The 58813-nt window shown below is 47.2% G+C and overlaps 1 protein-coding gene across 4 annotated transcripts; it reads right to left on the minus strand.

Annotated features, from left to right (window-relative positions):
- Positions 1 to 13009: 13009 nt before the first annotated feature.
- MBD3 (methyl-CpG binding domain protein 3) lies at positions 13010 to 55797 on the minus strand. Of its 4 annotated transcripts, none has more exons than XM_074978107.1 (7): positions 55696 to 55797; positions 36408 to 36567; positions 36006 to 36143; positions 32579 to 32669; positions 31834 to 32011; positions 20483 to 20674; positions 13010 to 14799 (listed from the first exon to the last, which is right to left on the minus strand). In XM_074978107.1, the coding sequence occupies exons 1-6, from the start codon at positions 55752 to 55754 to the stop codon at positions 20488 to 20490; spliced, it is 813 nt and encodes a 270-aa protein (XP_074834208.1). In that variant the 5' UTR covers positions 55755 to 55797; the 3' UTR covers positions 13010 to 14799; positions 20483 to 20487. The 4 variants fall into 4 exon arrangements, with proteins under 4 accessions (XP_074834208.1, XP_074834209.1, XP_074834207.1 ...); XM_074978108.1 differs by lacking the exon at positions 55696 to 55797 and adding an exon at positions 54775 to 55088; XM_074978106.1 differs by lacking the exon at positions 55696 to 55797 and adding an exon at positions 54679 to 55088.
- Positions 55798 to 58813: the final 3016 nt, after the last annotated feature.

A 58813-nucleotide genomic window follows, 5' to 3' on the forward strand; every position in this document is an offset into this window, starting at 1 on the left:
GTACTGGAAATCATCTGTGCCCACAAAGGAACCAGAGGAAACGCCTGTGAACTGGATGAATTGCGATATGAAAATATGCATCCTGTAAGTCGAGGGCTGCAAACCAATCGCCATGGTCTAGTGCCGTGATTATTGAAGCCATTGTAGTCACTTTGAAGCGCTGTTTGCGTAGGTACTGGTTCAGTGCGCGTAGATCCAAAATGGGTCTCCACCCTCCTGTCTTCTTTTCCGTCAGGAAATACCTGGAGTAGAACCCTCTGCCTTGAAATTCTTCTGGTACTCTCTCCACCGCCCCTATGAATAGGAGGTGGTCCACCTCCCGCCTTAATTCCGGTAGGTGAGAGGGGTCTCTGAGAAGGGGTGCGGTGGGAGGATTTGGTGGAGGTAAAGACTGGAAGGGGATCGTGTATCCCGTGTTTACAATCTCCAATACCCACTTGTCCGACGTGATGCTTTTCCATTGTGGGTAAAATGGCTTGAGTCGGTGATGGAACATGTACTGAGATTGGCACTGAGGTACGGTCTTGGCTTCGTGGCCCTTGACATACCCGTCAAACTTGCTGTCTTGCACTTTGCCCTGAGGAGGCATTGCCCTGCTGAGGCCGGCGCCTAGGGCCCTTATAATGTGTTTGTTGATGACATCCTGATCATACCCCTGTTGAAATTGGGTACGTTGCTGTTGGTAACCATAACGGCGTTGCTGAGGATAAAATTTCTTCCTTCTGAACGGTGGGGTATATATCCCCAAAGTCCGAAGTGTCGCTCTGGAATCTTTGCTCGAGTGTAGGACTGAGTCGGTCGATTCAGCAAACAATTTTATTTTGTCCAAGGGGAGGTCTGCAATTTTGACCTGTAACTCCTTTGGAATGCCGGATGTGTGAAGCCATGACTCTCTCCGCATTACCACTGCAGTGGCCACAGCGCGGGCCCCTGTGTCCGCCACATCCAGTGCAATCTGCACGCCCGCTCGAGAAGCCGCGTAGCCCTCTTGCACAATTGCCTTAAGAATTGGCCTTTTATCCTCCGGAAGGAAGTCCATGAGGGCAGTAAGCTTGGAATAGTTGTCAAAATTGTGATTCGACAAATGAGCGGCATAGTTGGCTATGCGGAGCAACAGAGTAGAGGAGGAGTAGGCTTTTCTACCCAGAAGATCCAGCTTCTTTATGTCCATGTCCAGTCCCTCAGATTTGTACTGGGACGATTTGGACCTGTGTTGGGACGATTCAACCACTAGCGAGTTTGGCTGTGGATGACTAAATAGAAATTCCATACCTTTCGCAGGGACGAAGTACTTTTTGTCCGTTCTTTTGTTGGTAGGAGGAGCGGATGCTGGAGTCTGCCACATATTAGTGGCTGCCTCCATGATTGCATCGTCCAGAGGAATAGCAATTTTAAAAGAAGATGGAGGCCTGAGGTTTTTAAGGAGTCTGTGGTGTTTCTCCTGCACCTCCGCCACTTGAATATCTTGGGACTGAGCTACTCGTTTGAACAGCTCCTGGAACTGTTTCAGGTCATCTGGGGGAGAAATGTCTCCAGGGACCACGGCCTCGTCTGGCGAGGATAAGGAGGCATCACTATGGTATCTCTCCTCCAATTCCTCTGGATCCTGGCTGTATTGATGTGATTGCCTTTGTGGAATTTCGAGGTGGGGTTCAATGTCTTTAGACCCAGCCTCTGATTGGGGAACTCGTGGTGTTCCCCCAGGTGGAAGCAGAACACTGAGGCGTTGAGGGGTGGTCGACAGGGATCCATAGTGAGACGTCGACGTCCTATGCTGACGCCCCGCATAATGATGGCGGTCGTAGCAACAGGGACCCGGCGATGGAGACCTGGACCACAACCCAAGGATGTAAGGGTGATGCCTGGAACGTCGAGACCTCCGAGATGATACCGACATACGAGGAGAGCCTCTGTGAGAAGACTCGTAGGGATCTCTGCTAGATGATGGAGAAAAGCGTGCAGACCCCTGGGATGGGCTCCGAAGAAAAGAAGGACGTCTGTGGCAGGCTAAAGGTGTTGCTGCCCGTCGAATCTCCAGTGGTGATTGTGGTGACAGAGGCAGCGCAATTACCTCAGGAGAGGGGCTGCGGTGCCTGGTCTTCGTTTTAGCCTTTACCCTCTCGGGTGGTCTTATCGGTGAGCTTGGTACCGGAGCAGGTGTCATGCTGATTTCCACTGCTCCCGGTGCTGTTGTCGCCGGTGCCGTCGTCTCCGGTGCCTCTGGGGAAGTCTCGATCGGTGCCGCAGTAGCCGGTGCTGGACTGACTAGTGCCCGCACGGCTCTTGGTGCCGTCTCCCCGATAGCTGCAGGGCCTTGAGTGGTTGCATGCGCTGCGGCTTTACCAGTGGAGGAAGCCAGTGTGCGCAGGCCCTTTGTTACACTCGTCCCGCTCCCAACAGTAAGGGGCAGGGATCGAGTAGGCGAGGCTCTTCTTTTCTTCTGCGCAGAGGAGGTCAAAGAGGCAGCCTCCCTCTTGTGCGATCCTGAAGAGCCCTCCGCATGCGTTGTCTCCGATAAGGCAGGCTGAAGTGCTTTGTCAACTAGCAGCATCTTCAGCCTCATTTCTCTTATCTTTTCTAGCTCTATTAGTCAACTTGGAACAATGGGAGCACTTCTGGGGAACGTGCGTCTCCCCGAGGCACCGTATGCATCTGCTATGGCCATCCGAAGCAGGCATGGCCTCCCGGCAAGATTCACACTTCTTAAAGCCGGGGGATGGCATTGTTAAAACTTAACTCTGAGTCCTTAGGTGCTAATAGCACACTTAACAGTCTATTAGGTGATGTTAACAACCGTCGGCCTTTGAAGGCTGACAAACAAAAGCAGCGGGCCCGCCCAGAGGCGGCCGCTGCGGTTTTAAGATAGTCTTTAGCTTTTAACAACTTTTAACAGAGTAACTAACTATAATAACTATAGAACTGCTAACTACGAACTGTTAAACACTATTAACACGAGAAAAAATAAGATTTATCTGTCTCAGGCGTTGGAGCCGGAGAGGATTCCGTCTGCAGCCGTTAGTGGTCGAGAAGGAACTGGCGGGGACCGGATCGCGCACGTGACCGTGAGCGCACGAAGAGCCGACGCGCATCGGCGCATGTGCGACCCGACGGAGACTGCTGAAGATTTTCCGAGCTGCGGTGCCGGGGCGAGCCCGACACCTACTGTGGAGCACTCATGGGGACCACTCGAAGAAGAACCTCTGTTTCTGCACCGAGGGGGTCAGAGAAAGCTGCCCTCCTCTTATGCAACCCAGAGGGCCCTTCTGGGTGAGGCTTCTCTGGCAAGTCCGGCTGGAGAGCCTTATCAACAAGAGCATTTTATGCCTCATCGCTCTGTCCTTCCTGGCCCTGGCTGTGAGCTTAGCACAGTGAGAACACTTCTGGGTAGCCTGTGATTCCCCCAGGCATCGGATGCATTCGCTATGCCCCACGGAGGCCGGCATAGCTTCACGGCATGACTCACGCTTTTTAAAACCTGAAGAGGCCATTGCGGTGAGTCCTTTACTGTTAATAGGGTATTTAGCACTTAATCCATGCCTTTCCACCCTAAATAGTGATCACCGGGCTGCAGGGCAGCAGGCGGCCTAAATGGCCTTCATGTCCGCTCTTCTCTTCTCCGCTCAATTTTTTTTTTTTTTTTTTTTGCTGATATTCTCTTTGTCTTTGCTTTCTCCCTCTCTCTTTTTTTTTTTTTTTATAACCAAAAACAACAAATGACACGTAGAAAAAAACCACTATTTAATCTGACTCTGGCCTTAGCCTGAGTAGATTCCGTCTGCAGCCGATGGTGGTTGAGAAGGAACTGGCGGGGACCGGATCGCGCACACGGCCGGGGGCGCGCAGGGGGGTGGCGCATGCACGATCCAGGAGAAACTGCTGGAAGATTTCCGATCTGCGGCGCCGGCCGAGCCCGACACCTATTGTGGAGCACCCATGGGGACCACTCGAAGAAGAAGAATCTGTTACTACAAGCAGCTGCCAGAACATCAGGAGACAGATGGACTGACCAAGCTAGTTGTGCTGTTTAGTTTTTCTACAATATTCAGATGTAGCTTTGGGTTGTGTATATATGCTCCTTTAACAATGCTATGTCATTAGCATTTAAGTCAGGAAAATGTTTAACAATGATTTGACACAGTCTGCTGCCCTGCCTTGCACTCCCCATCAACTTGCTGAAGTCAGCTTGTACAAAATTGATTCTCTCAGAGACACTTTTAGACAATGAGTAGAATTATTTATCTTCATTCATATCCCATGCACACCGTTTCTCTGGCTTCAGAAGAAAAGGCAGAAGGTCATTCTCTCAGGGCTCCAGAGAAGCTAAGTTATCTCAACTAGCAGCTGATAAAGTATGTACAGCAGTGCCGGTTTATTTTGGGGAGGGATAACTTACACAAGACTGCCCTGGGTCAGATGGAAATCCTTGCATTTCCAAAAGACAACTTTATTTTGGGAAACAAAATTAACTCAAGCTCTTAAACGCAAAACAGTTTCAGTTCTGCTGCCCTATATTTAGACTAGGATGCGTGTGTACAGACAAGAAACTGTATAGCAAAAGACTCCAAATACAGTTTTGAATGTGCCTTTACAGAACTCAGGAATGCAACTATCCCATTAATGTCCATTTGCCATCTAAAAATGTGATCAGTTTACAAGGGGGGGCAGGAGAGACTCTTCCACTGCCCCCTATTCCTTTTGGGGCAAGTTAAAACTGGGATCTGAATCAAGCTAACTTCCCCTCAGACATTACAGCCTATAAGAGCTCTGCAGGCCAAATCCAGCCTCCAGTAACACCTGTGTAACCCCAGGAACTTCACCTTTTGGAACTTAATAAATAATCCTGCTCATTATGCACAAAGATTCTGAATACATTTCCCATAACTTTGCACGACCAAAAGGAGGAGAAAGCATTAGTGAGAAAAATAAAATCAGTCAGTAGAACTGATACTAAATGTACAGGATAAAGCTAGAACTGTGAGGTAATAGACCATTTTTATAACCATTTTGGAAAGCAAAACTGCATTTTAAGTTTTTAACATACAACATATTGTAAGATTACATGCATGTCTAACACATTGTAGCACTACCACTTCTCATTCTATTTAATTTCCCTCTAACTAGAACCCTACATGATTAGAAAGCTATCAGTTTATTTACTCTCTCTCTCTCTCTGCAATGTAGCAGTCTCTTTCAGCATCCGCCACCCGCTGGCCTCATCCGGATAAGTGGCCTCCATATGTCTACGGCAATAACTTTATCAAAAGTAACTTTGAGGAGATGGCTGCTATGTAAAAATACACTGCACTATGTGTTTTAAACAATTACCTGGCCTTTTAAAACCACATTTCACAAAAGTTAAATTCATCCCCAACTCCTCTGCATTCTCCCGCACTTTGAGAACTCTTATTCTGAAGTGCTCAAGCATATCACTTTACTAGTTTCCTTAGCACAAGATGATATATCAGAAGATATAGCCCTAAAGGTATTGACTATTTTCATAACACATCAAGTGACATATAACTATCACTTTAAAGTCATGTAGTAAAAATAGGTGTTTTAGCATAGACACACACAGAACTTTAAAACTTTTCCACTATAATTACAATGATACAGTTAAAATAGCAAAACTCCTCTATAGCAGATGCAGTAATACCAGTATAAAACTCTTTCTTTTGGCATGGCTTACTGCTATACAGGAGGTAGAATAAGCTATACTGGTGTAATTGACCAGGAGAGTGGTTGCAGCATAATTATTTCAGAAAAAAAACAAACAAAAAAAAAACCACACCACATCTAACCAATTTTTTTCTACCAGTACAAAGTCTGAGTGTAGTGTACGTTTAAGGCAGTCTGGCCTTGAAATGCGTGTGTGTTGTTATTTTTTAAAGAATGTGTAGTGCATAAGAAAGCTGTACTAAGTCTCCTAGTTTGAAGTGACATAAGCCATCTGCGATTCCTCCCCAAAGAGACTGAACTTGCTCCCAGACACTAGTACAAGTGTATAAGTTTTGCCATGACTTCATTAATCAATTGTTTACTTTACTAATTCTGCTTATTGACAAGATGCTAATCAACTGTCAGTAATTTTCCCCTGCCTACAACTGGGGACCAGTATGTACACCAATGATGTTCACAGTGGGGAAGAAAGGACAAACTAATCCAGCTACTGCTACACAGATATAGTAGAAAAAAGGTTCATTTTAAAATACTATTTTATTTACTTACCTGTCTTGGTAAAAGTGTAAAAAGAGAAGTTAGTCACCATAGTAATGGTGGTTCTTCGAGATGTGTCCCCGTGGGTGCTCCACGTTAGGTGTCGGGCTCGCCCCGGCGCCGCAGGTCGGATCTTCCAAGCAGTTTCTGCTGGACCGCGCATGCGCCGGTGTGCACCGCTCCCTTGCGCGCTCCTGGCCACGTGCGCGATCCGGTCCCCGCCAGTTCCTTGACCAACCGCCTCAGATGCTCCTGCAAAACACTAAACAGAGATCCGAAGCGGGGAGGATGGGCAGGTGGTGGAGCACCCACGGGGACACATCTCGAAGAACGACCGTTACTACGGTCAGTAACTTCTCTTTCTTCTTCGAGTGTCCCCGTGGGTGCTCCACGTTAGGTGATTACCCAGCAGTAACCCAAAACAGGAGGTGGGTAATCGGATCATGTGCAGCTTGTCCCCAAGAGGACCGCTGTCGAGAGCTGGGTATCCTCTTGGAATACCCTGTGAAGGGCATAGTGCTTGGCGAAGGTGTCATAGGATGACCAGGTCGCCGCTCTGCCAAATGTCTTTTAGCGCAACGCCCTTGAAAAAGGCTGTTGATGCCGCCACCGCCCTAGTGGAGTGAGCCCTGGGCGTGGCCAGTAAAGGAGTCTTTTTGAGTTCGTAGCACATTTTTATGCAGGATATGATGTGCTTCGAGATTCTCTGCGAAGAGAGACCTTCTCCTTTCGATTTGGGAGCGAGAGAGACTAGGAGTCTATCCGTTTTCCGGAAGGACTTGGTCCTGTCTATATAGAAGGCTAACGCCCTCCTCACGTCCAGGAGGTGTAGGCACGCCTCTTTGTTAGAGTTATGAGGCTTTGGATAAAACGAGGGTAAAACAATAGGTTCGTTAATATGAAACTCAGAAGAAACTTTAGGAACAAAGGCTGGATGCAGCCGTATGGTTACCGCCTTGTTCGAAAATACTGTGCAGGGTGGCGTTGCCATAACTGCCGCAAGCCCGCTCACCCTGCGAGCTGACGTGATTGCGAGAAGGTAGGTCGTCTTTATCGTAAGGAGGCGGAGGGAAACCGTGGCTAAAGGCTCGAACGCTGGTCCCGTTAGTGCATTAAGCACCAGGTCCAAGTTCCACGAAGGTGGAAGCGGTTTCCGAGGGGGGTATAGGTTTATCAACCCTTTGAGGAACCTGCTAACCATGGGATGGGCGAACACCGTGTGCCCTTCCTCTTCGTGTCTGAACACCGAAATGGCGGCAAGGTGGACCTTTAACAATGATAGTGAGAGTCCTCCTCTCTTCAGGTCCAGTAAATACTCTAATATTACAGGTATAGGCACCGAAAGGGGGGCTAACTGTTTGGTAGAACACCATGCCATGAAGCAAGTCCATTTCTGCTTGTCGCTTGTCGGTCTTCCTGGTGGAAGTCCTCCTGATACTTTCTAGGACTTGTTGCACTTCCTCCGTACATGTGCTCTCTAGGGAGCTGAGCCATGGATTAACTACGCTTGTAGTCGCAGGCCTTGGGGGTGCGGATGCACTATGGACACCTGGGCTTGCGTGAGCAGATCCGGCGCCACCGGGAGGGGCATCGGTGGACAGTCTGACATGCGCAGGAGTAGGGGGAACCATTGCTGTTGATCCCACGTTGGGACTATCAGGATCATTTGGGCTCCTTCCCTCCTGGCTTTCTGCAAGACTTTGTGGATCAGCACTGTGGGAGGAAAAGCGTAAAGCAGGGGGCCCCTCCAGGAGATCACAAATGCGTCCCCCAGGGACTCCCGTCCCAGTCCTACCCTGGAGCAGAATCGTGGGCACTTCTTGTTGTGTTGAGTGGCAAACAGGTCTATCTGGGGAAAGCCCCATGCGTGAAAAATCGGTCGTAGCAGATCGGGACGGATCTGCCACTCATGCGTGAGTGTGAAACGCCTGCTCAGCTGGTCTGCCTTCACATTGTAAGTGCCTGGTAAGTACGAGGCTTTCAAGGTTATATTGCTGGCGATGCACCAGTTCCACAACCGGACTGCTTCCGCACATAAGGCATGGGACCAAGCTCCTCCTTGCCGATTTATATAAAACATGGTGGAGGTATTGTCTGTACTGATCCCAACCACTTTGCCTTGTATATGGTCTCGAAAGTGTCTGCAGGCATTGAACACTGCTCTGAGCTCCAGTATATTTATGTGCAGTGACTGTTCCGTGGAGGACCACAGTCCTTGCGTCACCTCTTCGCCCATGTGTGCTCCCCACCCTATGTGGGAGGCATCTGTAGTAAGAAAAACCGATACTTGTGGCTGGTGGAAGGGTACCCCTGTTAGCATGTTCTTGGGGTTTACCCACCATTGCAGGGATTTGCGCACCTCTGTCATGGGCGACACCACCCTGTGAACGGTGTGTGCTGCCGGTTTGTATACGCTCGCCAGCCAGTGCTGCATGCTGCGCATGTGTAACCTGGCGTTCTGTACTACGAACGTCGCTGCTGCCATGTGGCCCAGCAGCTGTAAGCACGTCAGAACCGGCACCATAGGGCTGAAGGTGATGACTTGCACAAGGGAGCTGATGGCCCGAAAGTATGTCTCTAGTAGATACACTCTCGCTGTAGTAGAATTTATGCGTGCCCCTATGAACTCTATGTCCTGTGTGGGGTCTATCTTTGATTTTGCCAGATTGATAACCAGGCCGAGCGAAGAGAACGTGCCTGCTGTGACGCGTATCATGCGTAGTACCTCCTCCTTCGAGGCCCCTTTGAGTAGGCAGTCGTCCAGATACGGGAATATAAATACCCCCTCTCTGTGCAGGTAGGCTGACACCACTGCCAAGGTCTTGGTGAAGACTCTGGGGGCCGAGGAGAGGCCGAACGGTAGGACCTTGTATTGAAAATGTTCTTTGCCTACCATGAACCGGAAGAATTGTCGGTGACCTGGATAGATAGTTATGTGAAAATACGCGTCTTGTAAGTCGAGGGCTGCGAACCAATCTCCATCGTCCAGTGCCATAAGGATGGAGGTGATTGTGATCAGCCGAAAGCGTTGCTTGCGCAGGTACCGGTTGAGGCCTCGAAGATCTAAGATGGGCCTCCAGCCTCCTGTCTTTTTCTCCATGAGGAAGTATCTGGAGCAGAACCCTTTCCCTTGCAGTTGCTCCGGCACTCTTTCCACTGCCCCTATGAGCATAAGATGGTCTACCTCCTGCTTGAGTCTCGCTTCGTGGGAGGCATCCTGCAGGTGGGACCTGGGTGGAGGTCGTGGCGGTGGGAGCGACTGGAAGGGGATCGCGTACCCCGTGGCTATGATCTCCAGCACCCATTTGTCTGTGGTGATCCTTTGCCACTGGTTGTAGAATGGTCGGAGGCGATGGTGGAATAACAGCTTCGGATGACATTGTGCGATGGTAGTGACGGCGGAGCCCTGGATCTGTGTGTCAAACTTGTGGCCTTTGGCCCTGCCCCGAGGACGCACGGCTCTGTTGGGAACGTCGCCTGGGAGTTCTATATTGTTGATGCTGTTGATGTCGCCCGTGCTCGTCACCCCTGTGGTACTGGGGACGCTGTGGCTGATACTGGTACCGCCTTTGCTGAGGGTAGTACTTTTTCTTTCTGTATGGAGGGGTGTAGATCCCCAAGGTCCTAAGAGTGGCTCTTGAGTCTCTACTGGAATGAAGGACCGAGTCAGCTGATTCAGTAAACAGCTTCTGCATGTCGAAGGGGAGATCGACGATCTTCGCCTGCAGATCCCTCGGTATACCTGATGTTTGGAGCCAGGACTCCCTTCGCATTACCACTGCCGTAGCTGTTGAGCGTGCTGCTGTGTCTGCAACATCCAGGGCGATCTGAACTCCTGTCCTCGAGGCCGCGTAGCCTTCTTGCACGATAGCCTTGAGCACCGGCTTCTTGTCCTCTGGAAGCGAGTCCATGAGGGAGGTTAACCTAGAGTAGTTGTCGAAATTGTGGTTCGCTAGATGCGCTGCGTAATTTGCCATTCTCAACAGTAGAGTGGAGGAGGAGTAGACCTTTCTGCCAAACAGCTCTAGCTTCTTGGCATCTTTGTCCGTTCCCCGTTTTGAACTGAGACGTTTTTGATCTCTGTTGAGACGATTCTACCACCAGAGAATTTGGTTGCGGGTGGCTGAATAGGAACTCCATGCCCTTCGCCGGCACGAAGTATTTCTTGTCCGCTCTCTTATGGACAGGCGGAATAGTCGCAGGGGTCTGCCATATCGTGGTGGCGGACTCCAAGATTGCTTCGTCAAGCGGTATGCCTATTTTAGAGGAGGCCGGAGGTCTCAGATTTTTAAGGAGCTTATGGTGCTTCTCTTGCACCGCTGCTGTCTGGATGCCTTGCGTGAAGGCCACCCTTTTAAACAGCTCTTGGAACTGTTTGAGATCGTCCAGAGGATGGACGTCCCCCGGGGCCGTAGCCTCATCTGGGGAGGACAGCGAGGAACCGCTAGGGTATGCCTCTCTGGACCCCTCCGGGTCCTGTTGACGGTGGTACATCCGCTCGTTAGAAACTTGTGAGGGAAAATCCCGGGATTCCAGAACCAACTCCCCCTGAGATATCTGAGTCTCTGTCCCCGTTCGCGATTGCCCTTGGGGATACGGGACCGTCTGTGGGGATCTGTCCCTAGTAGTATGCCTATGGTGTCTATGCCCCACATGATAGGGGCGACCATGGCAACACGGGCACTGCTCCTGGGATGGTGACCTGGAGCACTCCCTTGGTGCATACCCCCTATGTCTGGGGGAGCGAGATCTTCTGGAGACATGGGACACTGGAGAGACCGATTTGTGATAGTACTCAAGTGGCTCAAAGCCCAAGAAGGGCGAAGGTGGTCCAAGCCATGGGGAGGCTGGCTGTAGAAATGGAGATGGGGGCTCCGGATAGGCTAGGGGTGACCCCTGCCTTCTCGTTGGAGTCCGCAGCACAAGCGGAGGGCTCAGAGAAAGCAGATCTGCAGCCCTGTCTGGAGAGGGACTGCGGTGCCGTGTTTTCCGTGCTGCCTTTCCCCTCCCCTGCGGGGATGGCTCCGCCCCCTGACGCGTCGGGGATCTCGGCCCCGTAGTCTGCACCGCGCTCGGCACGCTCCTCAGCGGTGCCGCGCGGGCGGTCTCCCCCGGTGCCTGCAGGTTGCGTGCCTGAGCGCTCTGCGCCGCCGGTTCCCCGGGGGTCGGTGCTGCTGTTTGCGGTGCCACCGGTTCTGGCACTTGCTTGGCTGCCACCCTGCCCACGGTGCGGGGTGGCTGTTTGATCATCGGAGGCTGAACCTCCGCCACGTGCGTCTCCGCACCACCGCCAACCAGCTGTAGCTGCGGCTGGGGGCTGTGCGCTCCACCCGTCCCGCTCGCTGTTGCTGCCAGCAGGGATCGGGTTGGGGAGATTTTCCTCCATTTTTGCGCTGATGGGGTTAGGGACGCGGCTTTCCTTTTATGGGCCCCGGAGGGTCCATCCTGCTGCGGCTGCTCTGGCACGTCTGGCTGGAGGGCCTTGTCAAACAGCAGCATTTTCAGCCGCATTTCCCTGTCCTTCCATGCTCTGGCTGTTAACTTGGCGCAGAAGGAACATTTCTGAGTGACATGGGATTCCCCCAAGCACCTTATACACTGACTGTGCCCATCAGACGCTGGCATCGCCTTGCGGCACGACTCACACTTCTTGAATCCTGAAGAGGACATTGTGGTGAGTCTTTGAGTTGTTAATAGGGTACTTAGCACCTTCTCTGTGCTTGTTCCCCTCTCAGATCAAGCCTGCCACGGTAGGAGGGCTAATGGCCCTAGGCTCCTGGCCTCCGGTGCTCCGCTTGTTACTAGGATTGGAAGCTGTGAATTCCTTTCCCTTCTTTGTTTTCTGAAAACAACAACCGACTAACTTAATCTAAGACTGAAGAAACTTTAAAACAATTAAAAACGTTAAATACGCTAACTCTGGCCGTAGCCTGAGCGGATTCCGTCTGCAGCCGATGGCGGTTAAAGAGGAATTGGCGGGGACCGGATCGCGCACGTGGCCAGGAGCGCGCAACGGAGCGGCGCGCACCGGCAGAAACTGCTTGGAAGATCCGACCTGCGGCGCCGGGGCGAGCCCGACACCTAACGTGGAGCACCCACGGGGACACTCGAAGAAGAACTGTTTGTTTGTTGAAGTTTGATAAGGATCTTGGCCGCTTTTGGTGCTTTTAAACAGAAGATTCATTAACACACAGTTATTCATCAAGACATTTACAAAACAAAAGGGAAAGAACAGAACACTAATTGGAGGTGAATTATATGGGGAAGAGAAAAGAAATGACCTTCCCCCAATTCACCTGAATTTCAAATGGTTTGGGATATTTACATAACTTTTTGATTCTCCTCCTAACTCTCATGCCACGTATGTTGAAGAAAAAGCTTTATACTACAGAAAATTTATAGTAATTACTAGATGGTATCAGAATTTCAAGAAAATTAAATATTTTCATGGTAACTTCCTACCTGCCCTCACTGCATATAATGCAGAACAAGAGCAAGTCTTAAGGAACAAGAACATAGTATGGATTACACCAGTAGTTCTCGCATCAGCACAAGGCTCCATCCCATGTGACATTCTGAGGACCACAGAGGCAGTATATATAACATGTGGATGTGGCACATAATGGTAAATAACAGGTTGAGAACCACCAGGTTAGAGTGTCAGAGGCAAGGATTACAAAGAGTGGAATAAACAGCGAGTGCAGATTTCACGACATCTTCCTACTCTCATTCTTAAGGACAGTTTGCAATAGCATAGTGTAGATACTCAGGGACTTGACACAGACACTCAAAGAAGTTCTACTTTCTTCAAGAAACATTTAATAGAACACAATGAATTACACAGGACAGGTTTATAGAATAATCATAACAAGACTTCAAAAATGAAAATATTTCTAAGTGGCAGCTATATCCTTGCTAAAGCGCTGCCTGGAAAAACAAATGTAAAATACAAATCCAGCCTTCTTGTAATGCTCCAAATGAGCAACAATCCCATGGAATTTATTTTTTAGAAGGAAAGGGTTAATACAGAACCAGACACTTTGACATGGGACATTTCTCAACCAATTCAGTGGTTTGAGTAGAACTACTCCCAAAGATGATCATTATTTTCCAGAAAATGTCTCTGGGCCCTCACTCTTATTGCTAAACTTTCCTCTATGACAGAGGCTCTGGGAGCTATTTCTGTCCCAAATTTTGGGGTACTGGCAATTCATACAACTGGTTAGAGGTGCAATATCTGAATCCCCCTTTATAGTATATTCTGAGCATCAGTGGACACTTATGGACACCTAAGAAAAAAGAATTTGCAACCAAGTAGATATTTTTCTTCACTCTACAAACTCAGACCTTCCTCATCTCTTCATTTTCATCTATAACTAGTTTCCCCCGCTATTTGCTCAGAGATGCACAAGGAGAGATTGAAGAATAATTCACGGTACCCAGGGTGAAGCCAAATACTTATGAACACATTAAGGCAGCTTTCACATCATTTCACTGTTGGACAAAGAATGCTGGTCACTCCACTGTACATGCAAGTAAGAAAGAGTCAATGCTCAATAAAAAGCATTAGATTCATTGTTAGATACTAATTTATAGAAAAGTCAAAAAGTTTTGCTTTTCTTGTTTTAAAAGAGGTCAGATCATTACTGCATTCACATGCAGATGTATAGACAAATCTATGGGAGTGGACTTCCTTTACTCCACACATACAGAAATTGGGGTACATGGCACCTGAAAAGAGAGGAGGAAATTTTCCTCATTGTTTGCCAGAATGAGTCAGGACATACCTTCTGATTTTAGCTTAAAAGGTGTCTCCAACCAGACTTGCACCAAATGTTGAATATTCCCTATACTACACACTGATAAACTTAGCTCTGAAACACCTATAAGCTATGTCTGGACACACACAGGCTTCCATGCCAAGTACTGGCAACTAATGCATTCAATGCAGTATTGGAACTAGTTACAGAAACAGGTTGTCACTGACACAAATTGATTCCTAGAATATAACATTCCAAGCTCATCACAGCCTGAAGTGGAAGAGGCACCTGCTTTTCATCTCTTAAGACTATTCATCACGTCCAATCTAGTTTTGAGACGACAATCTACAACATATAGTCTGGTTCAAACAGGCACCCTATAGGCCAAGTGGCCAAGAAGTGAAAGAGCATCTCTCTTAGTGTGCTAGGGTGAGAGAAAAAAAATGTTTCTCATTCAAAGGTACTAAGATAGGACAGTGTGGAAAAATTTGACCCCACTGTATCATTGACCCATAAAAAGGAGAGGGAATTTGATTTCAAGTTTTAGCCCTCCCCCAACATTTGCACTCCTTTCTTCCCCTTCACACTTTTCTATTCCCCTGATCCTTTAGGAAAGGAAGGGGAAGAATAGTTTAGTCAAGTTCCTCTTCAAAAATACCCAGCAATTAATGAGCAATCAGCTTCTCAACTCTTTCCTGAAGTGGATATCAAACATGCTCAAAGGTACAGTTGGATGGCTGGTGCAATTTAGTTTGCAGACACTCTCGGCTTTGTTGTGCTGACCCTGCTGATAGGGTTTAGACAAAGAATTCTTAGATGGAACTCCCTGGAAGAAAAAAGCAGAGAGAAATACTCAGTAAATCATCAGGGACTTGTACATTTTTGTAGCATGCGATCTCTTTAAGGATCAGGGTGAGGTCTCACCTAGATCTTCAACATGACTTCCTTTTAGGCCTGCATTTTTCACCACAGTAGTCTATTATTTTATCTGGCTCTCTGCTTTTGCTGGACTGCTTCAACAGAAAGGACTTAAAAGTATGCTTTAAAGTACCGTAAAGGTATAGGCACCTTTAAGTGTTAAAGGAGCACTCAAATAAGGCTATGAAAAGTTCAGAGTGCTCCAATATTCCAAGTGACAACACAGGAAAGAGGAAGGAGCCCAAATAAGACAACATCTTCCATAGGCCACACAAATCCCATCATAATTATGAAAAAACAAAGGTCACTCCCGATCCAACATAACATTGATATGCAGATATCACTGCCTCCAACAAGGACTTTTTCTTTTTTCTGTTGTTTATCATCATCATCCTCTAAATTTTTATTTCTTGCCTAAGAAACTCAAATGTCTACAGTCACAGTAACAAAGCAGCAAGCATATTGGCTGTCTCATTTCAAGGACAGATTACTGGTTGATTTTCCTGGGATACAACTTAAAATGATAGTCGTTACATGCTGTTTTTGTCTCATTGCATAAACTTAAATGATGGTACATAAGGCTCCAGGCTAGGGCTGTTAATAAAGCAATAGAACAACAGAAATAATGTTGGCTTTCCTTCCCTAACATGTCTTATTGTGTTTGGATACTGCAGTGCACATCACACACACTAAATGAAAACCCAGCAAGTATCTTGGCTTGGCACTGCATGAAGAGTTGAAATAAAAAACAGTGTTTGATTTTTTAAAATTAATATTAATTAAAAACAGCAGAGCATGGAATAAATAGCATTCCTTCAAAGTGCACCCTCCTATCTTGGTTGTGTACTAAGCATGTGCAATAAATACCAAGAGACAATCTCAGAGAACAAAATCCTCTATGTGATTCAAAAAATAGGTACATAATGTCAGTGACATTGCAAGTTCATACCATATATAATGTCTCCACCAAAATCGCTCACTCCCAGTCTAGAGAAGCCACCCAGCTTCTCCATCAAAAAAATGGCCAAAAGGGTTAATCTCAGTTATGACTGTGATACGACAAAGTGGCCTGAAAATTTAGAATTAAGTCCCACAAATTAGTTTCATATTAAGATCAAACTCCCACCTCCTTCCCATCATTTGAGCCTGTGAGATGTCATTTCATTTTTTTTAAGCCTTATCTCAAACATCCACACTAAACCCACATATGATAAAAGAAAACTACTATCCCATTTAAAGTGCGTATTAGAGAATTATAGGACTGGAAGGAACCTTACCAGTCCATTCCCCTGAACTCGTGGCAGGGCTAAGTGTCATCTCCCAACCCTGACAGGTGTTCCATGAATATGCTTTTAAAAATCTCCTATGATGGATATTCCACAACTTCCCTAGGCAATTTATTCCAGTACTTAACCACCCTGAGATTTAGGAAGATTTTCCTAATGTCCAACTTCAACTTCCCTTGCTGCAATTTATGCTCATTGTTTACGGAGAATATTTTTTCTCCCTCCTCTTTGTAAAAGCCTTTCAGATACTTGAACGCTGTTAGGTCACCTCTTTGGGCTGGTTGATACTAGGAGATAAAGTTGAATTTAAGGGTCTAAAGTTGATTTTACAAACCATCAGTCTACACTCCAGCACTCAATAGGTTGACCTTAAGGGGCTCCTACATCGACTTTTGTAATGCTGATTTCCCTAGGAGTAACTCACAAAAGGCAATTTTGCAATGCTGAACTATACAAGTGCAGATGACAGCATTATTAAAATTGATTTTATTAGCCTCCGAAACTGTCCCACAATGCTCCTCAATGGCTACATCTACACGTGAAGCCTACATCGAAGTAGCCTATTTCGATGTGGCGACGTCGAAATAGGCTATTTCGATGAATAACGTCTACACGTCCTCCAGGGCTGCCAACGTCGATGTTCAACATCGACGTTGCGCAGCACCACATCGAAATAGATGCAGCGAGGGAACGTCTACACGCCACAGTAGCACACATCGAAATAAGGGTGCCAGGCACAGCTGCAGACAGGGTCACAGGGCGGACTCAACAGCCAGCCGCTCCCTTAAAGGGCCCCTCCCAGACACACTTGCACTAAACAGCACAAGATACACAGAGCCAACAACGAGTTGCAGACCCTGTGCATGCAGCATGAATCCCCCGCTACAGCAGCAGCAGCCAGAAGCCCTGGGCTAAGGGCTGCTGCACACGGTGACCATAGAGCCCCACACGGGCTGGAGAGACAGCGTCTCTCAACCCCCCAGCTGATGGCTGCCATGGAGGACCCCACAATTTCGACGTTGCGGGACGCGGATCGTCTACACGGTCCCTACTTCGACGTTGAACGTCGAAGTAGGGCGCTATTCCGATCCCCTCATGAGGTTAGCGACTTCGACGTCTCACCGCCTAACGTCGAAGTTAACTTCGAAATGGCGCCCGACGCGTGTAGCCGCGACGGGCGCTATTTCGAAGTTAGTGCCGCTACTTCGAAGTAGTGTGCACGTGTAGACACAGCTAATGAGTCCTTTCTGGTCATCCCTCCACCATGGCTACTCTTGATGTGAGCACGAAGTAGGTGACAGGTAATGGTGGTCATCAGCCTGGAAATTTTCATTAGATTTCCTTTCCTTTCTGGCCACTGCAGTGAAGAGATGCATGGACCACATCTCTGCAGTACACTGAGCACACCTTGCAGCCATGAGTTCTCAGCATTACAAAAGGGCTCCCATATGGAGCCATCAGGAGATCTTGAACCTCACCTCAGTGTCGGGGGAGGAAGCTATCTTCCTCCAGCTCAAACGCTACACCAGGGATGCTCAGCAGTGCCATGTAAAGGAGCTGAGACAGAGCTACCAGAAATGCAAACAAGCGCATGTTTGGTCTGAGGCATCTCCCCAGAAATGCTGATACTATGATGAGCTTCACGATATTCTGGGGACAGAAGCAACCTCTTCCCTCAGAGGACAACTCGACTCCTTACAGTGTTCCTTGGAAGGATGATGAAGCATCAATTTGGAAGATCTGGAAGCCTGATTTGGAAGACGTGGATGACAGCGGGATCCAGTCAAGTATAGAAGTAGAGCCTGAAAGCCAGGAGCTGTTTCTTCACTTAGAGCCTGTCCCCTTAACTCAGGAGGTGGCTTTGGAGGCAAACCCAGATCCTGAAGAGGGCACTTCTGGTACGTGTTTTTTTTTCTACTGATAATAGTGTGCTGCAATCATGAGGTTGATGGTCTGTGCCCATTTCCTTTAGAATGGCTTGTTAATATTTATGGGGATGGAGTGCTGATCCTGTTTGGACAAACAGCTGAACATCTTCAGCAGGCACTCTTTGATTCTCCTCACGAGATATTTGAGGATACCTAACTTGTTCCTGCTTCCACGGTAAGACACCTAACTGCACCAAGACACCAGTAAGTGATCTGGAAGTATGTTCCCACAGAGCATTCTTACAAATTTTTCAACATTGTACTAGGACAGAATGAGCAATCTTTCCTTATCCCTTTTTCTTATTCTGATAAGGCTGAGGTCTCGTTTGGCAACCTAGAATGCATGGAAAGTTTCATGAGTCACTAATAATTTTTTGCCTGTGACCTACCCAGTGCAGAGCAAAACTCATGCATCTCCTGCAGAAGCCATTTTAAAATCCAGGCAATCCCCCAACCTGGTCCAGTGGGTGACTGGACCCTCCCCTTGGTTCATGTGCATGCCTGCAGTGACTTTTAATGATTTTTTTTTTAACTCCTGGAGCAGCCACTTTAAAATCCAGGTGCTGCTTTAAGAACACTCTGTGCAGCCACCCACTCCCCCTGGGCTGACGTCGGCTGGGAATCGCAGTGCCCTGCTCCCTCCTGGCGCTCCTTTAAGAAGGCTGGGTTTGGAGACGAGGCAAATTTTTTTCCCCTGTGAACCAAAGATAGCTTATCATGTGTTGAAGGTAAACCTCAGCCACAGAAGAGCTTAAATCATTCTGATTGGAATCACGCTTTCTGCAGTCTTAAGAGTCACCACAGTGACCTTTCAGTTGCAATATGTTCTTCCATAGAGAGACAACCATTCATTCTATCAGCATGGTCACTGTTGCGAGCAAAGATAAAAATGTTGCTATTGACAATGCCATTAACATTTCTGCATGTATTTTATCAGGAGTCAACCTTGCTAGATAACAGAGAGGCCCCATTCCTGCCCATAAGAGCTTGCCCCAGATGTGGATGAGGAAGAAGTCCTGGCATGAAATGTTGGAGAGTTATTTTGATGTTCTAATAAAGGAAAGAGGAGAGCTGACTGGCTGGAGGAAAAACATGATGGACTGTCGAGCACAAATGCATGCTTCATTCCTGTCCCTAATGAAGAGGCAGACTGAGAAATCACATTCCGAAGTACTGCAGCACTGCACCACAATGTGAACATCGAGCACAAACCACTGCAAACAAACTTTGAAGAGACTTGGTATCCATGTTTTTGTTTGTAATGGCGGATGGCAATCAATATAAAACTGTACAAAAATGCTATTTGTTTTCAGTGGGAAGTGAGGGAAATGCAGAAAATGCATTCTGGGATGATGACATCAGAAACCCAGAACCACTTGCAGCAACTCCCCCCACCAACACCATCACAAAATCCCAAAATGCAATAGATCTGCAGGAACTGTGGGACAGGTGACTTAGGCCACCTTGTGGAGACACATTATAATCGGCTTTGTGAGCAGTATAGGTGATCAAACTCAACTTTACAAAATCTAGTGTTAAAAAGTTGACTTTAACAAATTTGACTATGCTCCTAAGTGTAGACATACCCTTTGTCTTCTTTTTTTCCAGACCAAACAAACCCAATTCTTTTAATTGTCCCTCATAGGTCACGTTTTCTAGATTTTTAATCATTTTGGTTCTGCTCGTCTGAGGACCTCTTCCAACTGGTCCACATCTTTCCTGAAATGTGGTGCCCAGGACTTGACACCACACTCCAGCTGAGGCCTAATCAGCACAAACTAGAGTGGAAGAACTACTTGTTTCTTGCTTACAACACTCTTGCTAATACATCCCATAATGATGTTTGGTGGTTTTTTGTTCTTTTGGGGTTTTTTTTTTTTTGGTGGAGACAACAGCATCACACTGTTAACTCATATTTAGTTTGTGGTCCACTATGACCTCTAGGTCACATTCCACAGTGCCTCCTTCCTAGATAATCATTTCCTACTTTGTCTGTGAAAGTAGTAGTTCCTTCCTAAGTGGAGTACTCTGCATTTGTCCTTATTGAATTTCATCTTATTTACCCGAGACTATTTCTTGTTTGTCCAGATCATTCTGAATTATAATCCTGTCCGCCAAAGCACTTGCAATCCCTCCTAGCTTGATATCACCTGCAAACTTTATAAACGTAGTATCCATGCCTTACTAAATTCTAGATATACAACATCTACTGCTTTCCCCCATCTACAAAGCTTTTTACCTTGTCAAAGAAAGCTATCAGAAGGATATTAGTGTCAATGCTAAGACTCCCTGGGGATATATGTTCTCCCTCACTGCAATACTATTCAATGTAAATGAAAGTGAGAAAAGGGGTAATAGTTCATAGTTATAATACTACCTAGACTATACATTCTCCATCTCCTGGTCATGATCTTGTTCTTCCTCTTCTTCCTCCACTTCTTCATCACCTCCTTCCTTCTCTGAAGGAGCTTCCCCATCCCTTGCTATTTCCTCCACGTGGGCGAGCATGTCAGCCATCAGTGCTTCCTCCAGCCTCTTCCGCACCTGCTGTACAAGCTCCTCCTGCTTCCTGCCCAAAACCAGTGAATACTTATATTACTCTTCACAGCCAACAATTTCAAGGGAAGAAGTGCAAATGCCTCAGCTGTGAGGCTGGAGAAAGGTGATGTGGGGTGCTAAAAATAGAATTAATATTTTAAAATATCACATCATCATGTTTAAATATATTACAGGTGGAGCCGGTAGCAACACTAAGTTTGTATAATACTTCTCATTATATGATCCTGTTTTCAACTGAAAACACCTGGGCTGAAATTTTGTATGCCAAGTGTCTGCCTGAGGATAAATCATATGCACAAGATATTCAACCTTAATTCTAGCATTTGCTAATTTTGTGTGCTTGAGTTTACAACTTGAACAATGTACTAGCAATTGGTTTCTGTGTTTATTTATATATGTATCTCACACACACACACACAAGACAAATATTCTCTTGTAAATCTGCACAGATTTTCCAAGAAGGCAAAGTCAATTATTACTTCAATGCAGCAGAAATGCATACTAAATAGCATAATCCAGAGGGGGACAAACATCCAGCCCATCAGACCCTTCAGTGTAGTCCCCAAACTCCCACCAGGAAGCAGGGTTGGGACAGCCTAGCATAGGAGGAGCCAGCTTTACTCCTGGGCAGCCCCCAACCAATCCCGCTCCTTGTACCTCTCCCCTGCCCCCACAGCCTCAGCTCCCCTAGCACCTGAGTGGCACAGTTACTGTACCATCAGCCCTGGTGTTCCAGATGGTGTTGTCAGGATCTGGGGGGGCGGGGGGGAGTCCAGGTTGAAGAGGAGAGGTTGGATGGGGGTGGGGAGCGGGGGGGGATGGATGGAGGGAGGGGCTGAGCCATGCATGACTGTTTGTGGAAGCACAACCTCCCACAGCCTTTCCTACCTGGCCCTTCATACAATTTCAGTACTCAGTGTGGCCCTCAGGCAAAAAGTTTGCACACCCCTGTGCCATAATTACTTGGTGGCTGCATTTCTCAAGCTAGAGGTTGGAATATAGAGGTTCAAGGCAGAATCGGAGCAACCTTAAGATGTTTGTTGGAGAACATCACCCAATTTTTAAATCCTTGCAGATATCAAACAATGGATACATGTGATACACCAGCATTTAACTGTTCCCAATCCTGTGCTGACAGACGCTACAAGTGCTCAAAACATGAACTGGATATGCCACTTTAATTACTTCCCTGCATGTATGAAATGATGACAAGCATAGAAGTTTACCAGAAAAGGATGTTAAGGACCTGTGAGGATAAATGAGCAACAGAGGAAGAAGCCGTAGTAAGTGACAGTGACACTTGAAAGAAGTGGATTGGATTGATTATATTCCAGACATAAAGTGAAGTATACTATCACAATATACATTCTGTGACTGCCTTACTTCCACAAACATCAACAGCTGAGCTATTTGCTATTTACAACACTGCAAGAACAAAGCAGAAATCCAATAGGTTTCAACTCTTTGGCTCATCAACATGCATTTGACATACAGGCATGGTACAAGGGGCAAAGCTCGCTCTCTCTACCCTCAATTCTTTATTTCCAGAAACTCCAACGGTGGGGAAGGAAGGCAAGTTGTAGAATGGGCAAGAGCAACATATCTCAAAACACACCAGTTACAGAACAGGTAACTGTCTTTTCTTCAAGTGATTGCACACATCCATTCCACTTTAGGTGACTCCGAACAGTACACACACACAGATAGGTAAGAGTTCACAGCCAAGTTGACAGCAGCACAGCTCTGCCGAGCCCAGTGTCATATCTGGCTTGCTAACTGATAATACAGAAAGACATAAACATGTGAACCCAGGATCACGTCATAGCTCTACAGATGTCCTGGTTTGGCATGTGTGCCAGGAAAGCTACCAAAGATGCCTGAGCCCTGGCTGAGTGGGAGGAGATAATCTATTTCAGAAGGACCTTTGCTAACTTATAGCAATTCCATATCATTTTTGCCAGAAGGCTCCTGGCATGGCTGATTTCCCTGACTGGTAGGGTGTTGGGCTGGAATCTTTTCCAAGCAGGGATGAAAGATAGGGTCCTAATGGTTGCGTGGGAGTTTTTACGCCTGTGTAATTTCATGTCCACCTGTTCTGCAAACAGGGCACAGCCAATAAACAGCAGATGCTCCATAGACTGCTGAGCTTCCACTGATAAACCTGAGAGGACTAGCCAGGAAGTCTGATGCATCAACATGGCTGATGCCACTGTGCATGCTCCTAAGTCTACTGCGCCTGCAGCTGCCTGAAGGGCCATTCTGGCTGCTGCCATGCCCTCCTCTAGAAGAGCCCTGAACTCCCTCCTGGAGCCCTCAGGAAGCAATTCATCACCTTTTGCCATGGCATGCTCCATGTTAAAATTATAGTGGACAAGGAGGGTTTGATGCTTGGCCACTCTTAGCTGCAGGCTGGCAGAAGAATAAATTTTATGGAGAAACAAATCCCGTCACTTGCAGTCCTTATTTTTTGGCGTTGCCCCTGCCTGTCTTTATGGGTGACCACTTCTACCACTCAGGAGTTCAGGACAGGGTGGGAGTAAAGACTTTAACCAGGACCAAAGTACTTCCTCTTAACCCTTTTGGAAAGAGATGACAGAGATGAGGGTGTTTGCCAAAGGGCACTGCTGATTTTCGTTAGGTAAGGACAAGGACAGTCTGGAGGGTGCTGTGAAATAGCGCACATCAAACAGTGCATCCACTGGTTCCTCTAGCTCCGCAGCAGGGAGCCCCACATTGGAAGCAACCCACTTCAGACACTCCTGGCACACCTTCACATCATCATGTGGCACTAGGGACTAAAAATAGCCTCATTTGGGGAGGACAAAGAAGATGCCAGTGCCATGAGCTCTGCTCGTTCCTCCTGTGGAACAGGGTGATGTGATGACTTTCTGTGTTTTGGTCTCTCTCAAGAACTTGCACCTGCTTTAGGGAAGAGGGGAGGGTGAAATGAGCTCCAGGGGCTGCTGGCCATTCTGATAACTTTTCCAGCTAGCCTTCTCAGTTTTGAAGGTGAGTGAACCCTCACCACATACAAGGAAACCAGGACACTAGCCACCAAGGGCTGGGGCATCATCATCAGCATTGGGGTCTGTCTTGGCAGCAGGGAGCCCTGTTTGGTACTGGCCACTGGTTCACTCTCCCCATGACCAAGAGTGGGAGAGCCTCCAACTGCCTTCTGCCCAGTTAGGAGAGAGATGGACCTGCAAGAATCTGCCCAAGCAGAACTCTGTGTCTCAGGACCTCAGAATGCAGTGTGGGATGACCGTTTGGTGACAGCAACCCAGCAACTGATGCCTTCCAACACTTGGAATAGGACTGCAACCTAGAGTTGGTTCTATGGCCCAAGGGTCTCTGCTAACACGAAGAAAGTCATGGAAACCAGTGTAGCTGTGACCAAGAATGACAATGATGATGATCTGAGTGATCCTGGGAGTGTCTGAGGTCATGGGGAAGCAGGGGACCAACCACAAGTACCCAAGGTAAGTGCATGAGCTTCAGCCTGTCCACACCAATGCTCTGATGAATGTTGCCCCAAGTCCAGCCTCCTGTGCCCGAAGTCAGTGAAACAGAAGATCAGGCATGAAGTCTGCCTTTCAGTATACAAAGCTTGAAGGCTTCAGACCAGGGAGTACTCACAGGATGGCGCCTTGGGAGAGGAGCAGGGACACTGGGACTGAAACACTCAGAAAAAGTCCAGCATGGACTTACCCTTTTCCTGAACATGCTACTGCCAGGAAGCGTGCCACTGGCACCAGCAAGGACAAAATGTCCAGAGTTGTCCAAAAGCCTCTGTGCCGCCACATGCCCTTGGCTTTCATCGCAACTCACGGTCACTGGAATGGGAGGGAGAGGGCTGAACTGCTGTGTTTAAGTCGGTCCATGACTCCCAGAAAGAAGCATGAAACTGCCCACCACAAGTCTGGGCTCCTGTTCCTCTTCTTTGCATTCTGGACCAGAGATGGGGGGGGGGAAATAGTACCAGCAGAACACTCCACACCAAAATTACAGTGCTTGAGGCCAAGTTAGACATGGTCTCCAGAGCCAGGGTTAGTGCTGACTCCATTACCAGCGCCCTGAGGTGAATGCCCCTTTCTTTCTTCAAGGCTTGAACGATTTGCAAATACTCGACTTCTCGCTGATGTATCCTTCATCTCAGGCAGTTGTCGCGAGGGTTGCTAACAGCCATAGGATGCCTGCACTATAGACGGTTGTTTGAAGCCTGGGGACAAGGGCATGCCCCATGCCTAGGCTAAGACCTCGCCAGGACACTAACATCTTGCAAACTAAAAAACACTGAGAAACTACTGAGAGAACTAACACACCCTGAACTGTGACAAAAACTGCCAAAGCACAACAGTTCCACTGCACCATCACTGGCTGCAAGAAGGAACTAAGAGTGGGGGGAACGAGCAGTAGTCCTTATATCATACCATGAGGCACCACTCTGGTGGTTGCCACTATTGCCCCCCAGGGGTACTGATGAGGGGGAAAAGCTTCTGGCACCAATATATGTGGCAAGTACCCACATCTAACGTGGAATGGACATGAGCAATCACTTGAAAAGAACTGATGGCTCTATTCAGAGCTTCCTTGGACCTGTTCTCTGGAGATTAACAGTAGGAAGTACCTAGAGAAAAGGAGAAGTCTGCAATGTTATCTTACAAGGGTGACAGAATATTTCTTCCCTCAAAGATGCAGAGGTAAAATTATACAAATCCAAACAGTCAGAGTAAACATTATTTTCTTTTGTTTGCAATGAAATCAAGTTAATAACAATTAGACACACTAGTGTAAAGCAACCAAATAAACCCAGTGAGTCACACTCATTTATCAGGTATAAGCTTAATATTGACAAAAAAGGCATTAACTGTTTTACCCCAAATATTAGAGAGGTAGCCGTGTTAGTCTGTATCTTCAAAAACAACATGAAGTCCTGTGGCACCTTATAGACTAACAGATATTTTGGAGCATAAGCTTTCATGGGCATAAGCTTCCTTTGCCCACAAAAAAAGAGAAGTTACTCACCTGTGTAGTAACGATGGTTCTTCGAGATGTGTCCCCGTGGGTGCTCCACAGTAGGTGTCAGGCTCGCCCCGGGGCCGCAGCTCGGAAATTCTTCAGCAGTCTCCGTCGGGTCGCGCATGCGCCGATGCGCGTCGGCTCTTTGCGCGCTTACGGTCACGTGCGCAATCCGGTCCCCGCCAGTTCCTGATCAACCGCTCCGGACGTCTCTGAAAAACACAAACAGAGCTCTGAAGTGGGGAGGAACGGGTGGGTAGTGGAGCACCCACGGGGACACATCTCGAAGAACCATCGTTACTACACAGGTGAGTAACTTCTCTTTCTTCTTCGAGTGGTCCCCGTGGGTGCTCCACAGTAGGTGACTACCCAGCAGTAACCCCCCCCCGAAAAAGGAGGTGGGTACCCGATTTATGCGCAGCTTGCCCTTGAAAGGACTGCTGTCGACAGGCGTGTATCCTCATCAAGCATCCTGTGCATGGCGTAGTGCTTGGCGAAGGTGTCATAGGAAGACCACGTTGCCGCTCTGCAGATGTCTCTCAGTGCGATTCCCTTGAAGAAGGCCGTCGCCGCCGCCATTGCCCTAGTGAAGTGGGCCCTGGGCGGAACTGGCAGAGGAGTCTTGCGAAGCTCGTAACACAGTCTTATGCATGACACAATGTGATTTGAAATCCTCTGCGAAGATAGTGCTTCCCCTTTTGACCTGGATGCAATGGACACCAGCAGTCTGTCCGTTTTCCGGAAAGGCTTAGTTCTATCGATGTAGAAGGCCAGTGCCCTTCTTACATCCAGTAAGTGCAACCGTGCCTCTTTGCTCGAGTTGTGAGGCTTAGGATAGAATGAGGGCAATACTATTGGTTCGTTGATATGAAAATCTGAAGAGACCTTTGGAACGAAGGCTGGGTGCAAACGTAAGACCACCGCCTCCATTAAGAATATCGTGCAGGGTGGTGTGGACATTATGGCTGCGAGCTTGCTCACTCTGCGAGCTGATGTGATTGCCAGGAGGAAAGTCGTTTTAATGGTAAGTAGTCGAAGGGGGACCGTAGCCAATGGTTCAAAGGGCGGTCCCGAGAGCATGTGTAGAACTAAGTCTAAACTCCATGATGGCGGTATTGGTTTCCGAGTGGGGTACAGATTTACCAATCCCTTTAGGAAGCGTGAGACAACAGGATGGGCAAATATGGTTGATCCATCCTCTTCATGACGAAAAGCTGATATAGCCACCAGATGAACCTTTACAGAGGATAGAGAGAGTCCCTTTTGTTTGAGTTGTAGCAGGTACTCTAGAATCATGGGTATAGTGGCGTCCTGAGGTGTCAATTGCTTGGAAGAGCACCAATCGGAAAAACACAACCATTTGTGTTCATAAGTCTTTCTGGTGGAAGTCCTCCGACTACATTCAAGGACTTGCTGTACTCCCTCTGAGCATATAGTCTCTAGGGCGCTGAGCCATGGATTAACCATGCTTGTAGCCGAAGTATCTGCGGGTGCGGATGCAGTATTGATCCCCGAGCCTGTGTGAGAATGTCCAGCACTGTTGGTAGGGGAAACGGCCGATGCTGTGCCATGCATAGAAGCAATGGGAACCATTGCTGCCGATCCCAGGTTGGGACTATGAGTATCATGCGTGCTCTCTCCCTTTTGGCTTTCTCCAAGACCTTGTGTATGAGTGTTGTGGGAGGGAATGCATAAAGAGGGCCCTTCCATGGGATCATGAAGGCGTCCCCCAAAGACCCCTGTCCCATGCCCGCTCTGGAGCAGTATCGGGGACATTTCTTGTTGTCGCGAGTGGCGAATAAGTCGATTTGGGGAAAACCCCATCTGCGGAACACTTGGAGAAGCACTTCTGAACGGATCTGCCACTCGTGTGTGGGCGCAAAGTGTCTGCTGAGTTGGTCCGCCTTTACGTTGTGGACACCCGGTAAGTATGAAGCTCTTATGGTTACATTGTTGGCAATGCATCAGTTCCACAGTCGGACCGCCTCCGCACAGAGTGTACGAGACCTGGCCCCCCCCGTCGGTTTATATAAAACATGGTGGTGGTGTTGTCGGTATTTACGCCGACTACTTTTCCGCGCAGATAATTCCGAAAATGCCTGCATGTATTGAACACCGCTCTGAGTTCTAATATGTTTATATGCAGTGTCTTCTCTGCGGGGGACCATAAACCTTGAGTGGTTTTGTTGTCCATGTGTGCCCCCCATCCCATATGGGAGGCATCTGTTGTAATAAAAACAGTAATTTGTGGTTGGTGGAAAGGCACGCCTGTTAGTAGATTCTTGGGGTTTGCCCACCATGTTAGTGACCTTCGCGCCTCCATTGTGAGTGACACCATCTTGTGAATGGTATGGATTGATGGTTTGTATACGGTTGCCAACCAATGCTGCAATCCTCACATATGCAGCCTGGTGTTTTGTACCACAAACGTGGCGGTCGCCATATGCCCCAGTAGTTGTAAGCACGTTAGGACTGAGACAGTGGGGCTGTATGTTATTAGTTGTACTAGAGACTCGATGGCGCGAAAACGGGCATCAGGCAAATATACCCTTGACATGATAGAGTCTATCCGAGCCCCTATAAATCCTATATTTTGCGTGGGATCGGTCTTTGACTTTGAGAAGTTGATGATGAGGCCCAGTGAGGTAAATGTGTTTGTGGTAATGTGTATCATCCGTAATACCTCTGCCTGGGAAGCTCCCTTTAGCAGGCAATCGTCCAGGTATGGGAAGATGAAAACGCCCTGTCTGTGCAGGTATGCTGACACGACCACTAGGGTCTTGGTGAAGACTCTGGGCGCCGAAGAGAGGCCGAAAGGAAGGACTCTGTACTGAAAATGATCTGTGCCGACGATGAACCGGAGGAAGCGCCTGTGCACTGGATGAACTGCGATATGAAAATACGCATCCTGTAAGTCAAGGGCTGCAAACCAATCTCTGTCGTCTAGTGCCGTGATTATTGAAGCCATCGTAGTCATCTTGAAGCGCTGTTTGCGCAGATATTGGTTGAGTGCCCGTAGATCCAAAATGGGTAACCACCCTCCTGTCTTCTTCTCTGTCAGGAAGTACCTGGAGTAGAAACCTTTGCCTTGAAATTGCTCCGGTACTCTCTCCACCGCCCCTTTGAATAGGAGGTGGTCCACCTCCCGCCTTAGTTCCAGTAGGTGAGAGGGGTCTCTGAGGAAGGGTGCGGTGGGAGGATTTGGTGGAGGTAATGACTGAAAGGGGATTGTGTATCCCGTGTTTACAATCTCCAATACCCACTTGTCCGAAGTGATGCTTTTCCATTATGGGTAGAATGGCTTGAGTCGGTGATGGAACATGTAGTGAGATTGGCACTGAGATACGGTCTTGGTTTCGCGACCCTCGACATACCCGTCAAACCTGCTGTCTTATATTTTGCCCTGAAGAGGCGTTGCCTTATTGAGGTCGACGTCTAGGGGCCTTGTATTGTGGCTGTTGATGATGCCCCTGATCATACCCCCATTGAAAATGGGTACGTTGCAGTTGGTAACTATAACAGCGTTGTTGAGGATAAAACTTTTTCCTTCTGTATGGTGGGGTGTATATCCCCAAAGTCCGAAGTGTCGCTCTGGAGTCTTTACTAGAGTGCAAGACTGAGTCGGTTGATTTGGCAAATAATTTCATTTTGTCAAAAGGAAGGTCTGCTATTTTTACTTGCAGTTCCTTAGGAATGCCTGAGATGTGGAGCCATGACTCCCTGCGCATTACAACTGCAGTGGCTACGGCAAGAGCTGCTGTGTCCGCTACATCTAACGCAATCTGGACTCCTGCTCGAGAAGCCGCGTAACCCTCCTGTACAATTGCCTTAAGGACCGGCTTCTTATACTCCGGGAGGAAGTCCATGAGGGCGGTAAGTTTGGAGTAGTTGTCGAAATTGTGGTTCGACAAATGGGCAGCATAGTTAGCCATGCGAAGCAACAGGGTAGATGATGAGTAGGCCTTTCTACCGAGGAGATCCAGTTTCTTTATATCCTTGTCCAGTCCCCCAGATTTATACTGGGACGTTTTGGTTCTATGTTGAGAGGATTCGACCACTAGCGAATTTGGCTGTGGATGACTAAACAAAAATTCCATACCTTTAGCAGGGACGAAGTACTTTGCCATATGTTAGTGGCTGCCTCCATAATTGCATCATCCAATGGTATAGCTATTTCAGAAGAGGACGGGGGCCTGAGGTTTTTAAGAAGCTTGTGGTGCTTTTCCTGCACCTCCGCCACCTGAATGTCCTGAGATTGAGCTACCATTTTGAACAGCTCCTGGAATTGTTTTAGGTCATCTGGGGGAGAAATGTCCCAAGGAACAACCGCTTCGTCTGGAGAGGATGAGGAGGCATCACTGTGGTATCTCTCCTCCAGTTGCTCGGGATCCTGGCTGTATTCATATGGTTGCACTTTTGAAGCTTCAAAGTGAGGCTCAAAATCTTTTGATCCAGCCTCTGATTGGGAAACTTGCGGTGTTCCCCCAGGTGGAAGCTGTGCACTGTGGCGTTGGAGGAGGAGTTGACGGAGATCTATAATGAGATGCCGAGCTCCTATGTTGATGTCCCGTATAATGGCGGTCATAGCAACAGGGACAGGGTCCCGGTGATGGGGACCTGAACCACGACCCAAAAGCGTAAGGGTGATGCAGGAAATGCCGTGACCGTCGAGATGACACTGACGTATGGGGGGAGCCTCTGTGAGGATACTCATAGGGGTCTCTACTGGAGGATGGTGAGAAGCGTGCAACTCCATGAGATGGATGTTGAAGAAAGGGGGATGGAAGTCTGTGGCAGGCTGAAGGTGTTGCTGCTTGTCAAATCTCCAGGGGGGATCGTGGCGATAATGGCAGCGCAATTACCTCAGGGGAGGGACTGCGGTGCCGGGTCTTTGCTTTAGATTTTGCTCTTTCAGGCATCACTGGAGGTCTGATCGGTGCCGGTAGAGCTCGGCACCGTAGCGGGTGCCGTGCTAGTTTCCGCTGCCCCCGGCGCCGTGCTCGGTGCCGTTGTTCTCGGTGCCGCTCGGGGTGCTTCGCTCGGCCCCGTAGGGCTCCATGCCGAGTGTTGCTCCGATGCCGTCGGAGCCGAACCTCTCGGTGCCGCAGTAGCCAGTGCCGGTCTGTCTAGTGCCTGCACAGCCCTCGGTGCCGTTTCCTTAAGAATCGTGGGCCCCTGCGCGGGAACACGCGCCGCGGCTTTCTCAGTAGAAGCAGCCAGCGTGCCCGGGCCCTTTGTTTTGCTCGTCCCACTCCCAGAGGTAACGGGCAGGGATCGAGATGGAGAAGCTTTTCTCTTCTTCTGCACAGAGGAGGTCAAAGAGGCAGCCTCCCTCTTGTGCAATCCTGAAGAGCCCTCCTTATGGGGCTTCTCTGACGAGGCAGGCTGAAGTGCTTTGTCAAAGAGCAGCATTTTGAGCCTCATCTCTCTATCTTTCCTAGCTCTATTTGTTAATTTAGAGCAATGGGAGCACTTCTGGGGAACGTGTGTCTCCCCTAAGCACCGGATGCATTTGCTGTGGCCATCTGAAGCAGGCATGGCTTCCCGGCAAGATTCGCACTTTTTAAAACCGGGGGACGACATTGTCAGAGTTTAATTCTCTGAGTCCTTAAGTGCTAACAGCGCAGTTAACAGTCTATTTGCCAAACAATAGCAACTGTTGGCCTTTGAAGGCTTGTCAAAAATAGCAGGCCCGCCCGGAGGCGGCCTTAAAATAGTCTTTTACTTCTAAAACCAACTATATACACGGTAGACTAATACTATAATAACTAAATAACTGTTAACTATTATTATTATAACTATTAACACGAATAAAATGAGTTTATCTGTCTTGGGCGTTGGAGCCGGAGAAGATTCCGTCTGTAGCCGTTGGCGGTTGAGAAGGAACTGGCGGGGACCGGATCACGCATGTGACCGTAAGTGTGCGAAGTGCCGACGCGCATCGGCGCATGCGCGACCCGATGGAGACTGCTGAAGAATTTCTGAGCTGCAGCGCCGGGGTAAGCCCAACACCTATTGTGGAGCACCCACGGGGACCACTCGAAGAAGAACTTATGCTCCAAAATATGTTAGTCTATAAGGTGCCATAGGACTTCTTACCCTAAATAAACATTCTAAAAGCTAAAAACCAGTAACTTTTCTGGTTAATACCTAATATCTTCATCTGTCACCATAAATGCTTTGCAGAGTGGCTGGGAAGTATTTAACCAAACTCCAGGATTCTTCTCCACAGCTGCAGAGAGCTGGCCGGTGATGGGCATAGTGCTAGTGTGCAGGGCACTAGCTATAGCAGACAGAAGGGTTTCATCTGTGCAACCAGGTCCAACCCCTAAAGAGAGAAAAATTCTGTAATTTCCACCATCAGCAATAACTAAAAACAATACAGGCTACTGCATTCTCTAGTTTATAAATGGCAGAGCTGTATACTGATGCACAGAAAAATATGCTGACTGCTAATGTATCTCACATTAAACAGACCCTACTCATACAGTGCCATAGCAATTCCTTTATATTTCAGAATGGTACTTATATTCTCCAACTTTTCCCATGCGTCCTACATATTCCAGTTTCAGCCTCTATTATAGCTATCCTCTCACATGAGGATGGCTGTCTGAAACCTCCTTTGGAGCTTGTCAAAAGAGCTCCTTAATTGACTTAAGCACAACAAATGCTGTTGAGTAAAATGTCACAGTCTCCTATTGTCCCTCAATACCCCTCAGAGCTAAGTACACTGAATTTAAGCCTGATTCCAGTCATAGCCAGATCCTTCTGAAGCTGGGACTTGCCCACAAAGTGCTGAACACCTGACAGGAAGTGGGTTAAGTTCATAGCACTTTCAAAACACGTAGATATTCCAACATGCTAGGCGTATGGTTAGATGCAAGATCTAAATTACCTTGTAAACCCTTTGGAAGGTCCATTGTTTTCACCAGCTCTTCTGCAATGTCAAATGCATTCAGTCCACTTAGCTTCTTCTCCCAGAACAGCTAACAAAGAAAGCATTTATTCATTCACACAACACATAGAAACACACTTGACAACACAGCAAAACACCTGCCTGCAGTGGCACACTATGGAATTGAAAACTGGAGCTGATACATCTGGCATTACTAAAAGAGAGGCGCAGATGCATCTGCAGAGAGTGTATAGTTTGCACTTCCCTTAATCAACAAATCAGCTCCAAGGTTGGAAGAATCACCACAATACTGCTGTACTGATTTACTGGCTTTAATAGAAACTTTCCCCATGCCTTAATTCTGGTATTTCCAATCTTCTTCTTCTTCTTTTTTTTTTCCTGCACCACTAGGACAAAAAGCTAATATTGGCATCATCTAATTTAAGTGCAAATGGTATGAGGTAGCATTTTTGGTAATTTTTCCTTTTCGGTGACTAACCAATCTGGTCTTTAGTAGATTCCAGGGAACTGTTCCCCAGCTTTGTTTAAGAGTTACTTTTAAAGAAAGAGGACAGAGCAATTCAAGTCCTAGCCAGTGTATAAACTTGATAAAATGTTCACAGTATTTTAAACAACAGATAAACCAATGAAAGTTAACTGGTGCCCAACCAGCACAAGCTTTCAGAATGAAGCTTTTTGGTTAGCAAAAGCATTGCCCAATCTATTTGGTAAAAGGAGGCAATGTTACAGCTAGGTCCATGTTCTAATCACAATCCAGAGACATCTTTCACTGGATTGTTACAGGACATACCAATTTGCCTGACAACAATTGCTTTCTGCTGCAAAAAGCATATTTCATCTAGGTTTAGGGAACTACAACACAGCATGTAGCCAGCCAAGAACCACACAAACCCTCAAGTCTCCTGCTCATTTCATATCACCAGAAGACCCAAACTGTGGCACAGTCTAAGTTACCTCTCCTGGGTCTTTCACAATAATGTTCTCAGCTTCTAAACAGGAGACTTAAGTTCCAAATCACAGGAGGTAACTGCTAGCCCATAGTTTTCAAGTCAAAGAATTATAAAGGCAGATACTTAAGTGTTCTGGGTATTATTTCCAAAATTAGAATGAACAGTAAGGGAAGCCTGAACAAAGCTAGAATGGAGAAAATGCTATGAGTAAAACATTAGGAAACTTTGATCTAGTGGTAGCAAGGATTGCTGGATATGCAATAGAGCAGAGTCTAGGGATTAATAAGAATGAACAGAAAGAGCCACCATGATAAGCAGCTTGCACCAGCGCTGTCAATGGCTATGTCTACATTAGCCCCCCTCCTTTCAAAAGTGGAATGCTAATGAGACACTTTGGGATATCCTAATGAGGCACTTCCATGAATATACAGCGCCTATTAGCATAATGGTGGTAGTGACAATTCAAAAGTGCCACTTTCAAATTGTGCACCGCCCATGTAGATGAGGGCCTTTCGAAAAGATCCCCCAGTCTTCAAAAGCCCCTTATTCCTATTTGGATATGCCTCATTAGCATATCCCAAAGTGTCTCATTAGTATCCCCCTTTTGAAACCTCGGGGGGAAAGAGGGGGCTAATGTAGACAGAGACAATGTTTAGCTGGGTAAAAGAAAGTACAGCAGACCCAATTTATGCATAGGTTGCATTTCCTAGCTTCTGGGACTGGTGAGCAGCTTGGAGCCAGATGCAGCAGTGCCATGAACCTTCCCGACTCCCTGCAACTCGCTGGAGCCAGGAAACTGATCAGTGAAGCAGCACTTATCACTTTCTAGACTCCTGCAAGTAGTGTACAGGAGCCAGAAGCCAGGCTGCTGCCTGGTTCCCAGCTCCCTGACACTCACCATTTCAATTCACATTATTGAGAGAAAGTTTAAGTTGAAATCATGCAAGTCGGGGTCTAATGTAAATCAGACAAATGGAGGAAGCCTGAAAACCATCTTTATATGTTTTCTGAACAATGCTGTTATAAAAATACAAAGAGAAATAAAGTTGATAAGAAAAAAAAAATTAGTAGAAAGTATGGTGATCTGTATTAGAACAGTGTGAGCCTTCAGAATTTTGGCCCCATATATACTATAAAATATATAACAGGGGATCTAATTAAACACAGTTTGTTCACAAAACTGGTTCTGAACACTGGAACAATATATAGAGCAGATCACCAGACCACTTTAACCATGATGAAGCTAATGCTCTGCCTAAGGCTGCAGCCTATTTATAAAACACAGTTAAAGTCATGTCTACCCTACATAATGAAATGTTTTTAAAGAGGGTTAGGGCAGGGGTGGGGAATACCTGGCTTGCAGTCCACATCTCGAATGCAGCTTATCTAGATCCAGACCCCAGGGGCTCCCCTCCCCAGCATCCAGCTCGCGGCAGGGGAGGGCGACCCAAACCTCGCAAGCTAGATTAGGCAAGCCAGGGCTGGATCCAGACTGCTGGCTCTCAAGGGTCGGAGAGAACAGGAAGTGCTTCGGGTTCTGCCACTGCTGTTCTTCCAACTGGGAAAAGGGGAGGGAGAACAGCGGTGGCAGCACTTCCCAGAAGCTACATTCCACTGTCTGGGAGTGGAGGAGGGGAGGGGAGGGGGTGAGATGCAGACTCATGTGCATCCAAGGATGCTGCCCCCATCACCCAAACTGCATGCCCCCCAATCATTCCTGCAGCCCCCTCTTTCCCTGATTCCCCATGCCACACGCTGATGTCTCCCTCACAGACTTCTCAGCTCCACCCTGACCCCATCCTTTCCAGACCCACCTCCCCAAACCCTCTGGCACCCCTACTCCCACCCATCACTCCACCCCTCTCGTGCCCCCTGCCCAGATCCCTACCAGCAGCCACTCCTAGAACCCCCAAATGGGATCTGCTCCTGTACCCTCTCTCACCCAGACCCCCCCAATTCCCAGTTCATTCCTGCACCCTCCCTACCGACCAGACACCACTCCCTGGCAGCGCCTCCCACATTGAACCCCTCATTTTTGGCCCCACCTAAGAGCCTAATAAGGCCCACAAAATGTACTAGCCCTGGCACACCAAGGCTCTGGGGCAGGTGTGTGAGGAGAATGTGTCCTCTCTGTTTTTTTGTTTGTTTGTATTTTGTCTTTTGTTGGGGAACACATCAGTGAGGGCTTTTTCCCCCACTTCTCACTTGTGTGGCCCTCACCCCACTGATCTGTCTATGGGACAGTGACCCTTGACCCAAAAAAGGTTCCCCACTCATAGGTTAGGAGGTAATCAGCTTGTACCAGGATCCATGACACTGAAGTCCCCAACAGCATTTCAGATGCAGGAAGGTACTGTGTTCATTTACTGAGGAAGAGAGAGATTTATAGCCCTTAATGATTAACATACACAGCCTTCTTAGCTCTGGGAAAGTAGCTGCAATACTGCAAACCTCACCTGGCGGGGCTGGTCCACAGCTTTCTGAGGATCACTCTTCACTTTGTTGCTGGGATGATTTGTGATCTTAGTGACAGGCTGCTTGAAGATTGAAGCTGTCTGTCTGACAGGGAGTGCAGTGTTTAAGTCAGGTTTACCCTAAAGATGCAAAAAGTAAAAAAATCTTTTTGCAATAGCAAAGTCAAACTTAACACTCATCAGTGAAAATATTTGTGAATCGGTTTTAGTTAGACCAGATCTACCTACAACTATGTCTACGACCCAGATATTATGAATTCTGTCTCACACAGCTTCCACTTACAAACACTCAAAGGCTAAATCTTGTGTAATGTTCTCAAAACAGTAGCTATACCAATAGCAATATAGCAAAAACTCAAACCTTCCATTGTAACTTATTCTTACTTTGGCTTGGTTAGAACAGTCATAGCGCATCCTCTGTCTGTTCTTATTCATCTTACTCATCAGCATTTTGCCTGTACGAAAGTCAAAAGTGCTCAAGTCCATGGAGCTCCCCAGGTAACGGGCCAGCTGAGGCTTGCTTCGGAACTTCTTCCCACTTGGGCTGAAAAAAATTCAGAGGGAACAGAGAGAGAAATTAAACTTCCTGGACTCTGGCTGATATGAATGTTAGGTTCACTACCAAAAATAAATAAAATAAAAATAAAAAGCTAGATTGTATTCCCTCTGTGGCAGGAACACTGGACAATCAAGAGTAACCCTGTCCCTACTACTCATTCACTATGTATGGACTATCCTGCAGTTACTATGGAAGAGAGAGGGGAAGAACAGTGTTCTACATAACAAGAGCCAAATTCAGTTCAGGTTTACTAGAGAAGCATCCAAATTACAACAGCACTGAACGTATCTTGAACATTCTGCTTCCAACTCATTACCCACTGGCTCATGCAAAAGTCTGTCAACTTCCAAGCCTCAGTTCTCATGAGACTTATGCTAGAACTGCAGCATAAGCTTCACACCTTCATTCTCTTTTTTCTTTTTGGCACAAACAAGTTTATTATTAAAACTTCTGATTTTAGTTTGATTACTTGTCTTCACAATAAAGTATTATGGAACAGTTAAGAAGCAAGAAAATAAGTGGCTGACAATCTATAGGGAAAAATAAAACAAAGATCTTTCAATTTACTTAACAGAACAAATCAAAACTTTGAAAGATGCTGCATGAAAGATGCACTTTTAAATATTTGGTTTCACGTGATGGACAAAAGCCAGGCAAATCTCCATCCACTGGCCTAACTACCTTCTTATTTTTTATGTAAAACAAACTTTGGGTAGTAAAGAGTTATTAAATACTGGGTTGAAATCTCCTCAGTTACAATGGCATAAATCAGAAGTAAACCCACTGAACTCAGTACTATATTAATGCAAAATTGTGAGAAACAAGAACGTTTGAAAATAAATTAATCTCCACATAAGCATTCTCCTTTACAAAAACAGATTCCTCATTATTCAGTAGTCATCTTCTCATTTATTCCCCAGCATTCTTAATCAGTAGCAATCAAAACTTCAGTTCTCCCCCTAGCCAAGTGGAGAACAATACCACATTCGAAGTCACCAACTGCATACCACATCTCATAGAGAGGCAATTTATATCTTCAGTCCATTTACATTCCTAGTTACACCTAGATCCTGTATCACTCACTCAGTGCAACAAAACTAATATGCTAACATGCATATTTACAGCTTAACAAGGCCAAGCAACGTTTTCATGCACACTTTTCTATGTAATTAAAAAGATCAGCAGTGCTAGAAACAAATCTCTCAATCATATTATTCAGGTATCAAGCTTATCTTCTCTCACTAGCCTGGCAATATACTCTTCTTATTCCTAGAAAGATTTGATTTACACTGAAATCTGAGCTTGAATTTGCAGAACACCTTTCAGTGGAGGTTAACAAGTAGTCTCTATCAGACAACACCCCAGCTTTTTTACAGAACCAGATGCAATTTTATCCATTTGGAACTGAACCATTACAAGGAGATGAATGGCCTTAAGTGCAAAAGACTTCAAGACACTGGTGTGCAAACTGAACTCTGTCATGTCCCATGGGCTATGCACTAATAGTCTATGCAGATGAAACAGTTGAGGCACATGACTAGCACCAACTACTACAGAAGTCAAGGTTGAAAGCCATCCTGTTCGGGACTGTTAGGCCTGGTCTACACTAGGAGATCAGGCTCACATTAGCTAACTTATGTCAATTTGGTTAGCAATCAGTGCATACTACATCTGTTCCACCAACTTTAAGGGCTTCTAAGGTTGATTTTGGTACTCCTGCTTTTTGCAAGAAGTAATGCCAAAACTGACCTTGCATGGTCAACTTTTGCATAGTGCAAATGCAACATTGTGAAATTAAGACATTCTAGGCCTCCTGGGGGTGTCTCACAGTGCTCTAATGTGACCAGTCTGGCCATCATTTTCTCCTCTGCTGGTCTCCAGGAGTAAAGGAAACAGGCCAGGAAACTTTGAATTTCAAGTTCCATTTGGCCAGCGTGGCAAGCAGAGCAGGCAGCATACCTCAGCAAGCCATGAATTCCTGGGATCGCACATGAGCTTCACCATGGAGTGTGCAGGAAATCCAGGACCTCATTGCAAGGGGCTGGGGCCAGGGGGGGAAGAGAGTATGGCAGATGATGAAGCTGTGCTGGCAGACCTACAAAGCCGCAACAGAAATGCAGACATCTATGCCAAGATTTCAAAGAGCATGGTGGAAAAAGGATACACCAGGAACACCCAGCAGTGCCATATGAAAACAAAGGAGCTCAGGCAGGTGTACCAAAAGATAAAAGATGCAAGCAGATGTTCTGGGTAATTGCTGCAGACGTGGTGCTTCCATGAGTAGCTGCACGGGATTCTGGGGAAGGGGATCCAAACACTGTTCCCAAACAGTCAGTGGATACCTTCCAAGAGATTCCTCAGGCAACAGCTGGCAAGACGATGACAATGATCAGCAGGCAAACAGAACAGCTGATGTCACCAACAGACAGGTTTTTGTTTTTTTTTTTTAAATTTTTGATCTCATCCCCTCTTCCCACAACATTTTGCAGTCAGATCTTGGTAGCAGGGACAGCACTTCTGGTGAGTTCTCATTTTGAATCATGATACAGGTGGATTAAGGCAACTGGGCAATCTGTGACAGGCACTGTACCTACACAGCCTGGGCCTCCTGGAACACTTAACATGTCTGGCAACAGAGTGCCAAACCTCTCTGCACATCTCCATAAAGCTCTCAGACAGGTACTCTTTAAATCTTCTCAAAAGGTTTCTAGGGAGGCCTACCTTATTCTGACCTTCATGACAGGACACCTTTCCATGCCAAGCCAACAGTAAGTAATCTGGTGTCACTGCACCACAGAGCAGTGCAGCATATCAACCAGCCTTCTGCTCACATTCATCAGCATTCATTCCTTAATGTGTTATTCTAAGCAGGCTAATCTCTCTCATTGCATCCCAGAAAAAGCAGGAGAAGGAGTGCTAACCTATAATAGCACAAGCTGCTCTGCCATGTCTGGACCACCTCGCCGCCTGGGCTCCCGGAGGAAGGGAAACTTTCGCTGTGCCAGCTAGTGGGGGAACATACAACCCAGAGGAGAAGCCACTTTGCTGTGCCTTTCTCCCTTCATTTCCCTGGGCTGCTAGGGGAAAGGAAACTTTCACTGTCCCAGCTCAGGGTTCCGGGGGAAGAAAGCATGCAGCGACCACAAGAGAGAGAGTGAGCCCCAACAGCACAAGCTGCACTACCATGACTGCCTCCACCTTCTTTTTCCCTGGCTCCTGGGGGAAGGGAAACTCTCAGTGCCTCAGCAAAGTGGGGAAAGGAAATACATGGTGACTGCTACAGACCCCAAAACCACCATGCTCCCTCACCTGCTTGCAGTGACCACAGCTGCAAAAACTGCTCTTAGAATCACAGGCTTCAACGCAGCCCCAATCTGTGCCTTACCATGACTGGAAGAGAAATGAGTCAAACAGGTCCCTTAAGATCTCTGTGTTGTACCTGCTGCATAGAGGATGCTTAAAAAACAAAATTTGTATTTGTACATAACATATCTCTATTGTTTGCCACAGAGGCTCTTTCATGTGTTGTAAAACTTACCTAATCTATAGTAAATGTATGTCCTTAATGTCTAGCTTTCACTTACATTTTGTTGTAGTGTGCTCAACAGCGGCTTCTTTGACTACTGCTCCCCCCTCTCCCGCCATCTGTTGTACTGACACAGATACAAAGGAGAAAACAAACAGGAAAATATGTTCCTAGAGTACATGCAAGCTGCCTGCACAGACAAGGCTCAGTTAAATCCATGAAGGAGAGGAGGGCAGAACAGTAGGATATGTGAGTGAACAGTGAAGAAAGTAGAGCACGGAGAGAGACAGACCTAGGAGGAGATGTTCAGACCTACGAGGAGATGTTTCCGCTGATGATGCAGAGAACACAGACCCTGAGGTGGCTAATACAGAAACACAGAATCCCACAGCAGCCCAGGATGAACCACATGCTCTCCTCACCATGTTCTATACCATGCCCCCATCAGCACCCCAGAATGCGCGGGGGAGGAAGGTGTCAAGGGCAGCCTTGCATTCCACTCCCAGAGATGCTTGTGAGAGCAGAAATCTTACATCCCCCCACCTTGTGACAGCAAAATGCCTCTCGTCCTTGCCTACCCACCTCTGAAGCCCTTGCCATGAACTCCTTTATTGTCCCTTAAATAAAACCAAATAAGCTCAAAAAACCTGTTTATTAGTTGTGTTGTATGGGGAGGTATGTGTGTGGGGGCTACAGGGTTTACAGGCCAGCACATATCACGTGGGGGGGGCGGGGAGATCTCCTTAAGAGCAACAGACATGAGTGTCATGTCACTGTCTGGTCATTCATAAAGCTGTTTTTCAAAGCCTCCCTGATTAGCAGTGCCCCCGCTATCCTCTCCTTATTGCTGTGGTGCCTGGCTGCTCATAATTAGTGACCAGGTGATCTGCCTTGGCCCTCCAACCTGGCATGAAGTTTTCCCCTTACTCTCACATAAATTATAGAGCACACAATAGACTGCCACTATGAGGGGAATGTTGCTTTTGCTGAGATCTAACTGAGTCAAGAGACTCCTGAACCGAGCTTTTAAATAGCAAAATGCACATTCTACTACAATTCTGCACTTGCTCAGCCTGTTGTTAAACTGCTCCTTACTGTGGTCTAGGCTGCTTGTGCATGGCTTCATGAGCCAAGGAAGCAAAGGGTAAACTGGATCTCCCAGAATCACTACTGACAGCTCCACATCTCCAATGGTGATTTTCTGGTCTAGGAAGAGAGTTCCTTTTTGCAGCTTTCTGAACAGACCTAAGTTCCTAAAGATGCATGTGACACGAACCTTTCCTGATCATCCCACACTGATGCTGATGACATGACCCTTGTGAGCTACCAACACCTGCAACAACGTGGAGAAGTAAACTTTGTGGTTTATGTATTATGTGGCAAAGTGGCCTGGTGCCAAGATGGAACGCATGTACCTATCACCCCACCACAGCAATACATTCCACTATGTCCTGCACATTTCCCAGAGTCACTGTCTCTCATAACAGAAGAGTATTGATTACCTTGGCTACCTGGATCACAGCATCCCCCATTCTAGATTTTTCCACTCTGAATTGACTGCCCACTAACCAGTAGCTGTCCAGCATTACAAGCCTCCACAAAGCAATTACCACATGCTCTGAACAGTCAGAACAGGTCTCATTTTGGTATTGCAACACTTCAGGGCAGAGGAAAGCAATTCCCAAAGTTCCATGAAAGTGGCTTATGCTTGCAGAATTTTTGTAGCCACTGCTGATCATCCCATATCTGCAGAACAACACGCTCCTATCAGTCTGAGCTTATTTCACGGCACCAGATCTAGCACTCCACTGCTTTCAAAGCATCGAGTGCAGCCAGCGTCTCTCCATTCCTCCTCTCCACTGTTTTACACTTGTGTATGTCCGTGTACATACATATCCTCCTCAGATTCTTCATCACTCTGAAGGAGGCTTAGGCTTTGCACCTACTGCAGCACAATGTGTGAGGTACTCATTATACTTGCCACAACTGTTTGAAGCTGGACAGGTTCCATGCTAGCTTTGCAATGGCGTTTGCATGGATACCCAGTGAAAAATGGCATGAAAACAATTTTTGCCATTGCTTTCCAAAGGGAGGGGGAGGTGCTAAGCGTACCATGGGAGGCTGACAACACACACCCAGAACCATCCGTAGCACTTTTTTGTCCTGTCAGACACAGGGAGATTTGCATTGCTGACAAAGTCGAAGCTGCCAGCTGTAATGGGGGCACACTCCATCAACTCCATTTGCCAATGTGGACATACACTCTCAATTTTTTAAAACAGAGTGCTAAAAAAATCAGCCTTAATTAATTCTGTGAAGATCTCTGGCAGAGAAAGTAGAGTCATTCCCCTCAGGGATCCAAAAGCTCTTAGATGTGAGATGCAAAGTGAGAGAACACTAGAGACCTTATTGGAACAGTGCTGATGTTGAACACCAGCAGAAATTTAAGTGTAATATGAAATCTAGTATCAGCCACCCTGAATTCCTCTCCCTATGTCTCTTATGACTTTTAAAGTCTGACTCATGGGCTCAAAAATAAACCTGTCTTTTTCCCATCTAACGACCTTCAAAATAGAGATGGAAGATTCAGCACAACCGTTTTATCAGAGCTATCAGCAATACGGACAAGCGTTTACAAGCCAAAGATATCACAAATTACAGAATGGTGAGTCTGAACCAAAAGACTCAGGTCTTGCTTGCAGGCACACTGACTTCTCTGAAAGGAGCTTGTTTTATTGATCCCAGCATGTTTGATGAATAAAGGTTAAGCACATCAAAAAGAGTACTCTTCCTATCATAAAAAGGGGTGATCCATAACAAATCTTAGCGTAAGTGGCCTTGTACTGTTTGAAACTAGACTTTGTGGCCATAGCAATCATAATAGTGACTGACAGTCTCTCTCTTTCTGCACTTTTAGCAGGAGCACTAACTGGCAGCAGCCTGCACTGGAATCCCCACTTCATGAGAGGTGAAAGCCTCATTTGGTGTTATCCATCAGAAGCAAATGCTAGAGAGATTCAAGACATCAGAGGAACAAAGATACCAAAGTTAGTCAGAGGTGACTAACTGCACGTTTTATGGGACTGACTGAGTCCAAAGAGTCAAGTATGAATTAGATGTACTGAACAATATCCAGTGCCAAGGACACAATCCCCAGAATCAGCTCTAAGTCATTTTAAGTAGAAAACTGAAGAGTGAAGCAAATCTCTATCACAACTAAAAGTAGCCTAAAAAAGCATCCTAAAACAGTTCTGAATATGCATCTCTGACACATCCCCATAGCGAAGACACTGGGCTTCATCCAAAATATGAAGAAAAAAAGACACCTAAGTGACGAAAAAAATATTTTGTTCTTAATACATGCCTTGAAAATAAAAGAGGATACTTTACCCCAGTGTCTTGCTTCAAGAGCACGGAAAGAGCAGAGCCAGTGCTGTAACATTTAAAGTCAATGAGAACAATGACGTTCACTAACCACAATGAGAAAACAATTGAGGGCATGTTTTGGTGCCTCAGGCTGTGTCTACACTATGAGATAAAATGGAATTGCAAGGAGCTAGCTTGATATTAAAACATCACTGTCCTCAATGTTAACACTATTAGCTCAAATTTATTGAGCCATAATACCGATAACAAAATGTCACTAGTACGGTATGGGTACAATGACAATTTTGAATTTAAAATATCTAATAAAGGGTAGCGTAGAAGCGCCATGTCCTTCATTCGAATTTATTAGCCTCCAGAAGTGTCCCGTACTTATCCTACAAAGCCATGCAGTGACCCTCCATGTATGGCTGCTTCCTTCTTCGCTGTTCTCCATCCATTTGTGCAGGAAGAAGGTCACAGGAGGCCCGCAAATTTTTTATTGAATTTGAATGGGAATTCAGCAGCACCCAGCCCTGAAAATACAAAGGGTGCCCATTATGAAAAAATTTCTTTGCCCATCACATTGCACTGCAGCGCGATGCCTACTGATGCATCCGTAGCAATTGCATCATTAGCCATCTCCTGTAATCATTAGCACTCAGGGTAGTGATCTGCCTAGTACTTCTCAGGGTCACAAGAGAGCCCCAGCACTGGCCTATGAGGAGACTCTGGAACATTCTGCAATTTGGAGACACCAGTTGCTGGCCAAGAGAAATCCAGCAACCTATGATCAAATGTTGTGCAAGAGGACCACCTGAGGTTACTCCCAGGACTCTATGCAATGCCGGGGGAGGAGAAAGAACTCCGACAGGCCTATCAAAAAGTCCAGGAAGCCAACCAGCAGTGAGGGGCAGCTCCACGGACCTGCCACTATTATCAACAGCTGCATGTGCTTATGAGGAGTAACCCCACAACGGAGCCCGATCTTAATTATGACACTTGTGGAGGCCCTGGTATGGAGTTCTGAGTGAGCCCAGAGGAGCTGGGTGTCCCGGAAGAAGATGGCAACAGAAAGGAGGAAAGGGGCAATGAGCAGGGCACAGAGGAGTTCTTTCCAACAGCCCGGAGCTCTTCACCATAGACCCGGAACCAGTCCCCTCCATCCCAGGACGCTATACGGCGGTCCCTGACTCCCCTGGATCAAGCTGTTCGGATGAGTAGTTATTCTGCATGCTAGAAGCAGATTGTGGTTGAGTATAGGTACAGGTTTGCTATGGTTCTGCACCCCTCAGAACAGAGTGTTACTGTTTCTTGGGATGGAGCACTTCTCCTTTTTGGAGATCTCAAAGGCCTCATCCAGGCACTCTTGTATGTTTTCATGAGGTTCGTGGGCAGTCCTGACATGTTGCGGCTTCCATGGTAGCACATCTTGCTATGCCAAGCAACCAGATAGCAATCTGGTGTCATGGCACCACACAGCATTTCAGCAAAATGTTCCAGGCTTTTGGTCACACAGCACGAGCAGGTGTTCTTTCTCCATATCTGTTAGTTTTAGGAGGGTGATGTCTTCTCTGGCAACCCACAGAAACATGGGTATTTGCATCGAATTTTTTTTTAAACTGCTTCCTGACCCTTTACTTTTGCCTGCAGCAGCTGTTCCCCACCCCCGAATACGGTTTGCAGGCTCTTTGGAGCTTCTCCCCTCCCATCTGCCTCTCCACTCAGCATTTCTTTTAATTTTTTATTGTATTTTTTAAAATTATTTTTATTTTACATGGAACCCCCCTGCCCCACACACACAGCTGTCTATGCAGCTGTAATCAACCTTCCCCACTATTCCAGGAACGGACAAATTATTTCCCCCTGCCCCAAGACATCCCCAGGACACCTGGTGGCTTCCTCTGCTTTGCAGCCCTCCCCTTGAGATCTCTGCATCGCCAATTGTAATTTTCTGGTCAGGGAAGAAAGGTCCCATCCAGGAACTTTCTGCACAGCCCAGAATTTCAGAATATTTCAAATCATGAATCCTCCCTGACCATCCAACATTGATGTTAGTGAATCAACCTTTGTGATCTACCAATCCCTGCAACACCATTGAGATGCACCCCTTTCAATTTATATACTCATAGGCCATGACGTGCGTGCCATCTATTGCCCTACTGCAGTTAGGAAACCCCTGGGCAGCAAAGCCATTCGCTATTGCCTGTACATCTCCCAAGGTCACAGTCTTCCTGAGGAGATGCCAACAGCTTGCTTGGGCCACCTGTATCACCATGGACCCCACTGTAGACTTGCCCACCTCGAACTGATCTGTCACTGACCAGTAACTGTCAGGCGTTGCAAACTTTCACAGTATGACTTGCGCTTCAGGGCAGGGGCCAGCACATCACAAAGTTCCATAGAAGTGGACTTGACATGTGAAAGTTGTCCCAGGACTCAAAATGATACTGAACCACCAGTGTGTGCTGGTCTCATGAGTCCAAATCCGACAATCCACTGTCATCAATGCATCCAGGGCAGCCAGCAGCTGAGAGTTCTTGGACCACAGTTGGGAGATTTCCTCTTCCAAACCATCGTCGTCATCATCATCATCATCATGATAGAGAACCATCACTGAGTTTTGTAATTGAAGGCAAAACTGCGTGACAGCCAGCGTGGCTGCTGAAACAACATGGACTATGAGTTGAAGCATTTGGGGATCCATGCTTGTGCTGGAATGGCACAGCAGGAAATGGCACGATTTCCAGTTCATTTAAGCATGGTTACTGGTCCTCTGAATTCTGGGATAATGCTTTGCATTGTGGGATTCAATCATGAAACGCCCATAAGAACCTGGGCTAAGGCACCGTGGGATAGGTACCCACAATGCACTGCTCACACTGTCGAACTTGCAGAGGGCAAGGGGGATGCAGAAACTCAAAATGGAAAAAATGTGGATCAAATTTCAAGAAGCTTGTGGATACTTAATTCGAATTCATGAGGTCAAAAATCAAATTTATTAAAAATTAAATGTATCTCATAGCGCAGATGCAGCCTCAGAGTTTTGTGACTGGAACATGCTCAGTAAGATATATAACCCTTGAGACACCCTAAAGGTACCTCACAGGGTCAAAAAAGCCCTGAGTGATCATTTTGCCACTTAACTTGTTCTGGAGATATGAGAGTAAGGACTGGTCATTCCATGTTTATGGAATTTATAAAGGGAAAAAAACAATCTGGGGCTGTTACAGAGTGTCATCACAAAGCAGCCAAAAGAGGTGTAGTTTCCTCTCTCCCTTTGCAGCTTACCAAAAGATGAAGATTCTTAAAGCATCAATATTTTTGAAACCAAATGAATTTGTAGCATTCCAAACAACAGGACAAGAGTTTGACTATACAATTTTAGGAGCTTGGAAATACCTCTTCCCAAAAAAAAAAATTGTAGTTTCAGCAAATAACTTGACATATTAATGTGAAAATTAATTTGTAAATGGGCTTCTCTGCACTTAACAACTACTACAAGAAGGAACAGCAAAGGGACAAGTGATTGTTATGCTTGTCCATCAAAAGGTATACCACATTGTCTACTTCCACGGTTTGCCTGAGCACTAACATAAAGGGCAGTATTTTTCCAGAAACAGAAAGTCTCATTTGCTATTCACAAACTTTCCAAGTGCAGATTACAATGAAAGCATCACAGCCTATTCATTGGTCAGCAACTGCCAGATGCCTGCTCTATATGTGCAGCTCACCCTTTGTTTCATTCTCATTAAATTCTTTAAGAAGAGAGCTGACAGCAAGCTCAAGTTCATACCCATTCCCTTCCACCTCCCCTACTGAGCAAGTTTGCTCCCCTCCTCCTTTCCCCATTAGGCATATGAGCACCAAACAGAGATTTATAGAACTTGATTGAAATGTAAAGGACAAAGAATAAAAACAGCTCTTTTCTGCCTTCCAAGGAAATGGGAGACAGGAACCTGGGTACAAACTATGCCCAGCCTCCCTCCTCGCCATCTAAAAAGCAAAAAGCAACAAAAGTGAATTTTTCCACTGCCTTTGTTACAATACATAAAATGCTTCTTTCCTCATTTTGAACTTGCTGCATTAGACCTTGTCATACTCTGACTGTGCATGAAAGTTCTCTAGTATTTACAGTCTAAGTCAATAACTGTTGCAACAGTTATACGTGTGTGAACACTATATTCTGAGCACTAAGCTCACTACAATAGGGCTGTGGCCACACTTGGCCAAAACTTCAAAATGGCCACGCAAATGGCCATTTTGAAGATTACTAATGAGGCGCTGAATTGAATATTCAGCACCTCATTAGCATTAGGACGCTTCCGGTGCGGCACTTCGAAAGCACGGCTTTCGAAAGTGCGCAGATCGGCGCGGCTACATGGGGATCTTTTTCAAAACGACCTTGCTCCTTTCAAAATCCCCTTACTTCTCTCAGTGGAGGGGAATAAGGGGATTTCGAAAGTAGCAGGGTCCTTTAGAAAAGGACACCCATGTAGCTGCGCCGAGCTGTGCACTTTCAAAAGCAGCGCTTTCAAAGTGCCACGCTGGAAGCATCCTAATGCTAATGAGCTGCTGAATATTCAATTCGGCGCCTCATTAGTAATCTTCAAAATGGCCATCTGCATGGCCATTTCGAAGTTTTGGCCAAGTGTGGCCACAGCCTAGGTGTTGTATGCTTCCATGTCCCCACCTTGGCACATATGTCCCTAGTAGTAGGTAATGTTCCCTCTATTTTCTTCCCCATATGGGCGCAGAATAAATTTTCTTCTATGCACAGAGGCATGTGCAGATGTGCACCATCAGAAAAAAAATACATGCTGCCTGCTCTGCTAATTAGCTCAGTGGCATTTGAAGCTCTCCTGGGTGGCCACTCAAGCACTCAACTTACAGGGTACAACAGTAGCAGGCATTATGCTTGCTAGCTGAAGTGGCTGCTCAGTACTCCCCTACATCTCTGCCTTCCAGCACACCCGGCCTCCAAAGGCATATTTCATTTATCACAACATGACTCAAGCTGCAGTGAGTGCCTGGTGACCCCCTATACTCTAGCTTCCCCTCTCCCTAAAACATCTGGCTTCTGGCTACAGTGACAACTCAGTACAATGGTTACATGCCCCATACCTGCCTCTACCACAATTATTTCCACCCCTAAAGCTTAGAAGCCCTGCATGGGAACAAAATTTGCATTCAAATCCGTAAAAAGCAGTACTTTTCCTCCTGCCAGCACTTGCCGATATTGAGTATTAGCTGAGGGGTGCGGGGCTGGGAACCCGTGGAGTACCAGCTTTTTTTTAATTTAAAAAAAACAAAAAACAAAAAAAAGCATTGGTAAAAATATCCACAGATAGCTGCATACCATTAATAGTTTAGTTCAGCAGTCATTAATTTCTCCCTAAGCACACACTACGATACAGTAACAAGCATCATCCTTTCAAGTTCGTTACTTTGAACATCCAAATCCTCTCTTGGATTTAAGGACACTTTTGCCTATAGGCACTTCTGCTCAGTGCACTGGTGCCCCCTACATGACCCAAGCTACTACAGTCATATTATCCTATGGCAAGAAAGTACCCCACACTGTTGCCAAGAGCTCCATGCAGTTCATGTTCCTTAGCAGTAGACTTCATTCTAACCAGTGATTTCAGGTAGTTTGAACCCTCTGCATTCAAATAAATCATAGGGTGCGCTAACCTAGGATTTGAGTTACCATCCACCCATTATCCTACAGATAAATAGAAGAGGACCAAATCTTTAGCAGTACTGAACTAAAGAAGCTGAGTCCACTTTTAAAAGCACTCATGAGGCCTATTTACATTGGAATCACTGAAGAGTATGGTTTACCTTTGGAAACTACTGTGGTATCTCCCTCCTGACAATGGCAGGGAAAAATCTTAACTCAAATCCTTGCACACCGACTCCTGCCACACTCAGATGAAATTCTCCCAGAAACCCAGTGGGGCTTCCAGACATTCTGAAGAACAGGAGACATGATCTTCACTGCCCAGCAACTGCAAGAAAAATGTTGTGAATAAAACCAAGCCTTATATATGAGTTTCATCAACTGGACCAAAGCATTTGACTCAGTCAATCACAGCACACTGTGTTCCATCCTCTCAAAGACTGGCTACCCCAAAAAATTCACGAGCATCTTGAGGTCACTTCATGACAACATGACTGCCACAGTATTGAACAACAACAGATCCCAAAGCGACGCCTTTCAAGTCAGAACAGAAGTCAAACAAGGCCGTATCATTGGCCCATTTCTGTTCTGCATCATCACCATGACCTTTCACCTCACTGATGGCAAGCTTCCAGATGGAGTTAAGATTCTCAGCAGAACAAATGGGAAGCTTTTCAATCTCAGGAGACTGAAGGCTAAAAAGCATAGACCTCCCTCGATCATGGAGCTCCAGTATGCGGATGACAACACGGTTGCTGCTCTTTTTCCTGCAGCCTTTCAGATTAAGTGCCTTCACTGAAACATATGACAATCTCAGCCTCACACTGAACATCAAAAAGACCAAAAGTGCTCCACCAACCTTTGCCGACACGACAGTCTCATGTACCATCTATTGAAGTTAATGGAGAAATGCTGGAAAATGTGGAGCCCTTCCCATATGTTGGAAGTCATCTTTCTGCTAAAGTCTACATTGATGCAGAAATACAGCATCATCTGAGTCACAAAAGGTCTGTTTTCATACACTTGAGACAAAGGGTCTTCAAGAACTGGGACAGCTATCCCAAGACAAAGCCCCTTGTATACTGTGCAGTGGTTGTTCCAATTACTGTCCACATGTGAAACCTGGACAACATACAAGCTTCATGTGAAGGCACTTAAACAATGTTATCAATGCTGCCTCTGGAGAATCCTAAATATCTCTTGGGAGAATGAGCAAACGAACATTAGTGCACTGGGGAGTCAAACATGACCAGAATCAAAGCCATTATCATTCAATCAATAGCATCATTGGACTGGTCACATGGTTCACATGTCTGGGCAGTGCCTCCCAAAACAGATTCTGTTTTCCAAGTTGGAGGAAAGAGAGAAGAGCATTTGGGGGCCAGCAAACATAATGAAAGCACATGCTGAAGGCACACATGGAAAACGTGCAGCATTGGTGTTGACACTTAGGAGAACCTTTCCCAAGACCGTACCCAGTGGAGACGGGTAATTCATGACAGGATGGCGCAATTGAGAGGTCTTGCCAGTGCAGATGAGGAGTGGTGGTGAAGAAAAGAGCATCAAAAACTGCCCTGCCCTGCTCCCACAGCTACCGACACCTGCTCATCCTGTGATAAGATCTGCAGCTCCAGAATTGGGTTGATCACCATTATGTCATCCTCCTATCTGTGCATCCATTAAAGATGTCTTACTCATTATCCAGTGACCGCCAAGACGATGACCCATTGTCTTGCAGATAAATAAAGATATGGGGCAGATCTTTAGCAGCAGTGAACTAAAGAAGCTGAGTCCACTTTTTAAGAGCCCTAAAAAGGCCTGTAGCAGCAACGTAGGGTCCTATTTACAGTGGAATAACTGAAGAGCATGGTTCACCTGTGGCATTAGAAGAACGCCATTTTGGAAGCTCAGGGCTCCAGAGGTTTTGTCTAGAGCAGTACTTCTCAGAAGAATGTAATTAAAAGTATATCCACCGTCTGCTGTGGCACACATACCCCGCCCCCCAATTGGCCTGATTTTTTTTTATATTTGTTTATTGGATATCAGTTGGTACACGATGGGAATAAGAACCCCCACCAAGAAATTAATGTTATGGAGTTAATACATACAAAGTTAACTGGGAAATGGCTTTCTGGATAAAACTCTTACAAAGGAAAGGCTGCTGAAGATTCTCTCACTTCCTGGACTTTGACATGAGACTTTTATAAAAGCAGGCAGTGCCTGAAACCACCTGCAGATGAACCATTCCCAACCTTCAACATTATTGTTTTATTTAGGCCCCAAAGAGTTTGTAAAAAAGTGGACAGAGGTGCTCTCTCCATTACTTTAGTTCTGAATTCACTATCTGTCACAAGTCACACCCTGGTGAGCAACCCAACTCCCACACAAACAGCTGTTAGGAAGTTGCTGCTGGGATTCCATCCAGGAACCATACTTAGGGTAGAGCCTAATTTCCAACCAGCCTTTGCCTGTGATCCAGTCCCAGGATGATCCTGGACAGTAGAATGCATTTGTCCGACCCCTCTAACCAGCACCAACACATTCACCTTCAGAAAGTAAACTCTGCACATCATCTTACTCCATCTCGGGAAAAATAGGATATGGTAGAACTGGAAAAGATAGAGAGAGGACAAAAGAATTATTAAGAGTATGGAACAACTTCCATATGAGAAGAGATTTAAAAGCTTCAGACTTTTCAGACTGGACAAGAGATGAGGAAGGGGAAATATGATAGACGTCCACAAAATCGTGACCTGTATGGAGGAAATGTTCTTTGTATAATGCAAGAGCCAATACTCAACCAAAGAAATTTACAGACAGCAGGTAACCAAACAAAAGGAAGTACTTCTTCAACCAACACCCAGTCAACCCGTGGAATTCTTTGAGTAGATGATGTGAAAGCCAAACTGTTACAGGAATCAAAAAATAACTAGAATAGCTCCTGAAGGCTAGGTCCATGAATTACTTTTAGCCTGGATGATGCAACACCATGCTCTTAATGTCTATAGCCTCTGTTTGCTAGGAGCTGGGAGTGGATGACGGGATGGATGGCTTACTGATTGCCTGTTCTATGCATTTCCTCTGAAGTACTAACATAAGAACGGCCATACTGGGTCAGACCAAAGGTCCATCCAGCCTAGTATTGTCTGCCAACAGCAGCCAGTGCCAGGTGCCCCAGAGGAGGTGAACTAAAGACAATGATCAAGCAATTTGTCTCCTGACATCTGTCTCCAGCCTTTGACTAAAGGCTAGGGGCACCATACTTTACCCTTGGCTAATAGCCATTTATGGACCTAACTTCCAAAAATTTATCAAGCTCTTTTTTAAACTCTGTTAGAGTGCTGGCCTTCACAGCCTCCTCCGGCAAGGAGTTTCACAGGTTGACTGTGCGCTGTGTGAAGAAAAATTTTCCTTTATTAGTTTCGAACCTACTATCCATTAATTTCATTTGGTGTCCTCTAGTTCTTATATTATGGGAACAAGTAAATAACTTTTCAATATTCACTTTCTCCACTGGGTTTCGTCCACCATCAGAAGATAGGACACTGGGCTAGGTCTGACCTGGTATGGCCGTATTTAAGTTGCTCAGGGTTGTGAAAAATCGACCCTTAAGTAACATAGTTAAGCTGACTTAAATCCATGTGTATGCAGCACTAGGTCAAAGGAAGAATTCTTCTGTTGATCTAACTGTGTGATGGGAGAGCACCTTTCATTGGAGCAAGAACTGTCATTAGTACAGTGCTGTAACATTTGAAGTGAAGACAGTGCTGTATCATTTGAAGTGAAGACGAGCCCCACGGGTCTTTGCCACAAGAGGCACCACAGTGCTCCAGCTGCCCTGCCTTAACATAGATGCTTCCTAAAATGATGGAAGGGTTTTCTCAACAGTGGAATTAATCCAGCCCTCTGAGGCAGTAGGTCAACCCTCACAGCAGCCAGGTCAGCAGTGCTGACCTTCTTTCCCACAGTCCTAAGAAATATAACTAGGATAACCCAAATTTGAAGTACAGACCTTGCCTTAGTAATTCAAAATGCAACAGTAACCAGTGACAAATTTAGCTATTGCATGAAATCCGTATTATATCTTCTATCCTTCACAAATTGACATATCTGGAAAATTTGTTATAGACAAACAGTATATGGCCTTCTAGGCCCAGCCTTCAGGCTCCTAAACTAGTATCTCTCTCACACACACACTATGAGCAGAGCCTATGAACAACAATAGAAGGGAGGCAGAATTTTCAATCTCTATACTCAGGAAAACAACACTGCATTGATTTACAATTACTCAAAATTTAAAAGATCTCTTCATAACCACAGTCATTAGATTTTAAAACTGAAACTTATGATTTTGCGCAAGTTGATGGTGTACATCTTATTCTTCAGGGCCCAAATCCCTGTGTGCTAGCTCAGCGCAGTAGGTGAACTCATGTGGCACTCCTCCAGCTCTGCACAACATGCTCTCCCTGCCCCACAACAACCATTCTGCCTCAAATATCAGACATCATCAAGACAGGTTTGGCAGGTCCTGGGTGCAGTGGTACTGCCCCTTATGAATTTTCTGTGGGCACTCTGTCCCACCGACAGACGTGACACATACATGATTCCGGCAGTGTGGTCAGCTTATCCATACCACATGCTTCCCCCTATGGCACATTGTAGTTTTCTTGCTAACAGAGCAGATAAAGTCCCTTTCTCCCCCTTGCCCTGGACCCTATAACACATTCATCTTTAGTAACAGACATTACAGAGGTAGGGCAAATAGTTCCTGCCTCCCACCACTGTCTCCCATTGCGCTGCTCACAGATCCCATTAACAGACTCACCTACAAAAGCAAATATCATGGTGACAAGGCAGGTAGCCCCTCCATAGACACAACAGCCCAGCCTGCAACCACTCCATAGAACATTCACATACAGCAAATGAAATCATTATCCACATTGATTTATGCACCATCCACCTTCCCTGACCAGTTACCCACAGTGACAGACATTACTGTAGTAGGTCAGCCTGTGATTCCCCTATTCTCCTAACTCAAAGGGCTCAAACAGCAGATGCACCCATAACAAGCTCTTACCCTGGACCCTGTGGTCCCCTACAGCATTCATCCAAGGTCAAAGACAGCAACGCAGAAGGTTACTGGGGGGGGACTGCCCACCGCTGTCCATTACTACAGAAGAACGTGCCATCTGCTCTCTATAAGGCGGCAGGGTGGCTGTTCAGCCCCACAGCACGTTGACTTATAGTAACAGCCATCCCTAGGGTAGGGCAGACACTTCCCACTGCTGACCCCCCAGACCCTCCCTGGCACATTCACTTCTGGTAAAAGATCCCAGCGGGCCAGGGAGGACAGGCTCAGCAGCACCCACAGCAGCAGACATTTGCCCGGCCAGGGACTCCCCCCGATGGGCACAGGCAGCGGGAGAGTAGCGCCCGGCTCCCCAAGCACAGTCCCTCTAGTAACGCATGGCTGCGGCAGGGCGGGCGGCCCCCGGCACCCCATGGCCCCCCATGGCACATTCACCTATAGTAATAGACATCACTCTTGCCGGCTGAGAGCCCCGACTTTCTGGTCACTTCTTCCCTTTTCCATCCCTGCGGGAGGGCTGAGCACTCCCACCTCTTCCGCTCCATCTCGGCCGGGGCTCGGCCTGCGCCCGCTCCGTCCTCCTGCGCCGCGATCACTGAGCAGCAGCCGCCGCTGGCTCCCAAGCTGCCTCCACCGGCTATTCTCGGCCGCCGAGCACTCCTCCCGCCGTCGGCTCTTCCCTGCTTCGGCTACTCACTCCTTCCCCCCGCCGCGATGGCGCCGGCTCCTGGTCAGCCCCGCCCCCGGCCGCGAGAGGTGACGGATCTGGTGGCTATTCCAGTCACCCGCCCCCCGCAACACCAACCCTTCCAACACCGGCTGTTGTTCTTTGCCTACCTCCTCCCCCTACCTACCGCGACGCGGCTATTCCACTCTCTGCTTAACCCCCCCGCCAAACGGCCCGGGGGCCTTATTCTCCCTACACCAAAACGCAGCTGTTCCTCTCTCTTTTCGCTCCCCCTCCAGCGGCGCAGCAAGCCTCACTGCTCCTGTCTCGCCTCGGCTGTTCTAGTCTCCTTCCCTCCCCCCGTGTCGCTGGGGGAACTACCCCCTGCCTGAGCGGCTCGCGCGGCAGCCGTTACTCCCCCTCCCGCGGCGCGCGCGGCGGCCGTTGCTCCTCCTCCGCCGCGCCAAGCTGGGGAGGGGGCATTAGACCACCCTGTATCCCTCCGCCTCAAGGGACAGCGTGCAGCGCGCGCTACTCAGAAGCGATATAGTCCCCTCCGAGGGGTGGGGGTGGGGGCGGGGAAGCGCCGGGGAGTATCCAGTGTCTCCCCCCCTTCCCCACATACCACTCCAGTACCCTCTGCTGACGCCCCGTGCCCCCCATCTCCCCCGCTGACCCCAGCCTGACTCAGCCCCTTTCTCCCTGGTGACCTGCGACCCCCGGTACCCCCGCCCCACATTGGCTCCCCACTTGAGCCCCTCCCGCCAGGGCCCCGAGCCCCTTACCCCACCAGAGCCGGGCGCCGCTGGCCGCCTCTGTGTCCCGGCACCGCCGCCCTGGGCATCTTCCCTCCGCCCGCCCCTGGCCGGAGTGAGGGCGAGGGGCTGCTTGCCCGCCGGGGCCCCTTCCTCTCCTCCCGCGGGCGCCCCCTGCAGGCTCGGCTCCGCGCCGCTCCCTGCCTGCCGCGCACCAGGCCTTCAGCGTCCCCAGGCAGGGCTGGCGCCCAGAGGCCTGGCAGCCTGTGGTGGGCCCCGGTCCTGACCCCGGACAGTAACTGGTGCCTGGCCCGGGACCTGGCACTCCGCCTGGGCGCAGGTGGGCCTCTCGCCAGGGACCCATTGTCAATACCCACTGCCAGGTGGGCATCACACTCAGGCACCCATTGTCTGTAACCCCTGCTGGGTGGGCATTACATCCAGGGACCCATTGTCTGTACCTGCTGCCAGGTGGGCCTCTTGCCCAGGATGCCATTGTCTGTACCCGGTGATGGGTGGCCTCTCACCCAGGAGCCTATTGTCTTTGCATAATGATGGGTAGGCCTCTCGCCAGAGATGCATTTTCTGTGTCCAGTGCAAACTGGGCTTCTCATCAGAGACCCATTTTCTGTGGCCTGTGCCAAATGGGCCTCTCACCCAGGGACCTGTTGTCTGTGCCCAGTGCCAACTGGGCCTCTCACCCAGGGGCCTATTGTCTGTGCCCACTGACAGGTGGGCCTCTTGCCCAGGGACCCATTGTGCATAATGACAGGTGGGCCTCTTACCCAGGGACCCATTGGCTGTGCCTGGTGATGTGGGCATCTCGTCCAGAGACCCACTGCAACTGCCCAGTGATGGGTGGGCATCTTGTGTGGGGACCCATCACCTCTGCTGGGAGACAGGTGGGCATCTCACCCAGGGACCTGATGCCTTTGTCTAGAGATTGGGGGGCATCTCATTCAAGGACCTTCACCGCTGCCTGATGACAAGTGGGCATCTCACCGAAAAGTTGGCATGTTCACCTGTGAGTGTCTCTCATGTTGACTTGTTTCCTCTACCTAGTCACAGGGGCATCTTGCCCAAGACCCATCACTTCTGCCCAGAGATTTGTGAACATCTCACCCAGGGACTCCTTGCTTCTGCCCAGAGATGATGGGGTTTATCTTGTGTGGGATCTTGTCACCACTGCCAAGAAACAAGCTGTGTATGCAGGGGGCATGTCTTGCCCAGGGACCTGTCATTCTACCTGGGGAACCTGTCTAGTTGAACTTTTTTACTCTCCTTGGAGCAATGGGGAGCATTATAGGCTCACAGTGGCTACTTTAACCACCCCTGAAGTGCAAAACCAAAGGAAATAGAGAAGGAATAGGCCTGATTTGGTTTGTACAGAGCTGATCTTTAGAGGCTACTTTCTAGGAACAGGGCTTTTTAAAGCTCTTTGGTGATGTTTGTAGGCTGTATGTGAGACAATGTATCTGCCTATTGCTCGATAAATAAATGGTCAGCTCCAAAAGTAGTATAAATACTCACCTGTATAGATCTTTGCTGTCAGCATGTGCACACAAACTCAGAACTTTTTGAATAGATACATCTATTAGGCTGTGTCCTCACCCTGCTTGTGTCCTCAGGCCTTCCTAGCCCCATGGTGATATGTAAGTCAGTATACCCCAACTGTCATGCAGATCCTTCTGGCCAGAGCCTACTTAAACATCCATTACTTCCTCTACCTATCTCTGTGGAACAGCTGATCTGGAGGCTCTTGGTAGTTTTACTCATACTACTTTAAATATATATATATATAGCTGTTACAAGTTTCCAATTACCTTACATGGCAAGGAGAAGGATGTGAGCGGCACATATTATGTGTAAGTCCAAAGGGCAGGAAAAATCCAGAATGTCCCAGGCTCAGATTGTCCAGACAATGTAACAGGAGTTAAAAACTACTGTAGCGTCTGATAACTTCTTTATGTTCTGGGGAACATTTGACTAACGTGTATTAGCTTCTATGATGAGGTAACAGGCTCTGTAGACATGGGAAAGTCAGTGGATGCGATATACCTTGACTTCAGCAAAGCTTTTGATATGGTCTCCCACAACATTCTTGTCCATAAGTTAAGGAAATATGGATTGGATCCTTGGACTATAAAATAGATAGAAAGCTGCCTTGATAGTCAGGCCCAACGGGTAGTTGTCAATGGCTCAGTATCTGGATAGCTGTCAGTTTCACGTGGAGTGCCACAAAGCTCGGTTCTGGGGTCAGTGTTATTCGACATCTTTATTAATGACCTGGATGAGGGACTGGATTGCACCCTCACCAGGTTTGCAGATGACACAAAACTAAGGAGAGAGGCAGATAAGTTGGAGGGTAGAGAGAGAATCCAGAGTGACCTGGATAAATTGGAGGACTGAGCCAAAAGAAATCCGATGCGGTTCACCAAGGAGAAGTGTAGAGTCCTGCAACTGGGGTGGAAGAATCCCAAGCATTGTTATAGACTGGGGACCGACAGGTTCAGCAGCAGTATGACAGAAAGGGACCTAGGGGTTATGGTGGATGAAAGGCTGGATATGAGTAAACAGTGTGCCCTTGTAGCCAAGAAGGCTAACAGCATACTAGGGTGCATTAGGAGGAGCATTTTGAGATCTAGAGAAGTAGTTATTCCCCTCTATTCGGCACTGGTGAGGCCATATCTGGAATATTGTGTCCAGTTTTGGGCCCCTCAGTATAAAAAGGATGTGGATTTGCTGGAGCAGGTTCAGTGGAGGGCAACAAAAGTGATTAAGGGGCTGGAGCACAAGACCTATGAGGACAGGCTGAGGGATTTGGGCTTGTTTAGTTTACAGAAGAGAAGACTTAGGGGTGATTTAATAGCAGCCTTCAACTTCCTGAAGGGGAGCTCTGAAGAGGAGGGTGAGAAACTGTTCTCAGTGGTGTCAGATGGCAGAACAAGGAATAATGGTCTGAAGTTGAAGAGGGAGAGGTGTAGGTTAGATATTAGGAAAAACTACTTCACCAGGAGGGTGGTGAAGCACTGGAATGCATTGCCTGGAGAGGTGGTGGATTCGTCATCCCTTGAGGTTTTTAAGTCCCGGCTTCACAAGGTCCTGGCTGGGATGACTTAGTGGGGGTTCACAGAATCACAGGGCTGGA

This window comes from Carettochelys insculpta, chromosome 27 (genome assembly GCF_033958435.1).
Source record: "Carettochelys insculpta isolate YL-2023 chromosome 27, ASM3395843v1, whole genome shotgun sequence".
Taxonomy (NCBI): domain Eukaryota; kingdom Metazoa; phylum Chordata; order Testudines; family Carettochelyidae; genus Carettochelys; species Carettochelys insculpta.

Coding starts and splice junctions, on each gene's coding strand:
- MBD3 (XM_074978106.1), bottom strand. CDS start 54,788: ATGGAGCGGAAGAGGTGGGAGTGCTCAGCCCTCCCGCAGGGATGGAAA. Junction 32,670..36,005: donor CTGTGGACCAGCCCCGCCAG/GTGAGGTTTGCA, acceptor TTTCTTTGTTAG/CTGTTCTGGGAGAAGAAGCT. Junction 20,675..31,833: donor GTGACAGATGAAGATATTAG/GTATTAACCAGA, acceptor GGTTTTGGGCAG/GAAGCAGGAGGAGCTTGTAC.